We start from the raw sequence: 72,089 nt of genomic DNA, 5'->3' as shown, positions 1-72,089 counted from the left end.
TTTATGGTAAAAGTTATATAACTAACCAAATTGCGCATCAGAGGGAAATCCGTATTGGAAAATGTTTCGATTCCTTTTTCAATCATGTTGGATTGATGCAAGGGGAAATTCCATCCCCACTACTCTAAATGATTTCGCAAACAGTTATGATGTTGGAGATTTGAGTCTATCATATGCTAATAATTTGGTTTTTATTAGGAATCAGTCGAAGTCCGCTTATTTGTTTACTAGTATGTGATTACACTAAAAGATGGATACTTATTAAACATTTAATACTGAATAGATCAAAATCAGTTTTTTTTTCGAAATGGTGGATTAGTTAAGGAATCGTAATGTTGAACATATGAAAGAATTCATTTTTGGATGGATTTTGTTATTTGGGAGATCCAATACGGTTTAATAACAAGTTAGCACGTAGTTGATGGAGGTTGAAAGGCCGTTTTTGCCGTAAGAGTAGCCTTTGATAAAACTTCAGTAAACTTTAATATGTGAAATTTCTTACTTATATCTAATATAGATAATTATCATCCTTCAGTATGCTTACGAAACCTGGACAGGGTTTAAAGATGAAGAAGGTTCACCTAGAATTTTGCAAAAAAACATTTAAACTTATAATTCGACTTGTAATATAACGGTGTATTTTGAACTAGTGCGTTATATTATCTCTTAGCAAATCAAAAACTAATCATAGTTATCTAGTACTGGTTTTAAGTATTGAGTAGTAATAACTGTATCTGGAAGGGAATATATCAGGCCTAGGTATGTTATAGGGAAACGGAAAAAGGACATCCTAAACATTCCCGGTTAGTTTTCATTAAACAGAACTTATCTTAACTTCGATTAGATTACATGTGGCTTAAAGATCGTACAGCAACTAAAATCAGTTACGTGGTTTAGGCAGTCTCCTGCTTATAGATATCAATTGACTCCTGTTCATTAAGTAACGAATTTAAGACCAGGCGAAACAACTGTAGTTTGCATAACAGTCTATTATAAATGTCTGGAAAAAAACCCAGATTCTTCCAGAATGTTTGCAAGAAACAGATTATTTGATAATTTTTGCAACAAATAAAGCCTTTTGTGAATGCTTGCAAGAAACACAGTCTGTATGAATGCTGGCACGCCTGTTACGAATATTTTCGAGAAACAGTGAGAGCCTTTTATGAATGCCTGCTAGAAATACAGCCTTTTACAACATATTTGCAAGAAACAACATTTTATGAATGCTTGCAAGAAACAGAACCAATTGAGCAATTGGTCAATTGAGGGTAAGCCGTAGGAATTTTTAATTCTGGACAATGAGTTGGAGAGAGTAGTAAAGGTTTTTTTTTCTTGTTCGCCTCGTTCCATTAAAAAGTACAACAAAGAAGATATATAAATAAGATTTTAATTGAAAGCTTTAATTTAAGCACATCACTTAAATACATACTGCCAACAATTACATTTTTGTAATTTATCGTTATTGGTTTTTTTATTTTCTCCTAGAGGAAGACAGATAAATAAATATATTATATACCGATGTAATACGAATAATCACTTCTCACAAACTTCGAGACATGGAGAAAAAAATATGTACTATTAAAACAATTTAATGCTGTTTTTGAAGCAAAAATAATTGTTATATAACACACACAAATAGCGACATTGCATTTATATACACATAAAACAAATATAATAGCTACTATCTTTAAAAAAAGACTCACCGTTGTGACATTATTAATGCTGTTTCTGTGCATCGTCATTAAAATAAAAACGCAGTCATGATAAATTAAAAAAAAAAAAAAAAAAAAAAAAAAAAGCAAGTTTGGCGGAAGGTTACCAAAGGAAGAGTGTCAATTCGTGAATTGGGCCCTTTGGTGGCCATGACCGATAAGCATTATTTCATTTTTATATACACGTAGATACCCGAGGATAGGACATTTAAAAAAATAAGGTTTCTGTGAACTGTTTTTGACAGTAAGTTATATTTTCCAATTTGGAATTTATTTTCAACATATCAATACATAATAATTCATGAAAAATCATTCATATCGTTTAGTTTCAGCAAAACTGGACAAAACAGAAAATTGACATTCTACTTTATCCATCAACTCACCATGGACTCCGCCCTAACTTAATTAAATATTATATCATAATGTCCTAAACCGCAAGTATCTGTAAACAAAAAATCTTGCTTATTGGTCATGGCCGTCAGAGGGCCCAAATTGACACTCTTACTTTCGATTCGAGACAATATAACAATTGTATATAATATGAGACATAACAAATTAACAAAGAACCGCTATAACAATGATGCGGACAACATGTCCTTACGTCACTAGAATAGTGAATAATGTCTTCAAGATAAATGGGATAATAGCACAAACAAATAACCATACGGAAAATCAGATACAATGCGATCAGTTAACAAATAGTATTTCCTTCGATAATTTGACTAGCCTAAAACTAAAGACAACAGGAATGCTGCTCAATGATTTTATTGGCAAAACTGTACTACTAAAGAATCAGTTTTCATCATCGAAAGTGTGAATATTACTATATTGCTATATCTGGTACGCAACCTTTGCTAATTATATCGATCAACCAATCATTTTTGACTATTTTACGTATTTTATTCTACACATGGATAGATTTATGCAATATTTGAAAACAAACTCCGCATACTCTACGAATTTTTTTAGTACAGATTTTAAAGTTCAAACACATAATTGAGTTTACCTCAAAACTAGTAAATATTCAGTATTCAGTAATTATATAGGAGATCATGATCCTTGCTTAACACCCAGGTAATGTATATCACTTCCCAATAATGCATGCTTAACGGACGGAACAAAATCAAGCTTGCTACAATATGCAGGTAAACGAGGGCGTTTCAAAACCTCCACGCGACTACATACGTCATAAACTACGTGATAATCACAACAGTCGGTCTGTCCCCACAAGGCGTAGTTGAATGGTGGATATGTGTTTTTAATCATCTCTCTGTTGAAATCCCAGTTACCGTTTTGGAACCCTTCGTAGTTGCCATTACTGCTTGTTTGATGAATGGCTGAAATGGCTGACGAAGCGTCTATGGTAACGAATCCTCTAAAACGAGCATATGCTATTATCCAGTTGTCATACCCAACACGTCCTATAACTAACTCGGGCACTTCGTTCCAAGGAAAAGCCTCGTTCGTTATGAAATAATCTATCGCATTCTTCTGAAATCGCGTATAAACTGTGTAGGACTGCCGCAGTATTTTCTTCCAGGCGTCAGGTCCTTGGCTGTCAATACGAGAAAGATTCACATTTGTTCGTTGGCCGACTATCAAAACCGGTTTCCTTTGAAAATCATTTGTTTTCAGGAATTCTGCGATACTGGATAAGACTTCGATCAGATATAGATCAAATAAAATGTCTGCGTTTGCATACAGATACAAGTGTGTTTTAGATCGCTTGAAAGATTCCAGGAAAAGCGTGCGCAACGCTGGCACTTTAGTTACATCTTCTGTTGTTACGTTTTGAACTGACCAATCAGAATCAATTTTAGCCGATGCTATTTTTGGATCGTCTGTATAAAGAATTAGCTGAGGAGAATGATGTATGTGTTTCCAATTTTTTAATGTATTCATATTAATTTGGAATTTATTTTTCACGAATGGGAATGTTGTGAACATGGTTAAACTGAAAAGTGGATCACGTTCGCTTTCCGCTGTACAGTTCACTGTGAATTGGGGCTTGATTTGTGGTCGACAGTTAATGTTTGACTCGCATATTTTACGTGGGACTGTTTCGGGAATTATGTAAATATTACCTACCACTAAGAAGATTAGGACCACTGAAAACACACTAGAATATAACGATTTTAAACCGTGGAATCTGCCACAGATCTTCATTGTATCCGTATCAAGCATATCTAGAAATGTATGAGTTTGCAAAGTTAATCTAAATAACAATGCCTTCTAAAATACGTTACTTTAACACATACTTATTGGTCCACGTTGAAAGAGTAACATTTCCAATCTTGATTGGCAGAATTGAAATGATGGAATGCATTGAAACTCCATATTTCTGATTTCAGTCATCACAAATGCTTACATCTTGTCGATTTGTCAAATATATGACAACATGTGTATTGATCATATGACTGAATACCACACCGGAGTTGTCTGTTCCTAGGACGTAAGGTTATCAATTCACATCATTGTCATTTTAGTACACTTCTTGGAACACAGCTGTTGGGCTCGAACACTGTTGTTTGACCTCTTCAAAGATGGAGAACAAATTAATCCAGAGCACGTGTAAGTTTTCATGACCATGGAAATGCTGCATGTTTAGAGGTCACGTGATACGAAGTTGTCCAAGGGTAAAATTATCGTCTCTGTGATCCTGCAAAACAAAACAAAAAAGAAACTCTTAAAATCATGACAGGTATTGAGAGCAAATTTTTCGTTGGGTCTTTACAACCGCTTTAGCAATGGAAATAAATGTTCGATTTTGTCTTTTAGTTAGATGTTCTATGAACAGCCAGGGGTATCAACGTCGGTATACCAAATATGTTTACATCTCTATGTTTTGGAAGACTCTGGGACATTCATGTTTTGTCTCCTTGCAATAAGGTAAATTTTGCATTTTTATAGTGCGATCTCTCTGCAGCATGCCCCCGAAGACACCGAACAAACACACCCCGCCAGATCACATTTTCTTTCATACCTACGGGTGTAATACTGGCTGGTCTAGGTCAATACACCCATGCCGTCTGAGGCTGTATTACATGGCTACCCATGCAATAAAGCCTCGTGACGTCACGGCGTCAACAAAATTTCTATTTCCTCGGTAAAATTTTAACATTTTTTTCCCACAAACTTGACAGGTTTTAATAAACAATTAAAGGATTGTTACATTGCATTTATTGGAGATATAAATGCAATCTGGGTGGCAGATAAATAGAATAGTGCCCGTTAGGGCGCTATGAATATTTATCTGCCATCTAGATTGCATTTATATCTCCAATAAATGCAATCTAACAATCCTTTAATTGTTATATTTACATTTTACTTTCTAGTTCAAAGTAAAACGTAATTTAGATGCGAGGGAAAATTTGTATTTCCCAAGTTCAATGTGATAAAAAATAGTCCATATGAAAAATTGAAAAGACAACACAATTTCAATGTTTTTCAATAGCTTTTCATTTTACTTTCAATTATCCAGATATTTGAAAGGTTTTTTTTATAGTTTCATAACCAAATGGATTCATTCAACAACAACGTCAATTTTCCCGGGCGGACTAACATGGTATCAGTAAACAAAACTCATATCCATTTATAAAGATATTACTACACCAAGTCTAAGCTGCATTTATTGGCTCATAATGCAGATCAAGGTTATCATTAGAGTAATGGGAGTCGCTGTGGCAAAATGTAAATATTATTAAATATGCAAACAACGGAATTTTTGTTGAAATACCACGTAATTTTTCATATATGGAAAATTGACTTTCAGTCGTGGAATTCTTCGAATCTATTTCAAAATGGCGGGATATTATACCTGTAAAATTGCAATAAAACGTTGAGGTATGAAAGAAAAATACTCTTTCATAAATGGATATGAAGGATAGGGATATTCTAACCTCGGGATCACAAAATGTTGCAAAACCCTCGGCAAGCCTCGGGTTTTATTACATTTTGTGACCTTCGGCAAGCCTCGGATTTTACTACATTTTGTGACCCTCGGGTAGAATATCCCTATCCTTCATATCCACATATGAAAGAGTCTTATATTACTGACAACGACCAGACCAGTCTTTCTACTTCCTTTATGCTGGGCGCAAAGCCGAAGCAAAAACTTTCCGTTTTATAGATATATGACCTATCAAGGAAGATTCCTAAATAAATGTACATATACATTTGTATTTCAATGTGTACAGTAGTAAAATTCATAAGACAGTATGTTGGAAATTATTTGTAAATAGTACCTGGTATCCGGGTGATCGCTCTGTGATTTAATGATACCTATTTGTTGTTTCTTTAAACAATACAAATGGTGATCTGATAAAGGTAACATATATCTGTTTATACCTTACAAAATGATAAAGATTGTCTTCTTCAGTTTTATACTCACTATCAAAATAAAAACAGTTGTAGATGTAAGTCTTATGGCTATCTATAGATAAAGTCTGACAGGAGAAACAGTACGTGTTATCTGTATAATTTGCAAATGACAAATTTCAAACCACAAATATAATTTTCAAACATATTTATTATTTAGAAACACACAGCACTAAATAAACGGTGTTCCATTTCCTGGAACTATTGAATCAGAATGAAATTCGGTTTATGACTGCAATAGTACCTATTTAATAAGCAAACTGGTGATATCGCAAAATCTGCTCATAACACGAATAGAACTATCTGATACGTCAGTTCTAAACTTTAAATGCAATACACCAAAAATGTTATCTCAAGCTGAAAAAAATGTTTTAACATTTGGTCAAAAATAATCGTCTACACTAGGTTTGTAAATCAGCTATATACAACTCTTGAGGTCCATAACTGTACGATGTTTAAAGGTAGGTTTCGCCCAACTAAATATATATATTTTTTTTTTGTAAAATCCGATAAACGGAAGAGAAGATGAAAAAAAACATTTGTTGCAAGCTTTCGTTTGTTGATGCGGCCTCGTTTTGGAAAAAAGTACGTCATGTTCTATGTAAAGCTTGACTTCGCTCTATTTTTAGAGAAGTATTTTCCTGGTCAAGCTAGGCAACTAACCACCCATATTGTTCGCTGTATGCATTGAAAGTTATCTGAAGATTATATCTATGTACAGGATAAATTTCAATTTCGTAGTCTCTATAAAAATTATTTCAATTCGCGAAACCTATCTTTAAAGCTGACTGAACTCTATATCTTACAGTGGCTTGCGAGAGGAAGGAGACTTGATACCGACGTTATGCGTATACATACATTATGTATCCGGAGAAAGGAAATTAATACTTCCGTTGTTACTATCATTTGGTATAACATTTCAACCCTATTTCAAAAGGTCACGAGTTAACCTGCTACCAGCCGACAGTGGTTTAATCAACAATGGAAAATGTAGGATAACCTAATAAATCATTGAAGTGTGACTAATTCCATAAACACTATCTTTGTGTGTTTTGTTTGAAAATATTCATACTAACCATAAAACAACTTCTATCGAACTCCTTGAATTGATAATTATCAGGAATATTCAACTGGAAAATCAACTTTATTGGAAATTCCTTTGTAATCAAAAGGTAAAATAAACTTTCTACGTTCTTTCATGCTCTATGATCGGGTCTACTGTAACATTGAAGACATAAGGGTGAGACATCGCATTAGTCCAGTTAATCTTGTGATGATATAGCTATATTTAAAGACGCTTCACCCCAGACGAATAATATTTTTTTCTATATCAAAAACAAGAGCAGACGGATTAGTATTTTTCTTCAGTTACAAAAGTAACTTACTTATACCATTACACTACCATTGAAAATTTGAGCTTCTAATTTTAAGATAAGAATATAAAAATAATTAATTGCATCACGAAATAAATCCATGACGCTAAGCCCTATATGGAATTAAGTACTGATTGTGAATGCACCAAATGCAAAACTTTAAATATTATTTGATATGCATTTTTGTATTAGTTACACATATTCTAAAACACGATTATTTATCAGTTATTGTTCAAATGATGGGCACCGTTTCTGCTCTGACGGCGGTGGAGTATCTTTAAAACATTCCATAGCATCTAGGAGCAAACAATGTACATGGAAGTGAGTCTCTCATTTTTTAATAATCCAAAATTAGAAACAAAATATATTGACCAACGCCTAACTACCAAACCCAATTTGAAAAAAAAAACATGTTCTGTACAGTACAGGATTATTCACCAGTCATATGACTGTATTTAGATAAATAATGAGCGAAGAACGCACGACATCTGCGCCCATACGCCAATCCATGCATCGAAGAGATATGAGCGCATTGTTACGGTACATGAATATCATTAGGAGTAGTCCGCTAAACAAGCCTATATTATTAGGCTTTTTAAAGTTTTAAAATATATTACGAAAAAAAAATAAAAAGCCTTATAATATAGAAAGGTTTAGAGGAACCCTTCAAGACTTTAGAGCACAATGTTGTTTGCGATGTTGACCTCAAGGTGCCTGAAGCTTGGCAGCTCCATCCAAATACAGATGGACATACAGTGTATATGTATATGCATTCCTATCTGGGGGAATAAAATATTTGTACTGTAAAAAAAACTTTCAGTGGTGTAAGCTGTACGTCCATCTATTTACATCTACATAATATGTACGTAATGTAAGCAATTGTATTCCAGACAACACTGTATACGCTAGTCGCTTATCGCATGCATTACACTCGTGTTGGTGTAGGCACTTCTTGTAATGTCACAGAGTCGACAAATGTTTTGATATAATTTGCATTTATATTCAGAGAACATGAAGCTGGATTTACTGTAAAGTTCAAATAAATACGTAAGGAAAACTGACTTGCAGAAACGACTTTCTTCAAACTTATTTACTCTTGCAGATGATTTTTTTAATGGCGATATTTTTTAATTGTGAAATTGTATTAAAGCGTCTAGGTATCAGGGCGAAATACTCTTTCATATGAAGGATAGAGATATCATACCGTTGGGGTCAGAAAATGAAAAACCAGGGGCGTAGGAAGCGGGGGGGGGGGGGGGGGGGGGGGGGGTGGAGGCAACTGCCCCCCCCCCCCCCCTTCCCCAGGACGGGGGGGGGGGGCAAACATGTCTTTTTGCCCCCCATTTTCGCCGACTGAAATTTTCTAAAAATGCTTATTTGAAAGAAAAAAGGTCCTCCTGCACATTTTTCGTACTTCATTCTAGAAAATTTTTCGCTGCGCGGCGCATTTCCTAAAACGTTCAAGCACATAATGTCAATTCAATACACACAAACTAGACTAAAAATGTCCATCAAGGATTCTATGTACTATTTAATAATGTCTCTTAAAACATCAATTTGTTTATGTCTTAGCGAGACAATTAATTCTTTTTTTTAATGTTACACAGAACAATGTGCCGATGGTGTGAAGCCGTATATAGTTCAGATCGAGTAGGGTTGCATAATGTTATGACGACACAATTATCATTTCTAAATGCAGGTAGCTTTAAATCGAAAATTACCATGTTAAGAACGCTTTAAAATCATTAAACTTTATCGTAAAACTCATCTAAGCCATTCTAAATCGTAATTTTTTCCGGGGAGACCCGGACCCCCCAACATGAAAGATAGAGATATCATACCGTTGGGGTCAGAAAATGAAAAACTATTGCCAAGCTATAGTCGTACTACATTTTGTGATCTTAGAGTGGAACATCTGTATTCCTCTTATCAAATATGAAAAAGTCTTGTAATACTGCATAGTTATATTAAAAGCCTACAGAGCTATTGTTTCCCGTATAATGACATATAATGGTAAACTAAAGTAAGTGCATAATTATTGTAAAAGCACACCGTCCTCTTGTAATACTGCATAGTTATATTAAAAGCCTACAGAGCTATTGTTTCCCGTATAATGACATATAATGGTAAACTAAAGTACGTGCATAATTATTGTAAAAGCACACCGTCCTCTTGTAATACTGCATGGTTATATTAAAAGCCTACAGAGCTATTGTTTCCCGTATAATGACATATAATGGTAAACTAAAGTACGTGCATAATTATTGTAAAAGCACACCGTCCTTATCCCTATTAGCTTACATAACACAAAATCGATACAGGTACAGAATGCAAGCTATCACGTAGGCAGGCAATAGCATGTTTGAGGCCAAATATCAAAAATAGTATGTTTCTAATCTCATGTTTTGTGTACAGGTGGCATATAATCTATGGACACCATTGGATATTTATCAGTTATTAAGACCGTTGTTACCATCGTTATGGCCACCAAACGAAATAGTGCGTTTCTCATCCATTTTATCGAATTGCTAAGCTTACTTATATTCAGTTGATAAACATGTGCGTTGTGTTGTAAAAAGAGACAACTAAGACCCAGAATAATGAATAAATCAACATTGATAACATCATAGTATTTTGTAACATGATTGTCCTGTGCGTCGTTAAAATTGTACCTGCTACCCCAATTGCATGATCGTAAAAGGCGACTAAAATTGAAATCTCATTTTTTTTTTCTTCTTCCTAATTGACTTTGTCCTTTTTAACGTTTCCCTCAACATCGCCATACTTTTGGCATTGAGTTGAGCACTTGCTCCTTTAAAGAAGGCTTCGGATTCTCTCCCCCGCCCCATGACCTAGTTAACTGTGGTAGTTACTGACCCATAAGCGCGCAGCATCAAGTCAGTGGAACGACTGGGTCCGTTGTCAGTATAATGACCGGGTACTGTGTAACTGTGTTACCCTGTGTATCTGCCACTTTAAAATTATACAATATGAAAAAGTTTCCACTAGCGTAAAGAGACACAACGGTAACATGAATCAACATATCGCAGCCTCACAAAACATATATTCACTCACACAACGCTCTACAGAAAGGAGAGGACGCCTTAAATCCAAAAGATAATTGATAGTACATTAATCTCAACTAAATAATCCATGTCATTTAAATTAATTTGTATACAGTAAAACTGTACGTAAAGTGTTCGAATGACTTTTTGAAAGTTGTGTGCCAGTTTCATTAGCTGTTAGCTTTTGTATCAATCACAAGGTGCATTTATAAATAAGTGGAAAACTACATATAAAATAAATTAACGAAGTAAAAAAAATACAGCATTTTAAAAAGATATGGTCTCAGTACTAGTGTATGATATTAAAACGGTAATTAATTTGGTGGGGGCTTTTAACTGATGACATGAAGAATATCTTATCTATAATTATAAAACAATTTCATTATTTCTCCTCGAAACTTATGTTTATATATTTGTGTATATAGTCATATTTCGTGCGCTTTAATGTATCTGGCGTAAGTGGGATTGACAGGCCCAATATAATAAGACATGTTTGACTTATTTAAAAAAAAAATCAGTGTATCTTTTTCAAATATTGGTGGAGTAGGGAACCAAAACTTTTACCTCTGATAAGTAACAATCTAGACAAGAAATATCGATTGCTTTACAGAATTCTTTCACCATTTTCTGAAATCACCAGGAACATTAAAATCCTGATCGATTAAGAAACCCATATCAGCCTGGCCACAGATGTTTATCAGAATTACATGGATCAATACCATCGCTTTGTCTCACGCCTAATGATTGTCTAAATTCTGGGGATCTAATCGATTGGTGGTTTTCCCTGATGTAATCGCCTAGCTATTTGGATATGAATATCACAGTTTAGTACTTTATCCGTGTAATACACGCTTGCATGTCGGCGAAAGTGTCTGCTTGGCACGGAACGACAGCAAATCGATGGTAGGGAACCAACGATTTGAGATATAAGCAAAGAGATAGACAAAACTTTACACAAATCAGCAGGAAGCGTTGATATCATGCTGATAACCTTTTGATTCCAACGGGGGTTTCATATAACGAAAACCGTGTAGACTTTAATACATGGATTGAATACTGGTAGATGTCACTGGTGGATTCTGATGGAAATAGCTTCAATGCAAAAATCATTTCCAGTAACGGCATACATATAACGGACTAGATACGGTTGTTATTGTATTTTAGCGATCTTGGAAACCACCACAGGATCAGTTAATCAGATTCCTCCCCGAAATTACCGTATTGTGTACACGTACTTTAAATATATGACAAGTGTTCTGTTATTATAATTTGTCATTCCCAGCAAAATGTATTTTCTATAAAACCATTTTTTATTTGGCTTATGCAAAATATATAGCAAAGCAAGAATTAATAAAATAATTTTTTTATATGAATTCTTGCTTTGTGTAGGGCGTTAGTCTTTTGTCCAATCCATTTACTTTCAATGCAATGACTAAACGCAATTCAAACGAAAATAACAGCATACCTTCTTAACATTCTCACATCACCAGGGAGGGACCTCTTAGTGAAGCCTTTGTTATACGGACCAAGGGACGATAAAAGATTTTTGGATGATCCTAAAAGTGGATAATACAATCTTATTATGTTTCATTTGATAAATATTCTTATCTTATCAAAAGTCTTTGTCTGAATATACCAATATGAAAATTTATAATTAGAGCATGCTACAGCAAATACGGAAATGGAATCCTGCCACACTTTCATGTTGTTTTTGTATTTTGTGTGAGTTTTGAAAATACTGTATTTTGTTGATTAAAATGCACGTGTTTACGCCTTCATTTCACATGTATTATGATATAAAGGCTTACACTTTGAGGAGTTTAAGATGGACATCATCGAATTGTTTAATACAGTTTATTAAATGCTTTTTAAAATAGTTGTTTTACTTCTAATATGCAGAAAGAGTTGTTTTTCATAATTTTATATGTGGTTTATTTTTTTAATGTTCTAAGGAAAAGTATGTTTGTTTGCCCATAACGACATCAATCCTTCCCACACGGAGAATTTTATTTACATACATGCAATGTACATTGTATAGGCTGCGATCAGTAGCGATGGTATTGTACTGCACTATCTTTGAACAATATTATGACAATATCTGTTGAATATATAATTTACCAATTCATCAAAATCGTTAATGTAACAATGCATTATCTAATTACGTAAGTAATCAAATTAAAGCAAATAGGTAATACTAGATTAATATGCATAAACAAACTTCAAATTAGAAAGCGTCATTGTGAAACGCATTTACAGAACGAATTATATTTTTACTAGATATATTACTTTACAAATTATAACTCACAAACCAAAAGTCGAAAAAGTTAGGCTGATCATGACACAATACAACAAACAGTCCCCTATGTGAAATAAATTGGCCCGTATCGCCGTGACAATAGGATGACAATGATTATATGGAAATGAGGCCTTGTCGCCCTAGGGCTCTGTGTAATTACTTGCACATGTACATTATTATTGTGGTCGCAGTCCTCGCTCCACATGTGAATTCAGGCTACCGAGCAGCCGACACAACCGGAATGTCCCTATCTAAACAATTACTACATTATGTTCCCATGCGAGAAGACACCTAGCTGCCGACTAAACAAAAATGTCCGTCTTTTTAAATGGCATTTGAACCCATTGTCAAATCACTACGGAAACAAGAACAATACGCAGACGGCACCTGACCTCCATTTATACTAAAACCCTGTCTCCTGCTTTATGATGATACTCACATTCACTCTGTTATCGGACCTGACTTTGCATATTATACGCAATGATAATTACCAGTCATGACATCAAATAGCCTATGTTAAACGCTCGTTTATTTGTTTTAGATGGTCATGATTAGCTAATGTGTACTTGAAATGTTTATCAATTCTATGAATATTTCATGCTAAAATAAATGTCAACAGCGCTTCCCAACCGAGCTTGTCATTTTGTGGTTTAAAATTCATTTTTTCTCGTCAACTACTAAAAAAATAGAATTATTGCGCGAACGGTGCAATTATGGTTTGATGGCAATAGCTGGTTGCAACATTACTACATGTATATCATAATTTGACTTAAGTTAAACGTTAAAACAGTCATTACCATTGACCTAAATCTAACAACGATCTCATTTTCTGATACACCGATGAAAGATATTTCTAAAAATGAATTATCTGGTGATAAATAACCACATACTTACACGTTTTTAAGATGAGTTTGATCATCAAGAGAAATAACTTTCCTCAACGACATTGTCTCAAGATATCCAATCCTCGTGTGTATACATGTAGCATCCACATGTGTGTATACACACACGCTCACATCGCAAACATAGTACGTAACAATACTGATGATAAAGATAAATCAAGAAAAAACTTTACCACATCCACAATTCACTTTAGCGAAACCTACACCATTTCCATGGTTATCAATTAATTAATGGTTCACTTCTTTGTTTGGATTCCATCCAGCTGGCTATTCGACGAGCATCCTGCCATTCTAATGTCTATAGTCTGCAGTGATGTTCAATGCGCATGAGTCAGACTTGGTCTATTTTCGCCGGGAGCACTTCCCGGGCACTCGTACACACGAAATGTGGCTCCAAAATCTTAGCCGTATGGAGGCCACAGGCATAAAGTGAGAAGTGGAAGCGTGTATACTATCGGCTCTGCAGGAACCAGCTTAATTATAATAATGTACTGTTCATAATATTCACTGATGTATTCAAACCGAATATGGATGATTGGGAGTTTTCAAATTAGCAGAAGCAAAGAAACTCTATAGTTCTTACTCATATTCAGTTTGACTAAATGGCGAAGTACCATTTTTCGTAAGCTTATATGATCGAGTTAACTTTATAATTCTATAGACTTAAATAAGTAAGAATAAGAATGCATGCATAATTAACTCAATAAGTTATTTAGGTCAAATTTTATCATTTCTAAAACCAACCAAATGGTTTTAACGTATCAATAAAATTCTAAATCTTACAGAGACCTTGCTAGGTTTTTTTTCTTAAATTGTACATACTGCATCTGAATCTCTAGTCTTGATATACATATGTTAGACTGTCCTTTAGGGAGAATTTAAAACATGTGGTTAAAGCGTATTGTGAAAATAGATGCCAACACAGCCTTAAAATAACGTATGCCCTAACTTGCGCGAAAACTTTGATATAGTTATTTTTCTTCATACCTCTATTGTAAACCATAAGATTTGATTAATTTAGCCGTGGAAATCATTCAAATGGCTTCAGATAACTTATAAACGTTAGTTACAACACAGAAATTATGTACTGTAAATTGTTGTTCTTGTGCCTTAGGTATGTTTAGATGAAAACAAGCATGCACAAGTCACTTTAAAATTACTACCAACACAGTAAATATTTGAAATGAAATTGTAGACGTCGATTCGGCTTCATGATCTCACCGTATGTCATGGGCAACTAGACTAAAAATGTCCATCAAGGGATTCTATGTACTATTTAAAAAAATGTCTCTTAAAAGATCAATTTGTTTATATGTCTTAGCGAGACAATTAATTCATTTTTTTATGTTACACAACAATGTGCCGATGGTGTGAAGCCGGTATATTCAGATCGAGTAGGGTTGCATAATGTTATGACGACACAATTATCATTTCTAAATGCAGGTAGCTTTAAATCGAAAAATTACCATGTTAAGAACGCTTTATAATCATTAAAATTTATCGTAAAGCTCATCTCAGCCCATTCTAAATCGTATTTTTTTCCCGGGGGAGACCCCCGGACCCCCCCTAACACCAAATTCTCGCGCCTTTGGGCGCTCGCAAATACATCAAAATGCATCGTAAAACTCATTTAAGCCATTCTAAATCGTGTTTTTTTCCTCGGGGGAGACCCCGGACCCCCCCCCCCCCCCCCCCCCCCCCGACCCCCCTAACACCAAATTCTCGCGCCTTTGGGCGCTCGCAAATACATCAAAATGCATCGTAAAACTCATCTAAGCCATTCTAAATCGTAATTTTTTCCCAGGGGAGACCCCTGGACCCCCAAAACACCAAAATCTCGCGCTTTCGGGCGATCGCAAAATTATCAAAATACATAAAACTCATCCCGGGGTCACCCTCAGACCCCTAATAAAACACCAAAATCTCGCACCTTCGACGCTCACACGCTAATTTGGCCAATTTGCGTATTCGTTATTTTCCTTTTAGCGACTCCATTGTCTATAAATGTGTACAAGGATTAAATTTAGTGATATATGAAAAATGTATATAAAGCATACATGGTTGGGAGTTGAATTAATCTCCTCCTGTAGGTGCGGCGGGGGGGGGGGGGGGGGGTACAAAATATTGAGGATCTTTGCCCCCCCCCATGACGTTTCATCTTCCTACGCCACTGTATACATGTATATCAGCTTCTACTCAGTAGCGCTAACTATCATTGCATTATAAAAAAAGAATACTCACAATAAACATTTAGTGAAAATTCTTGTTGTCTTGTCTCCTGCGTTTGTTTAAATCTTAACGTTTTTGTAAATCTCAATGAATTTTTATTTCGTCCCGTCGTCTGTTTACAACATTAGCAACGTCACGAAGACGCTTGCAATCGCATGTCTTCCGTTCACCTAATCAGCGACGGGTTCATAAAAACCAACATATAGCGCTTTGACGGTAAGCGAAAAGACGTGAACGGAGAGCTCCATCCTTAATATGAATATTAATATGAATATGAAATAAAGACAAATTTGGCAAAACTATTACAAAATAGTTCCAGATAAATTTTGGAGCGTCGCTTCAAAAAACAAAGATGGCGTCGAAAAAAGAAACGAGTGCGCATCTTTTTCGGGCGGTTAATATTTTGCACTGTCAAAAATACACTATCACCCGTTGCTAGGGGGTTTCTACGAACGTGTCTATTGTTTCCTATTGTTCCAATGTTACCTGATAGTGTAAAATACCAAATATTTCTCGACCAATCAGAATGCAGGATTCTCATTTGAGGTATAATAAAACTTTATATGTGGAGAAGGTATGACATCCCAAGTAGAACCACTACTAAAACACAAATTGTTTGGAGGTGTTTCAAAACAGATAACCTTTTACCTTTTTTATAGCAACAGGCCGAGGTAGGGGAATGTGTAGATAACAGATACGTTTACAGGTGCAGGTCAGTTTCAATGACTTTGTACATTTACATACATTTGGCGAAAGGTTTGATAACACCTTTGAACGTTGATAATAGATAAAGCATTATGACTTACACGGCGAAATTAATCGAGGAATGGAACCTTAAAAGTTGTGATCTTTCGAGGCGGTTCATAATTCATAACTTGTTGCCGTTTACTTTAATGTCACATATTAGCGGTTAATATATTAATGTATGTGTTTCCAAGGTTTCGAGATGGAGAAAAATCTAATTATGAGTTGCCTCTTTACCCCTCTATATTGTAGATTTTGTGCATTGACTGAAAAACACCTTTAATATCGACAAAGTCAGTTATAATTCATCCTTTGCACCCAACATTACATGTATATAGAGGAACGACTGATAATATGTTCTTTATAAGAATGTGTAATAGACAACGGGACACATGATTACATTGGAGAAATGTAATCGGGAAGTGTTGTTGTTGGTTGGTTTGGCTCAGGGTTTAAGACCCTGTTTAAACTAGTGATATTTTGTATGTCTTTATATCACGTTTTAGGTATATTTGAACATATATAAGTTAATGAATAGAAGGTATGCATCAGACCTAATCTTTTAGGTAACAGGTATTCGTGAAATAAATTGATACTATTGATACTAAAATGTTTTTATTTAGCTTTAATAAATATATAACCTAGCTGGGAAAAGAGAAAAATCATATGTATGTATTGGAATATCAAAATGGTGGAGTGTACCTGTTAAGAAATATTTTTGATAAGATATAATCAGTTATTTCTATCATTCATGTTTTGATTACAATAACATTGAACATTTTGTGCAATATTTATATATATAATGTGCATTCACAGCGGCTAAAGAACGCATAAATATTATGCCCTCATTATTTTTGCAGTTACTCTCATCCACATTGATTTTGGCCAATACGTTGCCATAAGCATCACTTTTCAATACGCAATTTTACAAGCTTGATTCCAACGTCTGGAACTCTGCGCATACAATGTATGACATACGCACTGAATTTTGCTAATATTGTTACAAGACACGTTCTACAGCGGTTATGTCAGAAAAATACCTACATGTATTCTGTGAATGGATAGTTTTCTCGTAGTTTGACACCGTTCCAATGTTGGATCTAAGTAACTTGTTACCCTATCCTTGTGTCTCTGTCTATAGTGTAACATTTTCTTCAAATTGCTAACTGTAAATCGTTCTCATATAAGTCATTAAAAAACCAAGGTTCGCTCTTATCAAAAGATCATAGGGTTATCACAGTAAGTAGCTATTTTAAACTTATGTCGATGTATAAGCTTTTATTTAGCAAAGTAAAGTTAAAAAGTAATACTCTTTATTCAGTATAAACAAATAACTCTCTAATTTAATTTTTCCCTTTTGTTCATAAATGTGCTAAATGGAAATTTATTTATTAAATTTAATCAGCACATTGTATCAACTAAATGGAGTAACTATTTTTAATACAATGAAAATGTGGACTGACACATCTTTATAGCACGCACAATACTTTGTTACCGAATATAACGATAATTAGTAATTCCTACAACCTTCTTCGAATCAGTTTGATATGACGCATTTCTAAATATGAACCTGTTTATAACGAGATGCCAGTGTTGCTTTGTTAACACAGCCGTTGATAGCAGTTTTAGTGACACGGCGGTAATGACTGACGTTGGTGTCACACCTCTATGTGTCAATGTCTCACCCAGTTTGTAACGAGCAATATTGGCCGTACAATATACAATCATTTAGAATTGATGTAAAGTCCCTGGATTTATGTTGTCTGATTATTTGAAAGCTAGACCGAAACATCTGTCTATTAAAATGAGCTCCTTGCTTTTCTTTTTGTTGACGATTTTTGATAGACCTCTATCAAACTCATTTTAGAATGAGCGTATCAAAACAAATGACAACCAGAAAGAAAAGGAGCACGTTTTAAGAGACAGGTGATTCGGTCTATTTGAAGGCATGTGCGGGCAAAATTGACATTTCTCTATTTATTGAAATCTCTGGCTAAGTCGATATAGACATAATATTTTTACCATCATAGGAACTGCAATGTGTATTGATGAGAAGGATTTGGAATTATAAACGCGCTGCAAATCTTACAGATTAATTTATTTAATAGAGGTCTATTATTATGGATACTAAAACATCAAATCCGTGATAGGAAATGGTACTTTATTCGCTAATGGCTTTATTAATAAAATTCAAAGAAATGAGTAAGGCGTTGATTTATCCCCATCTTTGTATAAGGGATTATCCTTACTCCATTTTATATATGATAACAAACAAGTCTTTATAATATAAAAGATGATTAATTGCATTTGCGTCATTTATTGTACTGATCAATGACATCAATTACTTCAAGAATACGTAGTTTTTGTTGTGTAGATATTATAAGTTCATTATTTTTGTAATTACCCTAATCCACATTGATTTTGGCCAATACATAATCATCACTTTTCATTACGCAATTTTACAAGTTTGATGCCAATGTCTGTGGATCTGTGCGCATATGACTTACGCGTCTAATTTTGCTAATATTGTTACAAGACACGATCTACAGCGGTTATGTCAGAAAAAATACCTCGTCTGTGAATGGACAGTTTTCTCGTAGTTTGACCCCGTTCCCAAAATAGATCTAGGTAACTGCTGTTACCCTTATCCGGGTCTCCCTATGCCTCTGTCTATAGTGTAGCAAAGAAACCCTCCAATTTCTTAAAGTTGCTTACTGTAAATCGTTCTCATATAAGTCATAAAAGAAGCCATGGTTCGCTCTTATCAAAAGATCATAAGGTTATCACAGTATGTATCTATTTTAAACTTATGTCGATGCTTTTATTAAGCAAGTTAAAGTTAAACAGTTATTCATTATTCAGTATAACAAATAACTCTCTGACTTAATTTTGCTCATTTATTCATAAATGCGCTGAATGAAAATTTATTTATAAAACTGAAACAGCACATCGTATCAACTGAATGAAGTAACTAATCTTAATACATTGAAAATATGGACTGACATCTAAACTAAATTATACCATAAAGTACGCACAATACTTTGTTACTGACTATAACGATATATTGATAATTCTCGAAACCTTCTTTGAATCAGTTTGATATGGTGCGTTTCTAAATATAAACTTGTTTATTACGAGATGCCAGTGTTGCTATGGTAACACAGCCGTTGATAGCAGTTTTAGTGACACGACGCTTCTAACTGACGTTGGTGTCACACCTTTGTGTGTCAATGTCTCACCCAGTCTGTAACGAACAATAATGGCCATACAACCATTTAAAGTTGATGTGAAGTCGCTTGGTTTATGTTCACTGTTTATTTAAAAGCATATGCGGGCAAAAGTGATATTTCACTTGACATATTTTGTGAAATCTCAATTGTACTTACAAACTAAAATGTGTATGAAAAGGATTTGGAATTATATATGCACTGTTAACCACTAAGATGTATTTATTGAATAGAGGTCCATTATTATGGACATTAAAACATTAAATCAGTGATAGAAAATAGTATTTTATTCGCTGATGGTTTTAGTAAATTCAAATAAAATTGTGTTCTTTTTATTTCTCTAAACATTGATTTTTAATTTAGCCCTGTACCACATCACCCCCTAAACACTCATTTATGACATTTTATGACATATGAAACAACTTTAGCCCATAACTATATGCATGTTTCACAATAGTAAAACATGATAAACTCTATATATGCCAGACACATCCCAGTGGTGTGCAATCATATACAACGCCTTTGATTTGTCAACTCCAAATTTTCTTGATTCCAATTGATTACATATTATGACGTTCGGACTACCTTTCATTCCACATTTTCTTTTAAACATTTGTAATAGAATAGTTGCTCTATATTTCAAGACAGAAAGATACGTTTGGATGACACAACATGCAAAAAGGTGAGATTAAAATATGGAATAAACTAGTTTCACAACGAGTGACTGTTAATGATCTCGTTTGTTAATTTTCAAATTTTGCAGCATCAGTTTGGATGTATTTTGAAATTTAATAGCATGGGCTGTATCTATATCGATTATAAACCTGTTTTACCTCATAGAAAAATCACACTGTCAGAGTCAGAACCGTTTATATACTAGTATAATGTCTTTTTCAACATTTCACACGCTGTTCGAAATTAGAAATGTATAATATAATACATTTACGACATAACAATACCTCAATTTATTAATATTGAAACGAAGGACATATATAAATAAGTAAACAATGTTATTTTTTATCTGTGCCATTTATTTAGATATATTTTGCATCAATATAATAAGAGTTATCTCTCTTCACACATCCTATAGAAGTCTTTAAATCTTTAACTTGACTCGTTGAAATTACTTAATACATATCTTTACCAACTAGGGACGTTTTTGGTGACTATGCTTTTTTCGACATATGTACAGTCAGTCCGCTTAACTTGCCTATAATATTAGGCTTTTGATTTTTTCAAATGAAAAAAAATAAAAAAGCCTAATAATATAGGCAGGTTTAGCGAATAAGTGTGCAGTTCACACAAAATGACGATTGGTAAAGCGTATTATCTGTATGGTAGTGTGAATAGTGTTTATTGGGCTTTCTTTAGAAATATGCTTTATCTTTTCGGTTTTCTAAATTTAACCATAGTAATTAACTTTTTGTCATGCTTAAATTAGGATATACAATTTACAAATGTAGCCATTTACATTGATATTACAGTTATATTTATGAAATGAAGATATTATCTTGCATAATATTAGGTGAAAAGGGTATATACGGCGTTACTTGATCACGCCTATTGTATATCATTGTGTATTCTCTCGTAGATAAATAATTATTGAAACTCCATACACCATGGGATCGATAAGTGTCAGTTGAGGGTATGAATTACTCGTACATCTAAATGAAACTCGCATAACACATTTTTTATAAAAACAACTAGTATGAAATATTTAATTAATATATTTTCGTGTCATACTTTAACGAATGATGACCACAATTTCCGATGGTATTACTCCTTTAATATTCACTCAAATTTTTGTCTATGAAAGAGTAAATGAGTTTTGTAAAAATGCATTATAATTTATTTGGTTATTTTTGAGCAAAGTATATTATATATTTACCGTGTTGTTGAATATGATGTTGACCAGATTTACATGAACATTTAAAATGTAACCTCTTCTCTGGTTGTGTCTTATAACTTTTTGTTAAATATTCTCCATATGTCTTACAACTTCTGCTTAATTACATATGTATCCCTTAAATGAAAATATAACTTTATACCAACTTCTTTTCGCGTTTTATCAAATTGCCCGGGCAAGAAAAGATCGCGAAATTTATTGCCGCGAAAAAGTGTTTGACATAGATAAAGTGGACCACTATGATCCTGAATCTCGAAATAAAGTCGTTGTGAAAAGTCGGCGCAGAAAGTAATCAAGCATGGAAACGCAAAACAAATCGCCGCGCAAGTAAACTGGTGTGCATAAATACTTCGAATTGCGATCGTTTTATCCTAAGGATAACATTACTAGCAACTGTGTTATCATGGCAATATTTCGTTTAAAGCCAGATTTCCTATTAAAAGAGAGAGTGTAAGACAATAGTTGTAGCCGTAATATTTCAAAACTATTACGGGTGTCTAGGGTCCATCTCTAGCTCCTATCTGGTGATAAAATACATGGACCCTAATCGAACACAGGTTAGAGATAAATGAACTAGATCAAAGAACGACTAATCTTTTATAAGTCACAAGGAAGATTAATCTTGATAAAGATTATCTCTGTTCAACCATCGATTATTTTCATTGAATCCATTTTTTACCAGCTCTATTTATTATTTCATAATTTCTGTCTTTCTTTGCTACTTCAAAACATACAATTTTAACCAAATATAGAAAAGTCATATTCAAAGTCTGTTGTTATTGTTTAAAGATGCTCCACCGTCGAGAGAGCATAAAGGACATTCATCATTTGAACAATAATTGGTGTTCAATCGTATATATATATGTCTAATTAACACAAAATCTATAATAAAATAACTTATTTTGCCTTTGATGCATGCGCAATCAATATTTCATTCCATATAGGGTATAGTGACACGGAATTATTTCGGGGTGCAATTAATTATTGCTTTTTATTTTTAACTTAAAGTAAAATTAGAAGCTCAAACTTTTCAACGGTGGTAATGGTGTAAAGTAAGTAACTTTTGTAACTGAAGAAAAATACTAAATCGTTTGCTCATGTTTTCTATAGTGAACAAATTCCATTTGTCAGCGGTGGAGCATCTTTAAAGTGTAAAGATATATTTAACTGCCGACATCAATCATACATTCTTACATAATGTATATAAATCTTATTCTCATTTATTTTCGCAATCTCTATTAATTACATTTTTTAAAATAAAATCTGACTTATTGAATTTCGCGCTTTGTCACCCTGAACGTGTTTAACATGATATACATGTACTAAATTCATTCCCATGAAGTCACAATTGATTTCCTACCCGGTACGGTTAATAAGATCACTCCAGGTTATATAACACATTTGACGTGTGCAATGCAAACATATTACAGAGTCGAAAGCATTAGATCCCGGGCCGATTATGTGATAAATACTGATCTTAGATAAAGTTAATTCTATGAGAAAATGTCACACAATCGTGAATAAATAGAAAGATGTTACCGTAATACTTTGCGATAAGCAGGGGAACAGATTAGACCGATTAGGCCGGCTTTAGTGATATATGTATCAAGAAATGACATGCTAACATGCATATCCATGCAATAGTATGAACATTGTCCTATATACTCATTCCCAGCTCTTGTAGAATTAATTCCTGGAAAAAAATTGAAAACGAACAAACAAGTTTGTCCTTATCACGAACAAGTTACATAATCATATAAAAAAAAATACAAATATAAATGTTCACGTCACTAACCTCTTCGCCCACGATAAAGGTTTGTGTATATCTTGCTTGATATAACAAGTAATTATTTTTCTAGTTGCATCTCCAATAAAAAAAATCAATTATTCAAATGTCTCTGATAACTGAACGTGTGTTTGAAATGCTTCATGGAGCAAAGAGCAATTCAAACTCGATATATTTTTTTACTCATTCAATATCTCATTTATTAAAGTAACAACCTGGTGCATATGGTTGCGGACCTTCCAAATTTAGGATTATCTGTGTGATTATGTTTTTATCTAAGCCAGTCTGCAGTCTGGCCTGATAAGAAAAGTAGTTCCTGTATTGTGTAAGTTTCTTCAGCAGGTGTGTCACACCAGAAAAAGACAAGAAGGTATGTGTTGCCAGTACATGTATACTGTTTGTTTATGCCAAAATTGAACAGCGTTTATCATTTTCGGCTCGTTGTGCACATTAATTTAATTAAAGTTTGTTGTATTTTTAATAATATTTTGTAAGCCCTATTTACTAAACAACGACAAAATAACTGAAAACCATCTAAGAGAGACTGGGTCTGTTTATTACTATTTTGGCAACCTATTTACTTTAAATCTTTATTAATTGATGGACATTTAAAAAGAAAGAAGAAACAGGAAGAGCTAAATGACTATTTTAGTAAAAGAACCGTAATAGTTACATACATGAGCGTTTAAAGTGATGAGATTTGACAGGGTAGCTATAATAGTTTTTAATATAGTTACAGTTCATATCTATTGAGACGAGACTTTTCAAACATGATATGGAAATGCAAACGGCAGTAAATGGCTGATATACTAGTCGTATTTAGATTAACTTATATTGCTACACATGTTGGTGGAGTTATCCACTTCTATCATAGGAATTTATTTGTACTTCAGATTTAGAAAATAGTATGATCCAAGCCGTACGTGCAATAAAATATTACAAAAGTAGTAGTATACTATTTGCTGTCTACAAGTCATTCGGTTAGCAAGATGTTCCCTAAAACCTCGACGTAATTATCTACATTGTGTTTTTGTGAGTTACAAAAATCGCAAATGTATTTTATGTACATTATCAAAATTATAAATTGAGACATCTGATGCTTTATAAACGTAGCAACCTGAGTTCGGATTATTGATCCGTCAGAACGACAATGTGTAGCGGATAAAATAGTCAAAAGATTTTGGTGCGTGCACGAGATTTGTGAAAATATATTAATGTATGACTCAAAATAGCATTATTAATTTCAGATATATCTTTACAACAACATAAACATATATTCAATGGCCATGTTATTGACATTTTGTCATTGGCTATTTCATCCGATGTTACACACCGTCAGAATTTCACCTATCGGTTTTCTCTTTTAATTAATGAAGTAGCTTCCAGATCACTTGAAAATAAATCAAGTTCTAAACTACCACTCTCGCGAACAAATTTTTCCAATAAAGATTTATCAATAAATAATAGTACGAGAAATACCTTTCACATGTTGTATAAAAATAGCAATACATTTGTGTGTATTTGTTATCAATCGGAAATATGTTTTTATTATTTTATTATTTTTATGATGATGGATTTTATTTTTAATATTCGTTATTAAATGTTTGAGTTGCGAATTCTGTGTATAACGCATTAATTCTCGCATTCGCTAAACAATCATATTGAACTTGTTTATAAGTGATAAACCTGTCACTTTACATCTGTCGCTCTGAGGTCAGAATCCCAATTGACACTGTACAGTATCATGCTATATGTGGCGTGTTCCTTCCTGGTTTCCATTTATACTAAACAAGTGGTATTAAGTTTCTTTAACATAATATCATAGCATATATAATAATATCGATTATACGTTTACGGATATACAGTAAATATACGACAAGCTGTTACGGTAATTTCACTAAACATGACATAAAAGTATAGATATCCCGATTGCTATACCGAAATATAAACAATAATTTTATTCGACGATTTCTAACTTTAACTGATAGGTATGGAACGAGTCAGCATACAGTACCACATCAAATAATAGAGTTGTATAAAATATGCAATTGTATCAGTTAACAGTATTGATATTTTACAAAAGTATTTTGTTGTCACTAAGTTGACAAGATTTGACAATGGATCTACTGTCTGGAATATGAATTAAAGTTGTCCTCTATGATTATGGGCATTTTCCTTCACCCCGGAGTCACACAGAAGGACCGGGTCGTAAGTAGCACCATTGTAAATGTATATTGATCCATCACAGTTTATCAGAGAATAATGAATTATGATTTTTTGAAGTTTGTAAAAAGCAATGTTTCAAGGTTTCAAAGTCATGGCTGAATACGAACTATCGAACCAGTATAAGATGAGTTTTTTTATAAGATTTTATTTCGGGATTTTAGCTAGAAAATCTAAAACGTCGTAGAGAGTTTCACAGAATCCTAAATAAAACGAATACATCTGATCCCGTATCGCAAACGGTCATAGAGTACGTAATTAGTTACGAGGTTTTGATGTCAGTAGTGGAAATTACCCGTAGTATGTGTCGATCACCTCCTTCCTAAAATATAACATAGATTAGTCTGTAAAAAGTTACTGCTTACTTGTATACATACTTAAGGTGTTTTTGCACTAAGAACATTATGGACGTTTTGTGAAAATATAATTGCTAAAAAACTAGATGCACTACCTTTATTTATTTTATAATTTATAAACGTTTATATCAGCGTAAAATATTCTCTCCTAAATATACGGATTGACAAGCATTCTGATTGTTGACGACCAGCCATTAAGGTGAATAAATAACTATTTGTAAGGTTAAAGGGTATTGAACAGGTTTTTTAAGTCGCGGATCAGATAATGTCACTTTGCCTACGTGTGAGTGATGCATTCTGGGATACGATGAAGTAGAACCAAAGGTGAATATGTTTTGTATTAATGGTAACGATACACCGAAACCGCCAAATCAGCCATACTATGTTTTATATCTAGTCAGACAATATGAAGTCATATTTTGAAAATATTCACCTTTTTAAACTGAAAGGCTATTTTCATGTTTATGTAATTACGGTTTGGGGATCTAGCAGTAAAAGGGACCTAAGTTAAGCACATTACACATTGAACTAATCCAACCTCACAGTATAATGATAACTTGTATGGTATCCCTCTACCCGTCACTTTTGTTATTGAGCTTGTCGATTTTGATTAGATGTATATATACTAAGTATATATATATATATATATATATGTGTGTGTGTGTGTGTGTGTGGTTGGTGTGTTCGATTAGGCTATCAATCAAGTCAGAAATCCTATATCACACACACAAACACACACACTAACTTAAACAAGAGCAGTGAAGTGAAACCATATGTGTAGAGATTTGCTCAATGGCGCGTGACTGAGTTTTCACATCCCGTTTATGCGATAACAAGACTGTGTGTTGTGTGAAATATCGTTTTCTATGATTTCGGAGCGATTGTTGATGATATGTCAACTGAAGATCCCCTGGTAGCTAAATTTAAACTTAAATTAAACAAGTCTATGTTTTGATTAGAAATAAACAGGCTATAATCAAAGATTACAAAGTTAGTACTGCTTTGACCTGCAGGCACATATCTTTTTTAGCAATGCAAACTTTTGCAAACTTTCGCAAACTTGTCTGAAAAGTTACTTACATTCATCATTTAGCAAATAAACTATATTAATGTGTTACATTAATGCACATTATAGGAATACGGTTCGGTAATTGGATATACACCCTAGAGAATCCAGTGGTTACAGTCATTGACTTTATATCCACCCATAGACTACCACAAAGTAAAACTGGAGGCAACGGAAGACACAGGTAATTTAATTCTTTGATGTACATCAAATCAATTGTATTACACTGTGATTGGCCGTGTTTCATTGACGTTGGGTGTCGCTTTATCTGTAATCTTCAAAGGAAGACTCTGCAGACCTGTAATTGGTATTTTTTTCTGCTGAACTGCCTTCAGATTCACTATGAGATAATAGTCAAGGGATGGATATAACGTCAGTAATAGTAACCCCTGTAGTATCGAGGATGGGATATAAAACGGATAGCGTCAACAAATTCCTGTTTAATCGTATGGCAATACAACTTTGGATTTCTTTATTTTCAATCAAAACCAGCACTATTTACGGACTTTTCAGTATTATATTGTAATGAACCCAATGCTGATTTAATTAATTCAATTTTCGTGTCAAAGTTAGTACAAAATATAGTCTATAAATGTATTTTTGTGGAATGTTTTTTATTCTAAATTTACACCCAGTTCCCTATCATTTGACCTTGAAGAACATCATTGACCTTACACCCAGCTCATTAATCTTTGACCTTGAAGAACACCATTGACCTTATACCCAGCTCCTCGCCCTTTGACCGTGAAGAACAGCATTGAGCTTACACTCAGCTAATCACTCTTTGACCTTGAATAACATCATTGACCTTTCACCCAGCTCCACAGCCGTTAACCTTGATGAACATCATTAAGCTAACACCCAGCTCCTCACCCTTTGACCGTGAAGAACATCATTGAGCTTTCACCCAGCTCCACAGCAATTTTATATAAATTTATGTAGTATACAGTTGACTGGCATTGAGGGCAAAAGATGATTTATTGGACCCAAAGACAAACTGTTGTTTAAGGATTCAACAAATCGTCCGTTGCCCGAAAACCAAGTGGATAAATGTTTTGTTATACCAAAAACAATGCATTGACGTCATGAATTGTAGGTGTGTCGTCACTCCGATTCAATAGCACATTTTAACAGTTGATTTTAACAGTTCTTTTTAACGCTGGACGGAACAGTTCATTTATTGACAATTTTGTTAATAGAGTTTATAAATAAACTCTTTTATAACAATATAAGATATTGCAAATTGTCATTTTTTGTAATTTGTTAAATGTGGAATTATGATTATGTTTTTTTTATAATAAAAGAATTTTGAAGAACGTACACATGACGACCGACACAACTGATATCACTTTTTTTACATTTATCGAATTTTTCATAACATATGTCTTTATGTTCTGCATAGATATATTAATAACAAGTAACATCATATCAAATAGTACTTACCAAACAAAGAAGTTAACGTTAATATGTAGTTAAATATGTCCAGGATAGTCCTAAAACATCCACATTCATACCTATACCTATTTTCATTATCTGTCTGAATATCATGCCAGATAAGAACAAGTCGGCTGACACGACCTAACCCTTCGGCTATTTGAACAAATGTAGAAAAATCGTAAACCATCAGTTATAAACTTAAGTCATAGAAAAAGTGTCATGAGAGGGTGGATATAAACAGAGATATGCAGAATAACGATATTAAACTTTTACGTATTATTTTAGGCCAGAGAGATGAGCTCGAAAATAGAGATTGGAGCGGCCCTACTGGGGGTAGGAAGGATCGGACAAGTCCACCTCAAGAATCTTGTGGATATATCTAGTTTTCGGATATTATGGATGGTAGACGTCAAAGAAAACCACAAAACAATGGATGGACTTATCAGTAGATATAGATTACATAACGAAACTAGGATTACAACCCCAGACGAACTGGACAAAGTCATGGAGGACTCAAGGTGAAATTATTCTCGTTGTTTTACCAGATAAATTTGACAATTCCTGATTTTATTTTAGTTTTTTTAATTTTCAGTTGCATAAATGTGTTCATGGGAGGATATGCACCCGGAAATGCATGATAACCTTTAAATATATTATTACAACTGGCTAATAGTTATCATATAGTAACACTTTGGATATTGCTGGTTGAAAAATGTCTACTCGTGATTCGAACCAAGGCAAATGAGAAAGACATAGAAAAAGGGATGTTTTTTGCTTCTTTTGTTTTTGTCTGTGTATACTTTTGAGGAAAAAGCTAATAAAAATGTTTTTCAAGTGATAATCTCTTTGGAAGCGGAGTAAACACCAGCTGGCTTTGTAATGTGCTAACATGCTCGAGTAAATATTATTTAACGAATCATTAATTTGAAATTATTTTTGCAAACGTTATAAGCTTTATAAATGATTTCACCACCTATATATTTTTCAGAGTCAAAGTGGTTGTGATTTGCACCCCAACTTCATTTCACGAACATGCAATTATGAAATCCCTAAAGTCAGGTACTGTATTGCGAACACATTAATACTCATACGTAGCCGCATGTAAATGTTCTTGGTTTTTTAAAATCTATTTTAAGTAACCTAGCAGAAATGCAGGCGATTAAGAGTAAATATCATCTGATATCATGTACATTTTTTACTTATTTTTACTGCAGTAAATAATCGTCGAATATATAAAGTGATGATAAGAATAGTAAGAACAAACACACTATGGGTTGCGATTTTGGGGTTTTATATATTCTATTACCACAATAGGCGGTGTTATTCAACTCTCAGGACATTAAATAAACACTAGAGCTGTTGATTAACAATTTGTTTATACCACACGTGGTATAAACTCTGTACGCCTTCTGATTGGCTGACACGGTGAACTTTGACCGAACTACTTATTTTCAGTGTCATGTCATCATTGTCAACGTCATCAATAATCAAATGACGTCATTCTATGTTGTGATCGCAGCTTGACGTCCAAAACTGCTGTTAGAAAGCGTATGCGTCGTGGTCGTTGTGTCAAAATACGTGACGTTTGCATACATGTTAAATTGATCATATTTGAAAGAATTTCACAGATGAGTTTTGTAGATTTAACGCGTATGAACTTGATCTTGATGGTAATAGCTTGATGATTATCTGGCGGGAAATAGACGATCGCGTGTCGTGCAAATGCTTTTACATGTGTACATGTATCCAACATTGAGTTTTATTTTATGGAAGCATCTATGAAGATTTGAACTCAATAAGACCTTAAATGGTTATTATTTAAGCCTAAAGATGTTCCCAATTAGAAGAATGTAATATCGATGGGTTCTTTATCAAACGATGACTTTTGAATACTAATAAGTGTCTTTTTTGCTGATAAAAATATTACTACATCTTATTTACCTATTTCGGTATATACACGCTTACGAAACCCCGACGTATTATGATCGGCTCAAAACGAATATGATTGTGGTAGAAACAGGTCACACTTCTCGTGGTTGTTGAATATCTAATTTATTCCACACTCGTAAGTTATTTTTTGGCCCTGCAGGTAGGGCGTTAGAATTGTACTTGCTGCCCCTATTGCATGATCGTAATATGCGACTAAATTTAGGATCTTATCTTTTCTCTTCTTCCTAACTGACTTTACCTTTCCTAATGCCTCCCTTGGCACCGCCTCACTTTTGGCCTGAAGTTGAGCGTTCGCCCCTGTGAGGAAGGCTCTGGGTTTTGTCCCCTGGTCGAGACACACCAAAGTCTATAAAAGTGGTAGTTCCTTCTCCTGCTTAGCGCTCAGCATACAGGGAGTGGGACGACTGGTTCGCCCGTTGTCAGTATAATGTGACCGGGTGGGGTGTGTTGCTTGGTGTCTTCGGCGGTATGCTTCAATGATGTAGCACTATAAAAAGAGCAACAGTTCCACTATACAAGAAGACACAACACGAATATACCGCAGTCTCCCCAAACACGCACCTCGCACAACATACACGCAACACACGGCATACAAGGGAGGCCGTCCTTACATGACCATAGCTGTTAATAGGACGTTAATTAATCAAACAAAAGTTATTTTTTAAAAGTAACAAAAGACACTCGCTAAAGCTCGTGTTTTTGTAACTTTTAAAAAATAACTCTCTCGTGTGGAATAATAATTCAATATTTAATAACCACTCATTGTGTAATCTCTATTTACACGACACATCAGTATTTCCATGCAATAGTTTGCATGTATGAGAACTGTAGATTCATAATAAACTATAATATAAACTATAAACTCATTATTTTGTTTTCTAAGATTAGTTTACTTATTATTGGTAAAATTATCTTTAATTTGTTCTAATTCAATTGCACATAATCAAACGAAAAAATATTGAAACAAAATAACACAATTATTAAATCAATATCTATGATACATAAAAGCACATAGAATTTTCATAGTATAAACAAGAAATAAATTTTAAATTATTGAAAATAAGGGAAAATTATTGGATAAAGAAACGTTTTGTGAGTTTAAGACCATATCCTATTACTACGGTAACTTGATTTCTGTTATATCATTCATAAATAAAAAAAAATATTTGATAAGTATTTCGTTTGAAATCAACATTTCTTCATTCCCACACAAAAACATTTAATTCCCACGAAATAATATTTCAGTCTAGCGCAATAAATTTATTTTATTTTTTCATGTCTATTCCCAGTCAATGTATTACTGATTTTTCAATGATTGCACAGTTTCAGTTTCATATTTTGCGCTTTTCAATTATAATGATTTATTTTTTGCGAAGTTATTTATCTTTGTACAGACAAACATGTGTTCTGTGAAAAACCGCTCGCACCCTCCTTGGATTCAGTGAAGGCATGCTACGCAGAGGCCTACAAACAACAGAAAACTCTCTTTTGTGCTTTAAACAGGTACCAGCTTGACGTCACATATATAATCTTTGTTTAATGATATTCACTGTCAAAACGTAAAAGATATGTCTTATAAATGAACAATTAAATACATTCTGTACATATGTAGATGGAGAATTGACGTCTTTCGTTTTTAGATCAGACACAAATATTTTAGTTCCATTTTTAACCATGGTTCTATCATATTTTACTTTATTTATTTCATTGTCTGATTTAATTACCTTATGCAATCATTTAATTAAATCATTATAATCTATATGAATGTTTCAGACGCTTTGACCCACAGTTACGTCACATCCGGGATGAATTATTAGCCGGAAATTACGGCAGACCTCGGGTTATAAAGATGACGTCACACGAGTTAGGCCAACCAATGGAATACTATAAATATAGCACTGGTAATCTTGATAAGTCATAATTTGCTTAATACCTTGATATTTCGAAAATATTTTCTCATATTTTCAAATTCATTTATATTTTGTATCTCATTTTGAGGTGTATCGGTGGCAATATGGAAAGTCTAGTGCATGTTATAAGATAAAAAGTCTTAATTTAGTCATTTTCCAACAATTCTTTTTTCTAAACTTAACTTTGTTTTTCTACACAATAATCCTTGACTGACTATGTAAGGGACTATGTAAGGTTTGGGCCATTTGTTGTCCCCAAATACACTATTTTTAAAAGAAAGTGGTAAGAGATGAAGTTTTCGTATTTGAATTATTAAAATTTCTAATTTTGCAGTTTATTTGCTATGGCAATAATCCGAAATATGTTCATAAATGAAACAAATTGTAAAGTTTAAAAGTTTAAAGACGGATTTTGGGAAAGTCCAAATCATACATAATCCTTTATCAAACGAAATAGATATATACAACTCGATGTCTTACTTCTGTTCTAAAAGCATGTAAGTATATAAGTCACAATTAAAAACGATTACTTTTCAGTTAAAAAAAAAATGAATTTTCGTGTATTATTTCTTTCATCAATAATACTGCAAAATTTACAATCATGACTATAGTACATGTTTCATAACATCATTTTTATTGTAATTTAACGGTTGCGTATTGTTATCAAGAGGGCAAAAAACCATTCTTATAACATGTATTGAATGCTGTAGGAATAAGGGAAAAATAGAAAATCATGATATCTATTCTACGATGCATTCATTTCATGTAATGTGCCTGAATTTACATCCTCAGTTTTAACAATTTATCTGTATGTTTTTGTTTTTGTGAAATATGAATCAGTGGAAATATTATTGCGTCATTATTTCAATGTAATGCAATATTTATTCAAGTATTATAAGATTTTGTTTTACTTATATCGGAATAATAGACATCTTACCCAACCAATTACAGAATACATTATAACTTTAAAACATATACTTACAATTTCGTCCAATGCCGACGCTGGAAAAACGAAGAATGAATATTAATACTAAACTTGTTGATGTATCCCGCTAGGCAGTAAACATGGTAGAAAGAGGATATTTATTGTAACATAACGTTGCTATTGCTTAGTAACTTGTAATTGAACACGCAGTGTTTTTTATTCTAAGCCAGAATAATGCTTAGTCTGTAATAGATATGTCATACCCAAGACTAAAATAAATACTATAAATCCAAAGACAAGCATATGGTATATCACTTGGTGTCTAGACAGCACACTTCTGGCTTTTTATTTGAAGGTAGTATTGAAATAGCATAATTCCTTTTTAAATTGATAAGTTTTGCAGATCTCGGTAAGACATTAAAGTGAACTGTGACATATATCGTAAATCCCGAAACTCATAAAGACCTCAACCTAACAATAAACTCTCCTGCATGCTGTCACAGCGTATGAACAAGGTGGTATTCGGGGTTAAATAGTGAGAAATGCTGTTTCGTCAAAACTGTTCGAAAAAAGTATCAAGAGTGATGTCAAGCTACTAAAGGTAATATAATGAATTCAAAGATTTTAATTATAGAAGGCCGAAACTAAGACGTTTGCAAACAACCCCTACATAGTTTTTGAGAAGATACGCTTGGTCAATGTATATAAATATGTGTGGGTTTTTCAGTAAATGAGTAATATTCATTAGGTATTCTCGATTAAAAATAAGTATCGGCGTTACCAGGTTGGCATTAGTTCCACCAAATAATGTTTTTTGTGCTTTCGTAAGGTTATTATCTCGATTAACTGAACTGTCAATCATTTGCAGTCCGGGATCCGCTTTTGTTTTGCGTTTTACAATAACCCTATAAATACTTTCTTACTTAGTATACTTACTAAAATAAAATGTGTTTTTTTGCTATATCTTGATACTAAGATATATTTTATCGACAAATTTATTTCAGGAGGTATCTTTTTAGACATGGCCATCCATGATATAGACTACGTTTGTTGGTTGGCGGGAGGAAGGCCAACTTCTGTAATGGCAACTGGTGTTACGTCCTCCGACAGCGCCGAAAATTACAAAAGGATAGGAGACTATGATTCGGCTTCAGCCATTCTAACTTTCCCTAACGGCGTGATTGGACACCTTAACCTTGTCCGTGAGAGTGGCTATGGATACAGCCAAACAGTAGAGGTAAAGTATGTTTGAAGTGGGAAATGATATACATCTATCAATTTTGGGTGTTAAGGTTATCGAAGTTTTATTTGTTCTAGGTTAGGTTACAATTTTCCAACTCTTGGTACGCGATACCTTTTCTTACAAATGCTTACTACTACTAAGCATTAAACTATCTTCCTATGGCATCTATGGTCTATATAGATGCCAGAGCTTTGCAGACAATCCTCATAATGCGCGCTAGCATATAAATCACTGCTGTTCCTAAATCTTCTGTCAATAATGCTTTTTACAATATTCGAAGTCAGATATAAAAAGATCAGATATTTTCAAGTAATTCTAAATCATTTTTTAAGGGATTAACAAACCCAATTAATATTGTATTCAGATATTTCTAAACATGGACACAATACGGCAAACATACAATTTGCGTGGAAACGTCAAACTCGGATAGAAACCGGCGTGAAATGTTAATTGTCTCAAAAGCCAGACAGTCGCCAATACGGCTGATATTGGCCACGAGTAAGAATGACAAAACAGTTACTTTAGTAAAGCAGTTGACAAACGAGTAAAATGACAAAACATGTTGGAAAGTGCTTCTTACTAAAGCAGTTTCCATGACAATCATCACAAATGTGTGTGAAAGTGCAGTTTAGTAAAGCAGATGCCATGTCGGCTGATATGGGCCATCGTACCTTTGCTTAAAATAACAGCATACGTTGTGTGGTTGACAATAATGACAATAATCAGTTTCTTTATTATCTCTTAAGGGGGTATTTACTCGTACATTGCATAATCAAATTTCTTAGCATTCCTTCTAAACTGATTTTCAACACAAGCTACATCAACAGTTATTAATTCATAATAAATATAATAATAGTGATCTTTTTCCGGTTAACACAGGTTCTTGGCACTAAAAAGATTGCCAAAAGTAAGAATATGATGGTCAGTGAAGTCGAATGTTCCTGCTTAGACGATGGTACTAATATTGGAAAGATGACAGATTCCTTTCTTACGCGATATCAAGAAAGCTTTAGAATAGAGATGGAGCATTTCTTGGAGGTCATTCAGGGTAAGTAAATAAATAGGGACATAAAAAAATCTTGCAAAATTGTATTTAGATTAGGCTTAATATGACCTAGGCCTGGGGCTAACAAACAAAATGATAATTCAAGAAAGTAAAATAAAAAAAGGCTTTAACAACACCTGTCGTCCTATCGCATAAATACACATAATATCACATTTACGGTATCGACTATAAAACTATCCAGAAGTATTCATCACCTTGATATCTAAGGTTTTGTTGTTGTTTTCCTGTTTGCTTAACGTTAAATATAAGTAGGAAGAAAGAAACGCGAAAGGTCTATTGCATGTAGGATGTTGAATACGATGAAAAATAGCATATACACAATTTTGATAATTAACATTGTCGTGCAAACGATATCGCTAATATATCAATTGTTGGTGTTATACATTCCAAAGGATTAAACAAAGGACACGCGAATTGTTGAGCATCCCAAACGCTCAATTTTTTGAGGCTTGACTGCAGCCAGACCAGAAATTTCGTTCTTATTTTTTTTTTCTTTTTTTCTCTTTAGGAAAAGCTGTTTGTGACGTCACATCGGAGAGCTACATCATTGCGTCTGAAGTTTCGGGACAACTAACGACATCCGCGCGAACTGGTCAAGTCGTTACGCTATAACTCACATATGATATAATACCATACATTTTAATGGAATGCTAAAACATCAAATTCATGTGTTCTGTATATGTTTGTTTTCTATAACTAATTCCGATTCCTGAATATTTGTTTACTTATCAAAGTGTAATCTTAACGAATGGCGCCATCTTGAATTTATACCAGAGTAATATATGACGTAGACTTTATGTTATCTAGTTAATCTGTACAAGAAAGTGTTTGCATTACATAAGCACAGTGAAGTCTTTAATTGGAAAATGACTATAGGATCTTTAAAAATCCTAATACTTTGCTTATTTAGTAATTTCTTTGAATATTTCTACAACTATGAAAACAACGGGTAATTTATTTATTACAAATAATGCTGTCAGTGTACATGTTATGCAGAGTTGTGTATGATATACATGTATATACATCGTAGATGTATTTTGTGTGTACAAATCAGTACTTACATTGTATTAAAACTTTGTATAAATCTGTTGCAATGTGCTATTTACATATATATCAGCCGCGCTGTTTGCATATCAATCTTTAATGTCAAAGACATAATCAAGGAACAATCTACATATTAACATTCTGAAAGATCACAAATATCAATCGTTTAAGACAATGATTGCTGCATGTCATCCATGTTTTTGTAACTCTCTAAAAAAGCAGCGAGTCCTATTCCGTCTTTGCATATTACAGAGTTAGCTCCCTTGCGGATATGTGTCGATTGTTACGTCATATATTTTGTGAGCGCACTCACGTCGTTTTCTCCGAAACCTATGACGTTACGCTCTCAAACATATGACGTCACAATCGATACCTACCTGAAAGTGCAGATAACTCTGTAATATGCAAATTCGGAATAAGAACACATGTATGTAATATGTCAGAAAATCACTCATACTTTCTGTGAAATGGCTGAGTATATATTGAGAGCTAAAGAAGCAAAATTACCAATACTATAGATAGAAGTACGTCCTTACCGGATCAAACACCCAAAGGTTAGGCGGTGGAGTCTGGGAGTAGGGTTAGAGGCAGGGTCTAGATCTTTTGTTTTTAAATCAGCGAATAATAATGATGATTGAAGTCGTTATATGAAATATTTCAGAATATATCGAAAATGGGAATCCCTTATTCAGCGTGTCTATACTCGTGACAGTTTTTTTTAAATGAGTGACGTCAGATTTGGTACTTAGTTCTATTCATCTTCTTCTTCCAAATTTCTCCTTTTACAAATGCATCGCTTTTATGTTTAGATAAGTCTTCGATTCTGGTACTAATACGGAATTGTTCGAGAGTAACAAGTGGATCTGTCACATAGATAAACATTTTTATCGTGATCAAATACAGAGAAATGAAAGTGTGTTTCTACTTGCACATTTTGGTAAACAATTTACGTGCGTGCATATTTGGCATCAAAAAGCAATTGATAGAAGAAATTTCCGTAAACAAAATAATTATGTACGCACAGTGTTTTGCTATACAAATTCATAATACAAATACCATTTTAAAATATTTCTTTGCATAGTGATAATTGCGGTACTATTTAAAAGTCCAAATCATTGAAATAATGGAGCTTAATTTTCTGTATGTATTTTTGCTCACATATTCACACTCTCTCCTTGTCCCACACACCTATTTGAGAAGAAAGAAATTTTATTTTCTTAACAGATATTCTGTTTTTGGCCAGCTGATTATATTGGAAGGTTGTCCAAATCACTTGAACGCTTGCAAATAAAGAGCAATAGCACCGAGTTTTTGCTGGATGAAGATTACGTTTGTCGGACCATAAGAGCGTTTGAACCGCTCGATTATATAATGAGCTGACTTCAAAGCATCGCATTCACGCGGATAGGATTTGTATATAAGGTTAAAAAATGGCGGCCGCAAACTACAACTGTCAGCATGTATGAATTGGTTGGTTTTTTTTTTTTTTTTGTAGGATTGGGTTTTTTTTCTTAAATTTTCATGTATGTGTTACCTTCGAAGTGCTTCGCCCTTATAAACTAGATTCAATTTCTGCTATGTTATGTAACATGCGTAATGTTACGTTAGTCAAATATTTCGATTAATTCACAATTTGACGACTTTGTCTTTTTTATTAAGGGTGTTTATTATTCGTAACAACTGTCATAATTTGATTTCCTCGATAAAGCATGACGTTAACGATCATGTATTCATCACATAATTACCACCTACTTACAGTGAACTTTTCATTTTTTATATAGGCCTATAGACAAGAACCTTTTCATATGAAGACACATGGCTCGCTTCATGTATAAAAAGAGAAAGGATAATTGCAAGAGCAACGCACAAAGAAATAACTAAACTGATTTGTTCTTTTATTTTTATGTGCATGACACAGAGAGTACAGACGCAATTAAATGTTTCGTAACTTAGCTGCATAGATAAGTTTCATAACAAACCCAAAGGTGACCTTTAAATGTAATGATATGTTACACTTTGACCGCAAAGTAGTGGTTGAATAGAATTAGGGACAAGGACACTTAATATCGATATATTCAAAGCATCAAATTTCAAAGGTAGGGTTGATAATATTAAATGTTGAGATATTGAGAAAAAAATGTTATTAGTCTATGTGGAAAATGTCACTGACAGCAGTCGCTCAACACAAAGAAACCATTTACGTACATGTACCATTTATCTACACCAGCCATTTACGAACACATACTTGTTAAATAATTATATATCATATTTTATAATAGGTGTTATCCGTGGATAAGATAATTGGTTTAAACTCTACACTAAGTATTGTTTATTTTGTCCTCAGAAAATATGGTTGACCCGGTTTTAATATAGCATTCAATATAGCATTTCGTGCCCTTGCTATCAGAGAATGTGGTAAACCAACAAAATCATTTAATGATAATACTAAGTTATAGTCACTAAAATGTGTTTATAACACGTCTTGGAGTAATGGCTTGGTTTGTTTTATTTTACGTCCTATTAATAGCCAGTGTCATGTAAGGACGTGCCTGGTTTCATGGTGAGGAAATCCAATATACCCGGAGAAAAACCACCAACCCACGGTCAGAAGCTTGCAACTGCCCACATGGGATTCAAACTCGGAACAAAAAAGTGGAGGAACTGTGATAATATCTCGGGACATATTAACTAATCGGCCATCGCGGCTCAAAAGGAGTAAAGGAAAATCCAGTGTGTGTACAATGGGGATCTCGACATGGAATGGAGTAGAGAAACAATATATTTGAAATTAAACAAAACCTTCTGTATTTCTTAACAAATGATATCATATTACGTTTTAGTCTTCTTGGTTATTTGGAGAAGGAGGAATCATATTTTAGGGCGTGAGGATCGAGCAGAAAGAAAACAAGAGCTGCATGTTTGAAAACAGCAAAGCTCGCCTCCGGACTTGTATTAAAACCTAAACTCGGTCATTAGCACATTTGCTTTCATGAAATTCTCAAAATCCAGCATTATCTTCTTTTACCGTGTAAATTATTGTCCATATCTTTTACAATCCAAAATTATTGTAGAAATCAATGTCAGTTGTTACAAAGTTGTTTTAGAGAGCTAAAAAGAATATATGACTCTTTCATATGTACATATGTAGGATAGAACTATTCCACCCGAGGGTACAGAATTTTGGGTCAGAACCGAGGCTTGCCGAGGTTTCTGACCCAAAATTCTGTACCCGAGGGTGGAATAGTTCTATCCTACATAATTTACATATGAAAGAGTTATTTTCTCACATTGCTTGTCGAGTTACTTGCATGAAAGGCGAGGCAGCCATTTTGTGACAAAATCTTAACTTCTTAAATAATTGATCGATTTTAAAAATAAGAACGCCATTCGAAAGAGCTCATCAAAGTTTGGTTTATATTCATAAATATAAACAAGAAATCTTAGTTAAAACGGTTTGAAATGCAAATTAAACAAATGAAATGGTAAATAAATCCGGCAAATCAATCGAAATAGAAGAAAAATGACGTCAACTGTGGCTGATATGACGTCATCTGATTATTCGGCAATTGTGACGTCACAGCTATGTAAGATAGATTTATCTTACATAGCTGTCTTTCATGGGACAACTCTATCTTACATGGCTAGCAATGTGAGAAACAATGTTCTTTTTGATGTTTGAATTATAATATAATATTTCTCTATATTACATAACTATATTATAGATTCATCTTTTTCAGACACAAGCAATTTTAATGAAGGTTGGAGCTTTTGGCACCACTGTAATATGGCAGTAATTCTCAAAATCCAACATTTTTTTCTTTTCTCGTGCAAACATTTTTGTCCATTCCTATCACAATCCAAAATTATTGTAGAAATCAATGTCAGTGTTTGGAGATAAAAACATTTCAACACTTATACCAAAACCTAGTCATTTCAAACGCCAACGCTAGTGTGAGGCAAGCAAGCTAAAAAGTAACAATGTTCTTCTCACCTTTCATTAGAAACAAGCGAGATTAATGAAGGTTTGAGTAGTTTGCATCACTGTAATATGACAGTAATATCAATTGTAGACACAGTGCTGTGTGAAATGTTCAAACTGGCTTATACATTGTAGTCTGGCGTCTTGTATGCCGAAACCTAGCCAGCGTCATAAAGAACGCAACTTTTTGTCTAAAACTTCTCGAATCGCTCTTGCATTGTCGTGTGTAACTTATTCTTGTCGGAAAAACACATTTTGATCAACTCTTAAGTCGCTGTGTCACCGGCTCGTGTATGGGTACAGGCTACATATTGTATAACTATAGAAGTTTACATAAGAATATAATACTCAATAATGTCGGTCATCTTGGGTTTGAATCCAAAACAAAATGTTGCCATAAAGGGGTCTGGGCGGAGGTTTCCATGTCAAAAGAGACACAAACACCCAATCAATTTCATTTGAGAAACTCGTTAAGATGTTTGTCCAACCTCTAAAGGGAAACAAATCAATTGCCTGACCAATAAGGAGATCAGACCTCAATCATACGAATCCAAATCTATTCAGCAGTACCTTAATTAGCAAACCATAATTATAGACAGTTATTGCAAATCGTTGCAAGATTTGCGTCATTTGCTTATTAACCCATATGCTCCATAGTGGTGTTAAATATCGTGCAGTATAGTCACATATCAGATATCACAAATGTGAGGCGTGTCTGGTGCGTTTTAATATTTGATGACATGCCTTACACAGGTGATAGGGATATTTACGGAAGAGTGGCGTCTTTCACAGCTACAGTGTCCTAGGCACGGTTATAGCCGAAACAATGACAATAAGCTTCATCATTCAATCTCACCGCTCAAACCGACGATGAAGCTACTTTGTATTGCTGTGTTCTTTCTGGTAACTACGGTAGCAGAAAATACCCTGGCATTTATCATAATACTATATATGATTATATACATTTCACACAAATGTTGAATAATCGTCAACAATGATAATGCATCTTAAGTTATGCGTACCGTAATTTTCATACACACTCGTAAAGCATGTAGAACTTAGCATATTTTATTTCTTAATAAAACATTTTCAATTGTTTGATAAATAAAATACTAACAATTCATAGGCCTTACTTTTCTCGATATGAGTACAGATATGAGCTGAATATGATTTTGGCAGTACAGCTTAAAATTACAATGTGTACACCTACAGCGCAGTAGTAAAATGAGTGCATACGGTCAGACCAGGAAGCCACATTGTGGTCTAAAATTTCATGTCCCATGTTACAGTGTCAAGGTACCATACCGAGTATGCATAAATCTTAACATACATAAGGCATAAAAAAAAATATTTTACAGTGCAAAATTATGTGGTATAAAAATGCTTTATCAGTGCATATATTTTCTATGAGTTGTATTTGTTGTTACTGTCTTAGTTATACTTTATCTTCACTATCATATTTTAAGCTCTTTAAAAGATTCACATTTGATGTTAAAAGAAACAAACATCTCTGTTAAAGTTACACATATTAAAAATGACCAAACACTATACCTATACATTCGTACATAATAATGGAACTGTTTACATCAGAAACAAGAAGACAATGTGTTCTATAATATGAGGAAGGGACAAAGAAAGAATGGTTGTTTGTCTGTTTTCTCTCTATTTGTATGTCTGTGTGTTATCATGGATTATCAATTCTAAGCCCGGATAGGGCTCATAACATTGATTTCCTTCGCCATGTCACTTATCTAACTGTCTTTCTAAGGTAAGGTTACATACCGGTCACCTATTCAACTCAAAATATACGGATAAACTGCGGTCATCGTGCTGTGTTCAACACCGTCTACTGAACTTAATTTTCTTACATTGCACCGGTGATTACCTACAACTTACCAGAAATGATAATTATACAGCTTCGACTTAACATTTCTATTTTCTTTCGGTTGGAAATCCAATCTCGACAAAATTTTTTTTGAACTTATCATACAGTTCCGTGGGTGCAATTGAGCTCAGAATTGATTTGAATATAATGAAAGGGCTGTCAACACTGTGCATATATGAACTACAGCTGTATGACGTGGTTTTTTTTTTAACTTAACGTCTAATAAAAAGCCAGGCTCATGTAAGGACGTGTCAGGTTTGTTGATGGAGGAAAGCTGAAGTATCCGGAGAACAAACAACGACCATCGGTCAGTACCTGGCGACTGCCCCACGTGGGATTCGAACTCGCGACGCAGAGGTGGAGGGCTTGTGGTAATAAGTCGAGGCACCTTAACCACTCGGCCACCGCGGCCCGCGCAAGTTGTATGACGCATTCAGCTCGTGACATACGTAGAACTGAAGAAATATCGGTTATCAATTATTAGGAAATAAGAAATACTCGAACACGAAGGAAACAATAAAGATACTCGTACATGAAGGAAATTATAAAATTAAGATTTTTAATTTATTTCATATTACCTTTTACCTGTTTTTGAACAGATGGGAGGAGACAGAGAAGAAAAAAGAAGAATTATCGAACTGGTCACCTTTTGGTGAGGTAACTATACCTGTTCTTTATGACTAGTTTAACGTTTTTTGTTTGGCAAACATGTACATTATATGTATACTGTGACATCGAATTAGAGTTATATCTGAATAAAGTGTCAAATTGTTAAGTGTTTGAAACCATTATTTAAATATCACGAATGGATATACGTTCCAATTCGAACTCAAAGTGGATTTCTTTTTTATTATAGGTTATCATTTTCAGTTTATTTTACATAAAAATCAAGTTATCGAAAACGCAATTCAAAGGGGAAAGATTTGCACTAATTCATGAAGATATTATGTTAATTCAGGAAAAAGGGTTTGAAAATTTATGTCGGGCTTTTTTTTACCGAATTGACGTTTATGTCTTTTGTGCAAATAATTATATCTGTACTTCTTTGTTGCATTATTTTAGGTAGCTTTTATGTTTGCGGACAGGTTGGTAGAGCAGTGCGTGATATACAAAAGCTCGACAGACAAATACTTTACCGAAGACCCCCAAATGGGGCTGGGAGAAAAAACCCACGGGAATTTAAAGGAATACGAGCTCTGCAAAAGGGAAAGAAAATGCTGAAAGAGAAAAATGGAACTTGAAGCAGCAAGAGGAATAGAAAATGTGAAAAAAATATTGTGATTGTACTGAAGTAAATATTCTCAAGAAGTAAAACAATGTATTGAAATCGTCCGTTGGAAGCATAATTACAGAAAAATAAACTTAAAGTGTTTGTAATTAATTTGATGAACTCTGTATGTGTTGCTCTATCTACGGGGAGACAGTCTTTTGAATAATATTATTACTCAGCTTGGAAATTAAAACAGTTATGATAACCTAACAACCCTTATCATCGACAAGTAACTAGAATACATTTCATAAAATTATGAAATAAGCAACTTAATGCAATATTTCATTTACATATTTAACTATTCATTATATTCATAACTAATTAGTTTGTTACTTGTATTTGGCCAATGAAAGCTTTAAAGTAATGGTATCTACATTTTTATCAGAATCATAATATCATTTCATAAATATTAATTTTGGAATTATGTAAACAGCAATTCATTTTAGTAATGTGTGAAGAAAAGCTATTTCTTTCTTAGATGAAAGACAAATTGTCATATTTTCTACCTAATCTGTCTCTTTATCAAATCAAGTATTCTGTATTTGCATATTACAAAATTATCTATCCTAAGCATTGCTTATGTGTTTGCAAGCGAAACGTCATACATTTCGGAGAACACGATGTAAACTGCACTCAGAAAATAATAACGTCACAATCGATACCTACCTGTAAGGGAGCTAACTCTGAAATATACAAAGAAGGAAAACAGGTTGAACATTTCTGTCAAGTGCTCTTACCCAGGCCTCGTGGTATGACGATTTTATAAACAATGGCTTATTAGCAATGTGCGGAATCCTTACTTATAATGATAATTTTGAAGTCAATGATGTTCAGCTGTCGTAATTCAATACCACTTACTGCGATATTTAAGAACGTAGTCTCGTAGTAAGGGAGACAACTCGTATATGAATATCTTTATCTTACGAACGTTTTAAAAATACGAGTTTTCAAGATTTTCAAAGAACATGATTGTAAACATTGACAATCAATTGAACTGACAGCTGCTGGAAGAAGGCCGATGATGAAGCGACGGTCGCGATCTGCTGACGATTGTTTAATCAGTAACAGACCTTGTTACAGCTATCATAACTTAATAACATTTATTGCGATATTTCAAGTGATATTTAAAGAGAGCACAAATATTGAAACAATACTGATTCACTATATATGGATTGCAAAGATTTTAAAATGTAAATTAAAACTTTGAAGTAAATGATCATTTAGAGACATATCGAAATTTCGCGCTGATAATCCTTTATTGAAGCGTGTATCACCTTTTCTGGTGATTTATTTTGCTATCACATCGAGAAAAAACTACATTACCGCAAACTAGCTAAAAAGAAATACAAACAAGCCCAAACAACAATTCCTTAAACAAAGCAAAAATAAACACTAAAAGCCCCAATCTACGGTACGTCAAACACGACAGAAATAAACACAAACACAAACAGATAACCTCTTAATTAGATATTTATAGACAAGCACATTTATTACATATGAAAACACAAGGCTCGCTTCATGTATAGAAAAAATGATAATTGCAATAGCAACACACACAAAAATTGATTTGTTCTTTTTAATCTTTATATGCAATTACCTAGGACATAAAACTAAATGGAAAATGGCATTGCTAGTGTGAAGCTGTAATTAAATGTAAACTTAGCCGCACAATTAGGTATCATTACAGACCTCAAGGTTACTAACAAAAGTAACGGTAGACGTAAAGTGTAAAGCGTTTGAAGTATATGTCAACAAGGAGTTAGAACTTCCATAGCCGCTATTCGTTGACGGTTGCACTTAAACTGTGATGCAGTAGTGGAATAAAGACGTGTTTGGGTAAGGGACACTTATTATTCAATTTATTCAATGCAGTGTCAAATTTCAAAGGTTGATTTGAATTGGTTTAAAGCTGATCATGACTATGTAAGTTAAAAAGTATTAAATTGAGATTTAAAAAACAAAACAAAAATTGAACTTTTAATTATGTTAAATGTTGAGATGTGGTAAAAACAGTATCAATACAGTGAATATGGTAAACGTCAGTGACATATGTCGCTAATTAAAAAAAGAAAATGTTAAACATCTTATATAAATATATTCAAACTATTGATCTACACAAGCTATTCATGAATGCGAAATTATTTTGTATGATCCGATGATTGATTTGATTTCACAACGACGTATTGTGTTTTTCGTCCACAGAAAGCATTGTGAAAGAGGGTCAAATATTGCGTTGAATCGTGAGTTTGGTGCCTTTGGAAACAGAGAGGTGAGGTGTAATATACATCTGGTAAACCAAAGAAAATCGTATAATCATAATACTAAGTTAAAGTAAAAAACATGTCTGTTTATAACACGTCCTGGAGTAATGATTTACTTTGCTTTGTTTAGTTTTACGTCCTATCAACAGCCAGTGTCGTGACATGCCAGGTTTTGAAGCTGAAGGAAAACAGGATATTGTATCATAGTACCGTGTGAAATATTCTAATCGGCTTCTACTTTGTGTTCTGGCGTCTTGCATGCCGAACTGTGGCCAGCGCTAAAGGAGAAACTGATCGAATTACTCTTACATTAGCGTGTTTATCTTAATACGTCTTTATCTTGTCAGAAAAAAAACATTTGTATCAGCCCTTTGGTCACTAATTATTGCACTTATTTACGTTACGTGACACCAGCTCGGGTACAAGTTAGCATACATATTGTGTAGCTATACGATTTGCAATTCCAACGATATTAATTGAAACAGTTATAAGTACATTATGTATACAGAATTTAATACACAATAATGACGGTAATCTTGGATTTGAATCCAAAACGAGGCCTTGTCATCAAAGGATCTTGGTGGACTTTTTATGAAAATTGCTTCACCTCAATCATACGGTCTCCCATTCTATACAGCAATACCTTAGTAAACCATGATTATAAACATTAATTGTTATTCAAATGCAACGAACCAAATCGTTGCAAGATTTGCATCATGTGCCTATTAACAAATATGACTCATAGTGTGGCTAAATATGGTGACGATAAGTGCAGTCGCATGGGTGTTACTATTGTGAAGAGGCGTGACAGTGTAGTCACATTGGGTGTTACTATTGTGAAGAGGCGTGACAGTGTAGTCACATTGGGTGTTACTATTGTGAAGAGGCGTGACAGTGTAGTCACATTGGGTGTTACTATTGTAAGGCGAGGCTGTATAGTCACATTGGGTGTTGCTATTGTAAAGTTTTGCTGTGGCTTATTGTTAATAAGAGGCGTGGTTGCTGACACGCTGGCGATATGAACATATAAGTAAGAGCGGCGTCTTTTACAGCTTCAGTGCCCTAGGCTGGGTTATAACCGGAAGTAGGACGTCAAGTCTGATCATCATTCAACCCATGCACAGCTCAAACCGACGATGAAGTTAATTTGTATTGCTGTGTACTTTCTGGTAACTATGGTAGCAGCAAATGCCCAGGTAAGTAACGTATTGCTGACGCAAACTTTATATGATTGGATAGATTTGACGTAAATGTTATATAATCGTCAATATGATAACGTATCTTAATTACAGGTAACATTAAGATATTGAGATTTTGGGTGATTATTTAAAATAAGGTAAATTAGTTTGTAATTTTGTGAAGATTTTAAGGAAACCTGAGTCGAATTCTCACTTTACGAGATTGAGTTTTTTGAAGATTTTTTAAAATAGGTTACATTAGTCTGTAATTACAGTCAAACTCGGTTAATACGAACTCGAAGGGACCACGGAAAAACTTCGAGTTATCCGAGTGTTCGAATTAAGCGAGTTCTCAAGTCAAACTGTCAATCTCTTCACTAAGTATACACACATGTACTAGTCTCACGTCGTAAGCAAGGACGGTGTCAAAATCTTATATGTACAGTGGAAACCGCTTATATTGAAGTCCTTGGGGAATGGGGAATATTTTCAAAATTATTGAGATTTCAATATAAACCAAAGACGATGGAATATTGTGAATATGGAATAAACAGTATTTCAATATTGAATTCACCGGTAATCGATTTCAATATAAGCCGGGTTGTCGTATTATCCGAGTTCGTATCAACCAAGTTCGACTGTATGTGAAGATTTTGATCAGATTTTTAGGAAACCTGTGCCGAATTATCAGTTTACCTGATCTAGTCATTATTAGCAGTCGTCGTTAGGAGTTTGTCTGTTATAGGTACCGTGATTTTCATACCAATGAAACAATCAGAGTTTTAGATAATTTATTTTTCGTCAAAATTTACTTGTTGTTTTGAATAACAATGCTTACAATGCATAGGTTTTAATTTTACAAGGATAGATATTTGTCAGTACTGCTAAAATCATTACATTCACATATACAGCGGTTAACTGAGTGCATATGGTCAAACTATTTCACATCTTACAGTGTTATTAGTAAATATAAATTAAAGTACAATGCTACGTAAACATACATACAAATTTTTTACAATGCATACATTGAAGGATCGATTGTCAATTTTGTTGCTTATATAGACTCGCGCAAATGAAGTGGACTGCGAAGCATTTCATGTTACATTTACACGAAATTAACTTTCGTCATCAGTCAAGGCAAGCAACAAAATTGATAATAATTTCATTATTTTTATTATATACTCATTTTGAGGCTAATAGAAAAAAAAACACATCTGTTTTAAAGTTACACATTTTAGAAATAACCGAACACTACACTTATTTGTTCATAATAATATGTAACATTTACGATGTAAATTATTGGAACTGTTACAAAAAGACAAGACAATGTGATCTATATTATGACGTAATAAAGAATGTTAGTCCGTCATCACTCCGTTTGTCCTGTTAACCCTCAGTCGGTTACCGTAGATTACCAGTTCTGAGCCCGAATAGAGCAGGTAACATAATATTGTCTTTCTTCGCCACGTCACTTGTCATACTTAAGTAAGCTTACATATTCTAATTAACTCGAAGGGTAAGTATAAGTAAGGTCATCGTGCTTTGTTCAACATTGTTTATCAAACTTCCACAAAATTTGCAAAATTGAAATTTGGCTGCAAATTGTCAAAATGACAGTAAACGCCTCACACCGGTTAGAAATTCAATCTTGAAGGAAACACATTTTGAACTCATCGGCATTCAGGCTAGGCGTTTCTTGCGAAAGATTTCTGTATTTTGTCGTTGAGATTTTTACATATTTCTTATTTATAATTAAATTGTTTTGTTACTGAAAAAAAAATAAAGAAAATTCATATGGATATATACAAATACATTAAGAACCGTTGTTTCCAGTAAGTTAGAATGTCAAGTCAATCCTTATCCCTTGTATTATGTTAATGATTTTAATACAAAACATTAAAATACGTGTATGATAATTTTTTTTTTCGCATTATGATATTAAGCGGAGAATCCCCATATAATATTGAGCAATTTCAAATGTAGAAAGTTATAGTCAACTTTTTTATTGTAGGCTATTATTTTAGTTAATGTTAAGAATAAAATCAAAAGTTATCGACAACGTATATCAGAGGATCCAAAATTGCACTAATCCATAGAGTGATGATGTGAATTCAAGACAAAAAGGTTCCGACATTTATTGTCCGATTTCTCTGATGAAAAATGTGAATCAATTTCTTTAATACAACGATGATTGAATATTTTGACGTGAGCAATAGTGGAGTCAAAGTTATGTCTTATTATGCTACCGAATTTACATGCAAATAATTGTATCTGTACTTTTTCGTTGTATAATTGGGTGAAGCTTTTGTGTATACGGACAGGTTGGCAGAGCAGTGCATGATATAGAAAAGTTCGACATACAAAGACGAAAACATGGAAGAAAAGGTCCAAGTGGGATAGAACAGAATAGCAGGGCAGTGATTGATATAGAAATCCTCGACATACATCCAACTGGGAAAGAACAGGTTGGCAGGGCAGTGCGTGATATAGAAAGGCTCGACCTACCTCCAAGTGGGATAGAACAGGTTGGCAGGGCAGTGCGTGATATAGAAAGGCTCGACCTACCTCCAAGTGGGATAGAACAAGTTGGCAGGGCAGTGCGTGATATAGAAAGGCTCGACCTACCTCCAAGTGGGATAGAAATGGTTGGCAGGGCAGTGCGTGATATAGAAAGGCTCGACCTACCTCCAAGTGGGATAGAACAGGTTGGCAGGGCAGTGCGTGATATAGAAAGGCTCGACATACCTCCGAGTGGGATAGAACAAGTTGGCAGGGCAGTGCATGATATAGAAAGGCTCGACCACGACCAGGGATAGAACAGGCTGAGAGGGAAAATCGAGGAAATTGACGAAATAAGACGACTCCAAAGGGATAGAAAGGGCTTAAAGAGTAAATTGAAGGAGTAGAAGTAATCAATCCAGATCCTAGAGCCTGGATGCTTTGCATTTCATAAATTTTAACCAACAGAATGCGCTTTGTAATTGACAAACCAGGAAGAATTGTTTTAAAATATATTTGTATATATGTTTGTACATTCATTATATATCAAAATAAAAAGCGTCAATAACTGCCTATACAAAACAAAGATGGCATCAATATTTGGCTTTACATAACAAAGAAGGCGTTAACAGCCCCAAACTACATTACCCAAAACAGGCCAAAATTAAACTCAAACAGCTCAAAACTACAGTACCCTAAACAACCAAAAAACGAACACAAACAACTCCAAACTACAGTACTCTAAACAAGTCAAAAATGAACACAAACAGCCCCAAACTACAAAACCCCAAACAAGTTAAAACCAAACACAAACAGACAAAACTACAGTACCCCAAACAAGCCAAAACTAAACGCAATAACCCCAAACTCCAGTAGCCCAAACAAGCCAAAGCGCAAATAAACCAAAAAGACAATTAGAAGCCGATTAGAATATTTCACACGGTGCTATGATACAATATCCTGTTTTCCTCCAGCTTCAAAACAACCAAACATAAACAGAAACTACTTTATCAGTACCCAAACAAGTCAGAAATAAATGCAAACAGCCCTTAACATTTGTCAGCAAATAATTCTGTATGTACAATGGTTTTTTTTTCTTTTCTAAAGTACCTAGAATTTCTAGAATTAAAAACTGTTTAAAACTTTGTTCTGTTATTAATTGTTGTACTATTTTATTTTGATTTTCCCTGATAAAACATGTTTTTTTCGATCAATACATCATTCAATACATGGTCACCCCTACTAACAAAGAACCTTTCAATAAGTTATTTATATACATGCACCTTTTCATATGAATTTACATGTCTTTGCGCTATGTAAGAAGAAAATACTTACAATAGCAACGCCCAAAGAGAGGTGGGTTTTTTTTCTTTTTATATTTCATGTGCAATTTCTTACAGAAGCATGAAGAATGACATTGTTAGTGTGAAGCTGCAATTAAATGTAAACTTAGCTGCACAAATAACGATCATTACAAACCTCAAGATTGCTTACAAAAACGTAATGGTAGATTTAAAGTTTTTAATGCATAAGACAGCAAGGAATTAAAACTTCTATCGTTACTAGGTCTTGACAGTTGCATTTTTAACGCAGTACAATAGTGGAAAAATACTTATTTTGGTCAAGGTCAATTGCCATCAATATATTCATGGCACCGTAAGATTTTAACGGTGGTGTCAAATTGGTTTAAAGCTGACAATGTAAGTGAAAAAGTATTAGATTAAAAAAAAAAAACACACACACACACACACACACACACACACACACACAAATTATACTTTTATTTATGATAAATGTTGAGATGTGGCAAAAATAGTATGAATATAGTGTATATGGTAAACGTCAATGACAGCCGTCACTAATTTTGTCTGAAGAAGGTAAATCCTCCATTAAAATCATTTCCATTAAGAATAATCTTCACTAACTATTCAAGAATACGTTATAAAACGGTTTTATCTGTTTCTTGATTTGAATTCACAACCACGTATTTTGTGTTTCGTCTCCAGATGATATTCGTGAGACGAATTGCAGTATGCGGTAATCCACAGATATCCGTATAACTATAAAACTAAGTTATAGTCAATAAAATGTTTTGTTTATAACACATCTTGGGATAAAAGTTTTGTACGTTTGTCTAGATAAGTCTCATTCACAGACAGGGTCATGTGAGGAAATGCCAGGTTTTATGATGGAGTATTACCGGCGTATCCAGAGACAAACCAACAACCAGCGGTTAGTCACATGCAACTGCCTCACATGGGATTCGAACTTGCAACCCAGATGGAGCTAATGCTTATGGTATCCAAAGCATAACAGATATCATCACAGTGATATCCATTATCATTGTGTTGTGTGAATAGTTCACACTGTCTAATACATTGTGGTATAACGTTTTGTATGCCAAACCCTGGTCAGCGCCAATTGAGAAAGCAACTTTTCTCTAGAAATTCTCTTACATTAGCGTGTTTACCTTATTAGGTGCAATTTCTTAGCAGAGACATTTGTATTACCTCTACGGTCATCTATTGTTTGGCTGTACGATTACGATTTTCAAATGTATCAGTTGGAATAGATAAAGGTCAACATAAGAATATAATATACAATAATGTCGGTCATCTTGGATTTGAATCTAAAACAAGGTTTTGCCATGAAGGGGTCTGGATGGACGTTTCCATGTAAGAAGATACACAAACACCCAATCAATTTCAGTTGAGAAACTGTGTTAAGTTGTTTGTCAAACCTCTAAAGGGAAACAAATGAATTGCCTGACCAATAAGGATATCAGACCTTGATCATACGGTCTCCCATTCTAATTAGTAGTACTGTAGTAAACCACAATAATAAACATAAATTGCTATTCAGATTTGCGTCATGTGCTCATTAACAAATATGAGTCATAGCGAGGCTAAACTTAGTTCAGTGCAGTCACATATCAGGTATCATAAACATGAGGAGAGGCGTGTCTGGTGCGTTTAAAACTGGACGACACGCCTTACTCTGACGATAGGGATATTTAAGGAAGAGCGGCGTCTTTTACAGCTACAGTGTCCTAGGCTCGGTTATAACCAACACAAGGTATTTAAACACCATCATTCCATCAATCCACAGCCACATTTAACCTGTCAAACCGACAATGAAGCTCGTTTGTATTGCTGTGTTCTGTCTGGTAACTACGGTAGCAGAAAATGCCCTGGTAAGTAATGTATTACTGATGCAAACTATATATGCTTGGATACATTTGACGCAAATGTTAAAATAATCGTCACTAATGATAATCTATCTTAATTTAATTTCACAGTTTACAGTGTTATTAGTAATTGTAAATTAAAGTACAATATTAAGTATGTATACATCTAAACATGTATACACAAAAAATTACGGTGCATACAATATGTTTTGTAACTAATGTTTATAAGGGATCATGCATGTTTGTGTGTTCTATTGAATAACTTCCAAATATTAATTCATCAAACTTAGGGTTTCCAATAGATTTTTTTTATTTTTTTTTAACTTTTCTAAAATTGTCACTCCAAACCCAATAAAATAATGGTAAAAAAGGCCTGAACACTCTAGAAATAGTTTCATGAGTACAAAAGGGCACTTTGATGAACATCCTCAAATAAAATGCCTACTATTAATTTATTATTCCGGATTTTCTAATTCTCGAATCGAAATAAACCTTGGAGACAAGCTATATAATTCCCCCAATATAAAAGTAGTAGTTAAGCTTTATCAAAACATCAAGTTATGAGTTGTATTTGATGTTGTTACTTTTTATTTAATCTTTATCTACCTCTGTCGGATTTTAAAAACAAGTATTCAGTTTGAGACCTAAAGAAAAACCACATCTGTGTTAAAGTTCCAGATTTTAGAAATGACCAAACACTACACCTATTTGTTCATAATAATATGTAATATTTACGATGCAAAGTATTTGAACTGTTACAAAAAGACAAGACAATGCGATCTATATAATGACGTAATAAAGAATGTTGATCCGTCATCACTCCGTCTGTCCTGTTAACCCTCAGTCGGCTACCGTAGATTACCAGTTCTGAGCCCGAATAGGGCAGGTGACATATTATTGTCGTTCTTCACGACGTCGTTTTTAAGTAAGCTTACATATTCTGTTTTACTCGAAGGGTTATAGTTAAATAGAGGCCAAATGCTATGTTCAACATCGTCTATTAAACTTTCACAAAATTTGAACCAGTGAAATTTAGCTGCAAATTGTCTGAATGGCAGTGACTCAGATCGGTATGAAATTCAATCTTGAAGAAAACACATTTTCAACTCATCATACAGTTCCACTGGATGTAATGAAAGGGCAGTCTACACTATGTGTTTTTTCCATCTCAAAATGGCAGAGCCGTATGACACATTCAGCTCGAGTGACATAGTGACATACGTGGAATAAAATACTCGTTTATTGTACATGAAGGAAATTATAAAAATACTATTTTTATTGATTTTTTTTTTATCTTTTTCCTGTTGAACAGATGGAAAGACACAGAGAAGAAAAAGGAATATCGAACTGGTCCCCTTTTGGAGAAGTAACAATACCAGCTCGAGTCACATACGTGAAATAAAATACTCGTTTATTGTACATGAAGGAAATTATTAGAATAATATTTTTATTGATTTTTTTTCTTTTTCCTGTTGAACAGTTGGAAAGACACAGAGAAGAAAAAGAAGAATTATCGAACTGGTCCCCTTTCGGAGAGTTAACAATACCAGCTCGAGTGACATACGTGGAATAAAATACTCGTTTATTGTACATGAAGGAAATTATTAAAATAATATTTTTATTGATTTTTAAAAATCTTTTTCCTGTTGAACAGATGGAAAGAGACAGAGAAGAAAAAGAAGAATTATCGAACTGGTCCCCTTTTGGAGAGGTAACAATACCTGTACTTTAAAATTGTTTAACAGTTTATGTTTGGCTTACATGTATATTACATGTAAACTATGTCATGGAACAAGGGTAATATCTGAATAATCTACGAAGCTGAACAATGTTTAGGATGCATTATTCGTCATAGACGCATTAATATAATAAAGCTGAAAAATAACCTTTGTGCAAAAATGTATGCCATGGTGACCTTATTCCCTATTTCGTTAATATTATGTCTTGCATTTTGACTTGACACATTTTCAGAACAAAATACACAGAGGGCCTGTATCACTCACTTGGTTTGTTTGATTTAAAAGTAATATCATCTAATTATTGTTTCTTTTCTGAAGGACTTTATCTCTAAACCGGATTGGGTCTCACTCATTTTGCTTCAGGTATCTCGATCCCACCAGAGTGCCCCGTCACTCCTTCTCTTGGGGGATCAGAGCCAAAATTTATACAAACACTTTTACACTTCCCACAAGGATGATTCAGGCTAAATTTGGTTACGATTCTGTAGAACTATGTGACTACATGAAGTAACGTTAAGGGAAATGATAGCGAACGGACGACGGACGGACGACGGACTGATGATGAATGCCGCGCCATGACAGAAGCTCATCGGCCTTAAGTCATAACTTTTCCGAAATACTTGCGATTTGTGTCTTATATGTAAAATTTGAGATTTGTCCATATTTCCTATTCATAATTTAGTCATTGTGTTACTGAAAAAAAAAGAAATAAAGTTATTAATATGGATATATTTTCGCAAATACATTTAGAACGGTTTTCCTAATTGGTTAGAATGTCATGTCAATCCTAATCCATTGCATTATCTTAATTATTTCAATACAAAATATTTAGATACATGTATGATAAATATAATGTATATTTTCGTATTATGAAATAAAGGGAGAATACCTAAATTATATTAAGCAATTTTAAATGTAGGAAGTCGTTGTCAACTTTTTCATTGTAGGCTGTTATCTTCAGCTTATGTTACAGTAAAATCAAAAGTTATAGACAACGTACTTCAAAGGGTCCAGATTTGCACTAATGCATGCAGAGATTATGTGAATTAAAAACAAAAGTTCCGAAATTTATTTTCAGATTTTCCTTATGTAAAATTTGAATCAATTTCTTGTATATATACAATGATGATTGAATATTTCGACGCGAGCAATAGTTGAGTCCAATTTATGTCTTATTATGCTACCGAGTTTACGTTTATGTCTTTCGTGCAAATAATTGTATCTTTACTTCTTCGTTGTATGACTAGGTGAATCGTTTATATTTTAGTACAGGTTGGCAGGGTGGTGCGTGATATAGAAAAGCTCGACGGACAAAGAAAAAAACCTGGAGAGAGAGGTCCACGTGGGATAGAACAGGTTGGAAGGGTGGTGCGTGATATAGAAAGGCTCGACAGACAAAGAAAAAAACCTGGAGAGAGAGGTCCACGTGGGATAGAACAGGTTGGCAGGGTGGTGCGTGATATAGAAAAGCTCGACAGACAAAGACAAAAACCTGGAGAGAGAGGTCCACGTGGGATAGAACAGGTTGGCAGGGTAGTGCGTGATACCGAAAGGCTCGACAAACCGAGACATAGAAGAAAAGGTATAGAACAGGCTGAGAGGGAAAAACGGGGAATCGACGAAATAAAACAACTGTAAAAGGGATAGAAAGTGTTGGAAGAGAAAAGTGAAGGAATAAAGCTTATCAATCAAGATCAAGCCAGGATACTTTGCATTTGATAAATTATAAATAATAACTATCGGAATGTGTATTGTGACTTACAAACAAGGAAACAACGTTTCAAAAATATATTAAAATTCTGTCAAGTGTATCAATATTGGAATTTCATGAACATTTTGGTCAATTTTTGGTGCGAAATTCATCATACGATGGCACCCCAACATTAAAGTTTAGCAAGATGGTAGATCTAAATTTCTTTTCATTCACAGGTATGCAAGATGCCATTCTTCAAAATTTGTGACAGGTTACCAGACTTGAAATCTCCATTTAACCTGGACAGTGGCAAACGTTAATATATCATATATAGCAAAATCATTTGGTTCTGCGGTCTCTATATAACAATGTCGGCGCCATCATTCCCAAACTACAGTACCCCGAACAAGCCAAAACTAAACACAAACAACCCAAAACTACATTACCCAAAACAAGCCAAAAATAAACACTAACAGCCCCAAGCGACAGTACCTCAAACAAACCTAAACTGAACAGAAACAGTCCTAAACTACAATACCCCATACAAGCCTAAACTAAACAGAAACAGTCTTAAACTACGGTACTTCAAACAAGCCAAAATAAACACAAACAAGATCAAACTACAGTACCCCAAACAAGCCAAAAATAAACGCAAATAACCTCAAAATACAGTTCCCCAAACTAGCCAAAAATAAACACAAACAAGATCAAGCTACAGTACCCAAAACAAGCCAAAAATAAACGCATTAACCCCAAACTACAGTACCCCAAACAACACAAAGCGCAAATAACCCCAAAAATTACAATATTCCAAACCAACAAACTTAAACAGAAACTAATTTCACAGTACCCAAACAATCCAAATAGAAACACAAACATTCCTAAATATTCGTCAACAAATAATTATGTAGTACTACGAACAGATTTTTTTCAAAAAAAAAAACCTATATAATTCAAAACCACTTAAAGCTTTGTTCTGTAATTGATTGCTGAACTATCATGTTTTGATTTTCCCTGATAAAACATGGTTTTACCGATCAATAATTACAATAGCAACGCACAAAGAAATAATATGTTCTTTTTTTCTTAATATGTTTATGTGCTAGGATAAAAAATGACTGAAGAATTACATTGCGAGTGTGAAGCTACAATTAAATGTTAACTTAGCTGCATAAATACCCTTCATTACAAACATCAAACTGTTGCACTTTGGCCACAGTGCTATCGTGGAAAAATACTTGTTTGGGTCAAGGACACTTATTACCAATATATTCATAACACCGTCAGATTTTAACGGTCGAGTTGAATTGGTTTATACATATATGTAGCTTACAATGCAGTTGAAATAAGAATTAAAATTAGATTAAAAAAACAACACACAGTGTATATGGTAAACGTCAATGACAGCCGTCACTAATTTTGTCTGAATTAGGTTAATCCCCGTTAAAATTATTTTCAAGTAGATTAATCTACACTAGCTATTCATGAAAACGTAATCAATTTGTAATATCTGTTCTTTGATTTGAATCCACAACGACGTATTATATGTTTCGTCCCCAGAAAGAATGGTTGAAGCTGGTCTAATATTGCACTAAATCGTTAGTTTGGTGTCCTTGGTATTCGAGAGGCGAATTTCAGTATGTGGTAATCCATGGAAATTCGTATAACCATAAAACTAAATTATAGTGAATAAAATGTTTATTGTTTATAAGACATTTGTCTAGTTGTATATCTCATTCACAGCCAGGGTCATGTAAGGACGTATCAGGTTTTATGATGAAGTAATACCGGTGTATCCAGAGACAAACCATCAACCTGCGGTCAGCAACTGGCAACTGCATCACATGGTTTCGAACTTGCGGCCCAGAAGTGGAGGGCTTGTGCTAATGCTTGTGGTATCCAAATCAGTTGTTACAGATAACAGATTATATCACAGTAATATCCATTGTCAAACTACAGTACCTCAAACAAACCTAAACTAAACAGAAACAGTCTTAAACTACGATACCCCAAACAAGCAAAAAATACACGCAAATAACCTCAAAATACAGTTCCTCAAACAAGCCAAAAATAAACGCAAATAACCTCAAAATACAGTACCCCAAACAAGCCAAAAATAACCGCAAATAACCTCAAAATACAGTACCTCAAACAAGCCAAAAATAAACGCAAATAACCTCAAACTACAGTTCCTCAAACAAGCCAAAAATAAACGCAAATAACCTCAAAATACAGTACCTCAAACAAGACAAAAATACACGCAAATAACCTCAAACTACAGTACCTCAAACAAGCCAAAAATAAACGCAAATAACCTCAAAATACAGTACCTCAAACAAGCCAAAAATACACGCAAATAACCTCAAACTACAGTACCCCAAACAAGACAAAAATAAACGCAAATAACCTGAAAATACAGTACCTCAAACAAGACAAAAATAAACGCAAATAACCCCAAACTGCAGTACCCCAAACAAGCCAAAAATAAATACAAACAAGATCAAACTACAGTACCTCAAACAAGCCAAAAATAAACGCAAATAACCTGAAAATACAGTACCTCAAACAAGACAAAAATAAACGCAATAACCCCAAACTACAGTACCCCAAACAAGACAAAAATAACCGCAAATAACCTCAAAATACAGTACCTCAAACAAGCCAAAAATACACGCAAATAACCTCAAAATACAGTACCTCAAACAAGCCAAAAATACACGCAAATAACCTCAAACTACAGTACCCCAAACAAGCCAAAGCGCGAATAACCCAAAAATCACAATATTCCAAACCAACAAATTAAACAGAAACTAATTTAACAGTACCCAAACAAGCTAAAATAAGCACAAACAGTCCTAAGAGGCTATGCCTCGTGTTTGATGGCTTAAGAATCTAAGAAAGTAATGGTAGATTAGCTTTTGATATATATGTCGGCAGAAATTACAATTTCTATAGCCGCTGCGTCTTGAAGGTTGCACTTTGACCGCAATACAGTACTGGAGAGGGTACTTGTTTGGGTAAAAGACTCTTATCATCAATATATTCAAAGCACCGTCAATTTTTAACGGTCGAGTTAAATTGGTTACAGCTGACAATGTAAGTTAAAAAGTATTTACAATGTTATTGAGATTTTAAAAAAATACACTTTTATTTATGTTAAATGTTCAGATGTGACAAAAACCGTATGAATATAGTAAATATGTAAACGTCAGTGACAGCTTTTTAATTTTTGTATAAAAAAGTTTAAACATTTCATAAAATTGTTTTCAAAATATTAATGTACACAAGCTATTCAGGAAAGCGTTATTATTTTGTATTAGCTGTTGAATAATTAGATTTCACATCGACATATCGGGGGTTTCGTCCCCAGAAAGTAGTGTTAAAAAGGGTCAAATATTGCGTTAAATCGTGAGTTTAGTGCTTTTGGAAACTGAGAGGTGAGGTGTCATTTACATCTGGTAAACCAAAGAATATCGAATAATTACAATACTAAATTATAATTACTAATTATAATCACAAAAATGTTTTGTTTATAACACGTCTTTGAGTAATGGTTTGTTTACTTCTATCAATAGCCAGTGTCGTGTAAAGACATGCCAGGTTTTGTGCTGGAGAAAACGATGATATTGTAGTCATGGTACTGTGTGAAATATTCCACTTGGCGTATACACTGTGGTCTGGCGTCTTGTATGCCGAACCCTGGCCAGCGCCAATGGAAAAAGCAACTTTTGTCTAGAACTTCTCGAATCACTCTAACATTAGCGTGTTAACCTTTATATGTCTTTTTCTTGTCAGAAAAAAATAAATAAATAAAACATTTGTATGACCTCTTCGGTCACTATTTTTTTTGTTTTATTTACGTTACGTGACACCAGCTCGGGTATAGGTAGAGCCTACTTATTGTGTAGCTCTACGATTTGGAATGTCAACTGTATCAATTGAAACATTTATATATATACAGAATGTTATACACAATAATGACGGTAATCTAGGATTTGAATCCAAAACGAGCACCTGATCAATTTCATTTGAAAAGTTTGTCCAACCTCTAAAGGAAAAAATATGAATTGCCTCACCAATAAGGATATCAGGCCTCAACTATACTGCCGTTGCAAGACTTGCGTCATATGCTCATTAGCAAATATAATTATACGTTGGTTAAATATCGAAGTGATAAGTGCAGTCACATTGGGTATTTCTAATGTGAGGAGTGGCTGTGTAGTCACATTGGGTGTTACTAATGTGAGGAGTGACTGTGTAGTCACATTGGGTGTTACTAATGTAAGGAGTGGCGGTTTAGACACATTGGTTGTTACATATATAATGTGACGAGTGGCTGTGTAGTCGCATTGGGTGTAACTAATATAATGTGAGGAGTGGCTGTGTAGTCACATTGGGTGTTACAAGTGTAAGGAGTGGCTGTGTAGTCACATTGGGTGTTACTAATGTGAGGAGTGGCTGTGTAGTCACATTGGGTGTTACTAATGTGAGGAGTGGCTGTGTAGTCACATTGGGTGTTACTAATGTGAGGAGTGGCTGTGTAGTCACATTGGGTGTTACTAATGTGAGGAGTGGCTGTGTAGTCACATTGGGTGTTACTAATGTGAGGAGTGGCTGTGTAGTCACATTGGGTGTTACTAATGTGAGGAGTGGCTGTGTAGTCACATTGGGTTTCACTAATGTAAAAAGTGGCTGTGTAGTCACATTGGGTGTTACTAATGTGGAGTGAGTGGCTGTGTAGTCGCATTGGGTGTTACTAATGTTAGGAGTGGCAGTGTAGTCACATTAGGTGTTACTAATGTAAGGAGTGGCTGTGTAGTCACATTGGGTGTTGTACTAATGTGAGGGTGGCTGTGTAGTCACATTGGGTGTTACTAATGTGAGGAGTGGCTGTGTAGTCACATTGGGTGTTACTAATGTGAGGAGTGGCTGTGTAGTCCCATTGGGTGTTACTAATGTAAGGCATGGCTGTGTAGTCACAGCGTGTATTGCTAATCAGAGGCGTTGTTGCTGATACGCTGGCGATATGAACATACAAGGAAGATCGGCGTCTTTCAGAGCTACAGTGTCCTAGGCTGGGTTATAACCGGAACAAGGACGTTAAGTCTGATCATCATTCAATCGATTCACAGCTCAAACCGACGATGAAGTTCCTTTGTATTGCTGTGTACTTTCTGGTAACTACGGTAGCAGGAAATGTCCTGGTAAGTAACGTATTACTGATGCAAACTATATATGCTTGGATACATTTGATGTAACTGTTATATAATCGTCAATATGATAACGTATCTTAATTACATCAATCATTACGAGATTGAGTTTTTTGAAGATTTTTTAAAATAAGTTACATTAGATTGTAATTATGTGAAGATTTTGATAAGATTTTAAGGAAACTTGAGGCGAATTATCAGTTTTCCTGATCTACTCATTATTAGCAGTCGTCGTTAGGAGTTTGTCTGTTATAGGTACCGTAATTCTCATACTCACTAAACAATCAGAGTTTTAGATAATTTATTTTTCGTCAAAATTTACTTGTAGTTTTGAATAACAATTCTTACAATGCATAGGTTTTAATTTAAAAGTACAAGGATAGATTTTTGGCAGTACTGCTAAAATCATTACATTCACATATACAGCGGTTAACTGAGTGCATATGGTCAAACTATTTCACATCTTACAGTGTTATTAGTAATTGTTATTTAGAGTACAATACTAAGTATGGATATGTATAAACATACATAAAAAAACAATTTTTACAGTGCATACATTGAAGGATTGATTGTCAATTTTGTTGCTTGTATTGACTGATGAATAAAGCTAATCTCATGCAAATGAAGTGAACTGCGAAGCATTTCGTGTAACATTTGCATGATATTAATTTTCGTCATCAGTCAATGCAAGCAACAAAATTGATAATAATTTCATTAATTTTATTATATATTCATTTTGAGGCTAATAGAAAAAATCACATCTGTTTTAAAGTTACACATTTTAGAAAGGACCGAACACTAAACTGATTTGTTCATAATAATATGTTACATTTACGATGGAAAGTATTGGAACTGTTACAAAAAAGACAAGACTATGAGATATGTAATATGAGGAAATAAAGAATGTCTTTGGGTCCGTCATCATTCCGTCTGTCCTGTTAACCCTCAGTCGGTTACCATAGATTACCAGTTCTAAGCCCGAATAGGGCAGGTGACATAATATTGTCTTTCTTCGCCACGTCACTTGTCATACTTAAGTAAGCTTACATATTCTAATTAACTCGAAAGGTTAGGATAAATAAGGTCATCGTGCTTTGTTCAACATCGTCTACTAAACTTCAACAAAATTTGCAAAATTGAAATTCGTCTGCAAATTGTCAAAATGACAGTAAACGCCTCAGACCGGTTAGAAATTCAATCTTGAAGAAAACCCTTTTTATACTCATCATACAGTTTCACTGGATGTTATGAAAAGGGCAGTCTACAGTGTGTTTTTTCCTTCGAAAAATGGCAGAGCCGTATGACGCATTCGGCTCAAGTGACACACGTGAAACTGAAGAATGAGTAACATCGGTTGAAGTATGTACTCGTTACTATACCTGTACTTTAAAAATAGTTTAACGGTTTATGTTTGGCAAACTTGTATAATATGTATACCATGCCATGAAATAAGGGTAAAATCTGAATATCCCACCACGGAGCGGTTAAATGTTTTAGAATGCAATATTCGTCATTATGGACACCTTTATAGAGTAGAGTTGAAAAAGATATAGTCTGTGTGCAAGACGTTCAAGGTTAGACGTTTCTTGCGAAATATTTCTGTAAGTTTTCGTTGAGATTTTTTACATATTTCTTATCTATAATTAAATCGTTTTGTTACTGAAAAAAAAATTAAAGAAAATTCATATGGATATATACAAAAACATTTAGAATAGTTGTTTCCAATTAGTGAGAATGTCAAGTCAATCCTTACCCATTTCATTATGTTTATGATTCTAATACAAAACATTAAAATACGAGTATGATGAATATTGTTCTTTTTTCGCATTATGATATTAAGTGGAGAATACCTAAATTATATTGAGCAAATTTTCATTATAGGCTATTATTTTCAGTTTATGTTAACAATAAAATCAAAAGTTATCGACAACGGATATCAGAAGGTCCAAAATTGCACTTATCCATGCAGTGATGATGTGAATTCAAGACAAAAAGGTTCCTAAATTTTTCTCTGATGAAACCTGTGAATCTATTTCTTGTATACAACGATGATTGAATGTTTCGACGTGAGCAATAGTTGAGTCAAACTTATGTCTTATGCTACCGAATTTACGTGCAAATAATTGTATCTGTACTTCTTCAATGTATAATTGAGTGAAGCTTTGGTGTTTACGGACAGGTTGGCAGAGCAGTACATGATATAGAAAAGTTCGGTATACAAAGACAAAAATATGGAGGAAAAGGTACAAGTGGGATAGAACAGGTTGGCAGGGCACTGCGTGATATAGAAAGGCTCGACATACCTCCAAGTGGGATAGAACATGTCGGCAGGGCAGTGCGTGATATAGAAAGGCTCGACATACCTCCACTTGGGATAGAACAGGTTGGCAGGGCAGTGCGTGATATAGAAAGGCTCGACATACCTCCACTTGGGATAGAACAAGTTGGCAGGGCAGTGCGTGATATAGAAAGGCTCGACATACCTCAAAGTGGGATAGAACAGGTTGGCAGGGCAGTGCGTGATCTAGAAAGGCTCGAAAGACCAAGAGAAAAGGTCCACCAGGGATAAAGCAGACTGAGAGGGAAAATCGGGGAAATTGACGAAATAAGACGACTGCAAAATGGATAGAAAGGGCTTAAAGAGTAAATTGAAGGAGGTAAAAGTAATCAATCCAGATCAAACTAGGATGCTTTGCACTTCACCAATTATAAATTTTAACCAACGGAATGTGCTTTGTAATTGTCAAACAAGGAAGAATTATTTTAAAATATATTTGTATATATGTTTGTACATTATTACATACTATTGTACATATTACAAAATAAAGGTGTCAGTAATTGCCTATACAAAACAAAGAAGGCATCAGTAATTGGCCAAACATAACAAAGAAGGCGTTAACAACCCCAAAATACAGTACCCCAAACAAGCCAAAATTAAACTCAAACAGCCCCAAACTACAGTACCCTAAACAAGCCAAAATTAAACTTAAACAGCCCCAAACTACAGTACCCTGAACAAGCCAAAATTAAACTCAAACAGCCTTAAACTGCAGTACCCTAAACAAGCAAAAAATGAACACAAGCAGCTCAAAAATACAGTACCCCAAACAAGCAAAAAATGAACACAAGCAGCTTCAATTTTACAAAACTCCAAACAAGTTTGAATTTAACACAAACAGACCAAACTACATTACCTCAAACAAGTCAAAACTAAAGGCAATAACCCCAAGTCCCAAGTCATAACTAAATACATACAGCTCAAAAATATAGTACCCCAAACAAGCCAAAACTAAAAACAAACAACTTCAAACTACAGTAACTCGAACAAACCAAAAATAAACACAATAACCCCAAACTCCAGTTGCCCAAACAACCCAAAGCGCAAATAACCCAAAAAGTACAACATTCAAAACAACCAAACATAAACAGAAACTACTTTATCAGTACCGAAACAAGCCAAAAATAAATACAAACAGCCCTTCATATTTGTCAGCAAATAATCATGTATGAACATTTTTTTTTAAATACCTAGAATGTCTAGAATTAAAAACTATTTAAAACTTCTGTTCTGTAATTGATTGCTGTACTATCATATTTTGATTTTTCCTGATAAAACATGGTTTTTTCGATCAATTCATCATTCAGTATATGGTCACCCCTTCTAACAAAGAACCTTTCAATAAGTTTTTATATACATGCACCTTTTCATATGAAGTCTCATGTCTTTGCGCTATGTATGAAGAGAAATAATTACAATAGCAACGCACAAAGAAAAAGTTTTTTTTCTTTTTATATTTCATGTGCAATTTCTTACAGTAGCATACTAAATGAAGAATTACATTGTTAGTGTGAAGCTGTAATTAAATGTTAACATAGCTGCACAAATAACCATCATTACAAACATCAAGGTTGCTTACAAAAACGTAATGGTAGATTTAAAGTTTTTAATGTATAAGTCAGCAAGGAATTACAACTTCTATAGTTACTAGGTCTTGACAGTTGCACTTTGACCGCAGTACAATAGTGGAAAAACACTTGGTTTAGTGATGGACATTTGCCATTAATATATTCAAAGCGCCGTAAGATTGTAACGGTGGTGTCAAATTGGTTTAAAGCTGACAATGAAAGTGAAAAGTAAGTTTTTAATAACACACACACAAAAAAATTACACTTTTATTTATGTTAAATGTTGAGATGTGTCAAAAATAGTATGAATATAGTCTATATGGTAAACGTCAATGACAGCCGTCACTAATTTTGTCTGAATTAGGTTAATCTTCCGTTAAAAATAATTTTCATGAAGAATAATCTTCACTAACTATTCAAGAATACGTTATAAAGTTGTATTATCTGTTCCTTGATTTGAATTCACAACCACGTATTTTGTGTTTCGTCTCCAGCTGGTATTCGAGAGGCGAATTGCAGTATGTGGTAATCCACAGAAATCCGTATAACCATAATACTAAGTTATAGTCAATAAACTGTTTTTATAACACATCTGGGGGTAAAGGTTTGATACGTTTGTCTAGATAAGTCTCATTCACAGCAAGGGTCATTTGAGGAAGTACCAGGTTTTATGATGAAGTAATACCGGCGTATCCAGAGACAAACCAGTAACCAGCGGTCAGTCACATGCAACTGCCTCACATGGGATTCGAACTAGCCACCCAGAGGTGGAGGGCTTGAGCTAATGCTTATGGTATCCAAAACATAACAGATATCATCACAGTAATATCCATTACCATTGTGTTGTGTGAATAGTTCAAACTGTCTTATACATTGTGGTAAACCGTTTTGTATGCCGAACCCTGGCCAGCGCCAATTGAGAAAGCAACTTTTGTCTAGAACTTCTCGAATCGCTCTTACATTAACGTGTTTACATTATTAGGTGCAATTTCTTATCAGAGACGTTTGTATTAACTCTACGGTCATCTATTGTGTAGCTCTACTATTAGGAATTTCAAATGTATCCGTTGGAATAGATAAAGGTCAACAACAAAATAGGATATACAATAATGTCGGTCATCTTGGATTTGAATCTAAAACAAGGTTTTGCCAAGAAGGGGCCTTGGTGGACGTTTCCATGTCAGAAGATACACAAACACCCAATCAATTTCAGTTGAGAAACCTGTGTTAAGTTGTTTGTCCAACCTCTAAAGGGAAACAAATGAATCGCATGACCAATAAGGATATCAGACCTTGATCATACGGTCTCCCATTCTAAGTAGTAGTACTGTAGTAAACCACAATTATAAACATAAATTGCTATTCAGATTTGCGTCATGTGCTCATTAACAAATATGAGTCATAGCGAGGCTAAACTTGGTGCAGTGCAGTCACATATCAAGTATCATAAACATGAGGAGAGGCGTGTCTGGTGCGTTTAAAACTGGATGACACGCCTTACATTGGCGATAGGGATATTTAAGGAAGAGCGGCGTCTTTCACAGCTACAGTGTCCTAGGCTCGGTTATAACCAAAACAAGGTATTTAAACACCATCATTCAATCAATCCACAGCCACATTTAACCTGTCAAACCGACAATGAAGCTCGTTTGTATTGCTGCGTTCTGTCTGGTAACTACGGTAGCAGAAAATGTCCTGGTAAGTAATGTATTACTGATGCAAACTGTATATGATTGGATACATTTGACGCAAATGTTATATAATCGTCACTAATGATAATCTATCTTGATTACAAAGTTAAAATTTTCGATGTCTTTTTTAAGTTATAATAACTTGTAATTTTGTGATGATTTTGATCAAACTTTTAGGAAACTTGAGCAGAATTATTAGCAGTCGTCGTTAGATTTCTGATATAGGTACCGTAATTTTCCTATCCATGAAACAATCAGAGCTTTAAATATTTTATTTTTTATCAAAACTGACTTGCAGTTTGAGAGTAACAATGCTTACAATGCATAGGTTTTACTTTTGCATGTACAAGAAAAGATTTTTGGTAGTACTGCTAAAAACCATTACAAATATACAGCGGTAAACTGAGTGCATATGAGCAAACCGTGAAGCAAATTTAATTTCACAGTTTACAGTGTTATACGTAATTGTAAATTAAAGTACAATATTAAGTATGTATACATCTAAACATGTATACAAAAAAATTACGGTGCATACAATATGTTTTGTAACTAATGTTTATAAGGGATTATGCATGTTTGTGTGTCCTATTGAATAACTTCCAAAGATTAATTAATCAAACGTTAGGGTTTCCAATAGATTCCTGAAACAAAATAACTATTATGGCGGGTTTTTTTAGGTTTGTTTTAACTTTTCTAAAATTGTCACTCCAAACCCAATAAAACAATGGTAAAAAAAGGCCTGCCCCACTCTAGAAATGGTTTTATCAGCACAAAAGGGCACTTTGATGAACATCCTCAAATAAAATGCCTACTATTAACTTTTTATTCCGGCTTTTCTAATTCTTGAATCGAAATAGACCTTGTAGACAAGTTTTATACTTACCCCAATATACAAGTAGAAGTTAAGCGGTAACAATACATGATGTTATGAGTTGTGTTTCAGGTTGTCTTTTTTATTTAAACTTTATCTACCTCAGTCGGATTTTAAAAAAAATAAAGTATTCAGTTTGAGGTTAAAAAAAACACATATCTGTTTTAAAGTTTCAGATTTTAGAAATGACCAAACACTACACCTATTTGTTCATAATAATATGTAACATTTACGATGTAAAGTATTGGAACTGTTACAAAAAGACAAGACAATGTGATCTATAATATGACGTAATAAAGAATGTTGGTCCGTCATCACTCCGTCTGTCCTGTTAACCCTCAGTCGGTTACCATAGATTACCAGTTCTAAGCCAGAATAGGGCAGGTGACATATTATCGTCTTTCTTCACCCCGTCGTTTTTAAGTAAGCTTACATATTCTGTTTTACTCGAAGGGTAATAGTTAAATAGAGGCCAAATGCTATGTTCAACATCGTCTATTAAACTTTCACAAAATTTGAACCAGTGAAATTTAGCTGCAAATTGTCTGAATGGCAGTGACTCAGATCGGTATGAAATTCAATCTTGAAGAAAACACATTTTCAACTCATCATACAGTTCCACTGGATGTAATGAATGGGCAGTCTATTTTTTCCATCTCAAAATGGCAGAGCCGTATGACACATTCAGCTCGAGTGACAAAGTGACATACGTGGAATAAAATACTCGTTTATTGTACATGAAGGAAATTATAAAAATAATATTTCATTGATTTTTAAATTTTTTTTTCCTGTTGAACAGATGGAAAGACACAGAGAAGAAAAAGGAATATCGAACTGGTCCCCTTTTGGAGAAGTAACAATACCAGCTCGAGTCACATACGTGAAATAAAATACTCGTTTATTGTACATGAAGGAAATTATTAGAATAATATTTTTATTGATTTTTTTTCTTTTTCCTGTTGAACAGTTGGAAAGACACAGAGAAGAAAAAGAAGAATTATCGAACTGGTCCCCTTTCGGAGAGTTAACAATACCAGCTCGAGTGACATACGTGGAATAAAATGCTCGTTTATTGTACATGAAGGGAATTATTAAAATAATATTTTTATTGTGGTTTTTTTCATCTTTTTCCTGTTGAACAGGTGGAAAGAGACAGAGAAGAAAAAGAAGAATTATCGAACTGGTCCCCTTTCGGAGAGTTAACAATACCAGCTCGAGTGACATACGTGGAATAAAATACTCGTTTATTGTACATGAAGGAAATTATTAAAATAATATTTTTATTGTGTTTTTTCTCCCATCTTTTTCCTGTTGAACAGATGGAAAGAGACAGAGAAGAAAAAGAAGAATTATCGAACTGGTCCCCTTTTGGAGAGGTAACAATACCTGTACTTTAAAATTGTTTAACAGTTTATGTTTGGCTTACATGTATATTACATGTTAACTATGCCATGGAACAAGGGTAATATCTGAATAATCTACGAAGCTGAACAATGTTTAGGATGCATTATTCGTCATCGACGCATTAATATAATAAAGCTGAAAAATAACCTTTGTGCAAAAATGTATGCCATGGTGACCTTATTCCCTATTTCGTTAATATTATGTCTTGCATTTTGACTTGACACATTTTCAGAACAAAATACACAGAGGGCCTGTATCACTCACTTGGTTTGTTTGATTTAAAAGTAATATCATCTAATTATTGTTTCTTTTCTGAAGGACTTTATCTCTAAACCTGATTGGGTCTCACTCATTTTGCTTCAGGTATCTCTATCCCACCAGAGTGCCCCGCCACTCCTGTTCTTAGGGGATCAGAGCAAAAATTTATACAAACACTTTTATGATGGATGCCGCACCGTGGCAGAAGCTCATCGGCCTTCCAAAGTCATAACTTATCCGAAATACTTGCGATTTGTGTCTTATATGTAAAATTTTGAGATTTGTCCATATTTCCTATTCATAATTTAGTCATTGTGATAATGAAAAAAAATAAAGATAACTAATATGGATATATTTTGGCAAATACATTTAGAACAGTTTTTCCAATTGGTTAGAATGTCATGTCAATCCTCATACATTGCATTATCTTAATAATTTTAATACAAAATATTTAAATACATGTATGATAAATATAATGTATATTTTCGTATTATGATATAAAGGGAGAATACCTAAATTATATTAAGCAATTTTAAATGTAGGAAGTCGTTGTCAACTTTTTCATTGTAGGCTATATTCTTCAGCTTATGTTACATTAAAATCAGACGTTATAGACAACGTACTTCAAAGGGTCCAGATTTGCACTAATGCATGCAGAGATTATGCAAACTAAAAACAAAAGTTCCGAAATTTATTTTCAGATTTCCCTTATGTAAAATTTGAATCAATTTCTTGTATATATTCAATGATGATTGAATATTTCGACGCGAGCAATAGTTGAGTCCAATTTATGTCTTATTATGCTACCGAGTTTACGTTTATGTCTTTCGTGCAAATAATTGTATCTTTACTTCTTCGTTGTATGACTAGGTGAATCGTTTATATTTGAGTACAGGTTGGCAGGGTGGTGCGTGATATAGAAAAGCTCGACAGACAAAGAAAAAAACCTGGAGAGAGAGGTCCACGTGGGATAGAACAGGTTGGCAGGGTGGTGCGTGATATAGAAAGGCTCGACAGACAAAGAAAAAAACCTGGAGAGAGAGGTCCACGTGGGATAGAACAGGTTGGCAGGGTGGTGCGTGAAATACAAAGGCTCGACAGACAAAGACAAAAACCTGGAGAGAGAGGTCCACGTGGGATAGAACAGGTTGGCAGGGTGGTGCGTGATATAGAAAAGCTCGACAGACAAAGAAAAAAACCTGGAGAGAGAGGTCCACGTGGGATAGAACAGGTTGGCAGGGTGGTGCGTGATATAGAAAAGCTCGACAGACAAAGACAAAAACCTGGAGAGAGAGGTCCACGTGGGATAGAACAGGTTGGCAGGGTAGTGCGTGATACCGAAAGGCTCGACAAACCGAGACATAGAAGAAAAGGTATAGAACAGGCTAAGAGGAAAAAACGGGGAATCGACGAAATAAAACAACTGTAAAAGGGATAGAAAGTGTTGGAAGAGAAAAGTGAAGGAATAAAGCTTATCAATCAAGATCAAGCCAGGATTCTTTGCATCTGATAAATTATAAATTATAACTAACGGAATGTGTTTTGTGATTTACAAACAAGGAAACAACGTTTTAAAAATATATTTGTATATATGTCTGCACATAAAATTGATAAAAGTTGATAAATGCTATTGTTAATAAGTAAATCATGTGTATAAAGGATCATACCAACCTGTTACATCTTCAACCAAATTTGATTCCATACATCACAAAGAAGGCGTCAATACCTGCCCATATACTACACAAAGAAGGCGTCAATACCTGCCCATATACTACACAAAGAAGGCGTCAATACCTGCCCATATACTACACAAAGAAAGCGACAATAACAGCGTATACAAAACAAAGAGGGCGTTAGTAATTGGCCATACATAACAAAGTAATCGTCAACAATCCCAAACTACAGTACCCCGAACAAGCCAAAATTAAACACAAACAACCCAAAACTGCAGTACTCCAAACATGCAAATCTGAATATAAACATGACCCAACTACAATACTCCAAACACTCTAAAATAAACACAAACAGCCCCAAACTACAGTACCCCAAACAATCCTAAACTAAACGGAAACAGTCTTAAACTACAGTACCCCAAACAAGCCAAAAATAAACACAAACAAGATCAAACTACAGTACCCCAAACAAGCCAAAAATAACCGCAAATAACCTCAAAATACAGTACCTCAAACAAGCCAAAAATAAACGCAATAACCCCAAACTA

General features: G+C 34.1%; 5 protein-coding genes and 1 long non-coding RNA gene across 8 annotated transcripts; 5 read left to right on the top strand and 1 right to left on the bottom strand.

Annotated features, from left to right (window-relative positions):
- Positions 1-1,373: 1,373 nt before the first annotated feature.
- On the bottom strand, positions 1,374-14,048 carry LOC138314410 (uncharacterized). 2 transcript variants are annotated; one of them, XM_069254724.1, is made up of 2 exons: positions 13,718-14,048; positions 1,374-4,371 (listed from the first exon to the last, which is right to left on the bottom strand). In XM_069254724.1, exon 2 carries the CDS (start codon positions 3,894-3,896, stop codon positions 2,763-2,765), a length of 1,134 nt encoding a protein of 377 aa, XP_069110825.1. In that variant the 5' UTR covers positions 3,897-4,371; positions 13,718-14,048; the 3' UTR covers positions 1,374-2,762. The 2 variants fall into 2 exon arrangements, with proteins under 2 accessions (XP_069110825.1, XP_069110827.1); XM_069254726.1 differs by lacking the exon at positions 13,718-14,048 and adding an exon at positions 11,993-12,074.
- A 9,822-nt stretch (positions 14,049-23,870) lies between these two features.
- On the top strand, positions 23,871-36,882 carry LOC138314409 (uncharacterized oxidoreductase YrbE-like). The gene is made up of 8 exons (XM_069254723.1): positions 23,871-23,987; positions 28,985-29,217; positions 29,688-29,758; positions 32,044-32,152; positions 32,423-32,550; positions 34,489-34,721; positions 35,607-35,775; positions 36,302-36,882. Exons 2-8 carry the CDS (start codon positions 28,994-28,996, stop codon positions 36,403-36,405), a joined length of 1,038 nt encoding a protein of 345 aa, XP_069110824.1. The 5' UTR covers positions 23,871-23,987; positions 28,985-28,993; the 3' UTR covers positions 36,406-36,882.
- An 8,784-nt stretch (positions 36,883-45,666) lies between these two features.
- LOC138314408 (aggrecan core protein-like) lies at positions 45,667-52,015 on the top strand. 2 transcript variants are annotated; one of them, XM_069254721.1, is made up of 4 exons: positions 45,667-45,807; positions 46,174-46,240; positions 47,285-47,428; positions 49,732-52,015. In XM_069254721.1, exons 3-4 carry the CDS (start codon positions 47,369-47,371, stop codon positions 50,224-50,226), a joined length of 555 nt encoding a protein of 184 aa, XP_069110822.1. In that variant the 5' UTR covers positions 45,667-45,807; positions 46,174-46,240; positions 47,285-47,368; the 3' UTR covers positions 50,227-52,015. The 2 variants fall into 2 exon arrangements, with proteins under 2 accessions (XP_069110822.1, XP_069110823.1); XM_069254722.1 differs by lacking the exons at positions 45,667-45,807; positions 46,174-46,240 and having other exon boundaries at positions 47,042-47,428.
- Positions 52,016-52,442: 427 nt separating this feature from the next.
- Positions 52,443-71,650, top strand: LOC138314406 (golgin subfamily A member 6-like protein 25). Its single transcript, XM_069254720.1, has 4 exons — positions 52,443-53,102; positions 54,751-54,807; positions 56,108-56,359; positions 70,764-71,650. Exons 1-4 carry the CDS (start codon positions 53,043-53,045, stop codon positions 71,295-71,297), a joined length of 903 nt encoding a protein of 300 aa, XP_069110821.1. The 5' UTR covers positions 52,443-53,042; the 3' UTR covers positions 71,298-71,650.
- LOC138316878 (uncharacterized) lies at positions 61,588-65,421 on the top strand. The gene is made up of 2 exons (XM_069258525.1): positions 61,588-61,732; positions 63,918-65,421. Exons 1-2 carry the CDS (start codon positions 61,673-61,675, stop codon positions 64,305-64,307), a joined length of 450 nt encoding a protein of 149 aa, XP_069114626.1. The 5' UTR covers positions 61,588-61,672; the 3' UTR covers positions 64,308-65,421.
- Positions 67,078-70,147, top strand: LOC138314407 (uncharacterized). Its single transcript, XR_011207372.1, has 3 exons — positions 67,078-67,342; positions 69,526-69,582; positions 69,974-70,147. It is a non-coding gene; the product is annotated as an uncharacterized lncRNA (long non-coding RNA).
- Positions 71,651-72,089: the final 439 nt, after the last annotated feature.

Source organism: Argopecten irradians, chromosome 2 (assembly GCF_041381155.1).
Source record: "Argopecten irradians isolate NY chromosome 2, Ai_NY, whole genome shotgun sequence".
Classification (NCBI taxonomy): Eukaryota; Metazoa; Mollusca; class Bivalvia; order Pectinida; family Pectinidae; genus Argopecten; species Argopecten irradians.
Note: the sequence above shows the minus strand (reverse complement) of the source record. Positions and strands in the feature narration are given on the sequence as shown.

Excerpts from the sequence above, each read along its gene's own strand:
- LOC138314410 (XM_069254724.1), bottom strand. The coding sequence starts at position 3,896 with ATGCTTGATACGGATACAATGAAGATCTGTGGCAGATTCCACGGTTTA.
- LOC138314409 (XM_069254723.1), top strand. The coding sequence starts at position 28,994 with ATGAGCTCGAAAATAGAGATTGGAGCGGCCCTACTGGGGGTAGGAAGG. Across the intron at positions 29,218-29,687 it reads AAAGTCATGGAGGACTCAAG|AGTCAAAGTGGTTGTGATTT; the intron begins GTGAAATTATTC and ends TATATTTTTCAG. Across the intron at positions 32,153-32,422 it reads CTCTTTTGTGCTTTAAACAG|ACGCTTTGACCCACAGTTAC; the intron begins GTACCAGCTTGA and ends TGAATGTTTCAG.
- LOC138314408 (XM_069254721.1), top strand. The coding sequence starts at position 47,369 with ATGAAGTTAATTTGTATTGCTGTGTACTTTCTGGTAACTATGGTAGCA. Across the intron at positions 47,429-49,731 it reads TGGTAGCAGCAAATGCCCAG|GTTGGCAGAGCAGTGCATGA; the intron begins GTAAGTAACGTA and ends GTATACGGACAG.
- LOC138314406 (XM_069254720.1), top strand. The coding sequence starts at position 53,043 with ATGAAGCTCGTTTGTATTGCTGTGTTCTGTCTGGTAACTACGGTAGCA. Across the intron at positions 54,808-56,107 it reads ACTGGTCCCCTTTTGGAGAG|GTTGGCAGGGTGGTGCGTGA; the intron begins GTAACAATACCT and ends ATTTTAGTACAG. Across the intron at positions 56,360-70,763 it reads GTCCACGTGGGATAGAACAG|GTTGGCAGGGTGGTGCGTGA; the intron begins GTTGGCAGGGTA and ends ATTTGAGTACAG.
- LOC138316878 (XM_069258525.1), top strand. The coding sequence starts at position 61,673 with ATGAAGTTCCTTTGTATTGCTGTGTACTTTCTGGTAACTACGGTAGCA. Across the intron at positions 61,733-63,917 it reads CGGTAGCAGGAAATGTCCTG|GTTGGCAGAGCAGTACATGA; the intron begins GTAAGTAACGTA and ends GTTTACGGACAG.